The 72,089-nt window shown below is 37.3% G+C and overlaps 4 protein-coding genes and 2 pseudogenes across 4 annotated transcripts; 4 read left to right on the plus strand and 2 right to left on the minus strand.

Moving 5' to 3' along the window:
* The first annotated feature begins 32,001 nt into the window (after window positions 1-32,001).
* LOC117208503 (cytochrome P450 9e2-like) lies at window positions 32,002-44,495 on the plus strand. Its single transcript, XM_033449703.1, has 2 exons — window positions 32,002-33,686; window positions 44,032-44,495. The coding sequence occupies exon 1, from the start codon at window positions 32,076-32,078 to the stop codon at window positions 33,651-33,653; it is 1,578 nt and encodes a 525-aa protein (XP_033305594.1). The 5' UTR covers window positions 32,002-32,075; the 3' UTR covers window positions 33,654-33,686; window positions 44,032-44,495.
* Window positions 34,492-40,961, plus strand: LOC117208512 (annotated as a pseudogene).
* LOC117208505 (cytochrome P450 9e2-like) lies at window positions 42,370-44,028 on the plus strand. Its single transcript, XM_033449704.1, has one exon. The coding sequence runs from the start codon at window positions 42,451-42,453 to the stop codon at window positions 44,026-44,028; it is 1,578 nt and encodes a 525-aa protein (XP_033305595.1). The 5' UTR covers window positions 42,370-42,450.
* A 2,146-nt stretch (window positions 44,496-46,641) lies between the features above and the next one.
* Window positions 46,642-49,508, plus strand: LOC117208506 (cytochrome P450 9e2-like). The gene has a single exon (XM_033449705.1). It carries the CDS (start codon window positions 46,985-46,987, stop codon window positions 48,560-48,562), a length of 1,578 nt encoding a protein of 525 aa, XP_033305596.1. The 5' UTR covers window positions 46,642-46,984; the 3' UTR covers window positions 48,563-49,508.
* A 2,954-nt stretch (window positions 49,509-52,462) lies between these two features.
* LOC117208502 (cytochrome P450 9e2-like) lies at window positions 52,463-55,120 on the minus strand. Its single transcript, XM_033449702.1, has one exon. It carries the CDS (start codon window positions 54,880-54,882, stop codon window positions 53,281-53,283), a length of 1,602 nt encoding a protein of 533 aa, XP_033305593.1. The 5' UTR covers window positions 54,883-55,120; the 3' UTR covers window positions 52,463-53,280.
* Window positions 55,121-56,519: 1,399 nt separating this feature from the next.
* On the minus strand, window positions 56,520-58,698 carry LOC117208510 (annotated as a pseudogene).
* Window positions 58,699-72,089: the final 13,391 nt, after the last annotated feature.

Consider the following 72,089-nt stretch of genomic DNA (forward strand, 5'->3'; position numbering starts at 1 on the left):
AGAAACCTGTTTACTTAACATTCGCAATTTAACCTTTTTCTCTTGTGAATCACCGTTCGTGCTTCCCAGAGGGTCATCGAAACAGGGAATTTTGATCTACCGGAGGTGGGAGGGGTCTTAATAGCTTCTAACCCTGCCTCATATTGCAGTTTTCATGCTAGAAACTCAGAAAACATTTCACTTTTCCCTCGTCTCTCTTCCTCTCTCTCTCTCTCTCTCTCACACACACACTCACACACTCACTTTCGGCTCGCTTTTCCAGTCGCAAGATGCGTTCACCTTAAATTACGACACGGCAGTCTTGCATCTCCCATCTACTGTCCCCCCTCCCTGCCTAGCCCTTTTCTTCGTGGTTTACTTCTCTCATCGGGTTAAGCATCGAGTAACCGATTGCAAATACGTAGAATGGGGGTTGCGAAGACGCGGAAAAGGGGAATTGAAGTTTGCCTAGGTTGTAAGAGGAGACGCTGGTAAATATCTTCCTTACCTATCTTCTCGTCGATTTCCGGATGGCGTCTTCGTTTCGAGGAACGCCATTCCACCTCTCACCAACACGGGAACCAATAGTCGTGCAACCCCCTTACCAATGTCTCGCCGCATTTCAACGAGTTCAAACTGAATCAGTTAATCTTTAATGTGTAACCGATGTTCGGTACATCGTCTACAGTATACATTATTTCTACGGTTCTTCTTTTTGGCATAAATACGGCATACGTAGATCTCGGAAAGAAGCACTTATTCGACATATATTAAAGCTTCGAAAATTTATAATCTTTATGTCAATTAAATCGATAGTTTGCCTACAGTTTCCTGGTCAGCGAATAAAGGAACAGTTTTAACGAATAGGTTCGACTGCCTTGTTATTTTTCGGTGGTTGATGTAACTTTAAACAATAGACAAAGACAAAAGAACAAACGTTTTCTTCGCTAGCAATAATTTCGGTTTAAGAGTTCGCGAAATTTCAGTCGCGAAAATTCCCGCAGGAAATTACCGTCGACCCTATTAATATTGCACCAGAGGGACTTAAATATTTATAACTATAGAGACTGTCGTGGATTAAAAGTGTTGAAATCGGATCAAGGAATGCGGAATACAATAGGAAACTCGAAATCAAATATTTGAAGTTCCTTTTCCTGAAGAGGATTTCATTCCGCCTTGTTCTTCGTTTAGAGGATCTAAATAACTATGTCTATGAACCATTGTAGGACGCCTGCAAAGGTCTTGAATTCCGTTACGAGCTTTTACTCAGCTCACATAATTCGTTGTTGCTTTCCTGCTTCGAAATTTAATACTTTGTGTACAATTTAATTATTTGACGTTCAATTTTCTAATGGTATATCTATTATCTTAACCATAACACTCGGCAATAATTCATTTGTATCATAAGGCAAATTGATTTCGAAGAAGTCGATTATACTCTTATTATTATTCGATCGTCGCCCTTCCGCGACCACCACTTACAAACCAAGAAGAATTTATCGTCGGATCACGACGTAATTGCGGTATAATCCAGGAAACACGTCGACTCGATAATTTCGAGCGCTTTGCCATCGTTCCCTGGACGGGATAGAAATCGTTTCGCAGACATTGGTAGTCCGTAAAGGCAGACGGTTAAGAGGTGAAGGAAAAGGAAATTCCGCGGCGTGTCGCGGAGCGTTTCTCAGATGGTTGCGTTCCCCTTCTAAGACGATTATGTCAAAAAAAAGAATTAAAGATGTCAAGTTGAAAAGTGGAGCTTTAACGTACGAGGAAAACGGTGGGCGACTGGGACGAAAGGACGTGGGGGAGGGGAGGGGGTCAGGAGACGCGGAGAGATTCGGTAAAAGAACATATTGAAAGAAGTATAAAGAAGGGGCGACGTTGAAGAAAAAAGAGTCCCTCCAGGCAAAGAACAGACGTTGAAAAGATAGAACAGCTTGTTGGAGGTATCTCCATCATCGACCTTTTACACTTCGACTCCCTTTTCGTTCTCCTCCATACTTTATCTCTTCTTTTTTTCTTTCTGCTCTCTCGTATCGGATCTAGATCTTTCTACCTTCCTTCTTCCTTCCTTTCTCCTCCTCGAGAAACCGCGAGGAAGTCCTAGAAGAAGGCTCAGAGGGGTCGAAGGAGGGTAGACCAACGCCCTCTTTGGTACCAGAGCCAGTTTGCTCTTTACATTACATTTATTTTACTTCATTTTTCGCGGAATAAATGTCTTCGGGGCTTTGCCAGTCGGTTAGGAAAATACTTTCATAATACTTGGCTCCTCTTTCATCAACCCTGCACGCAACGTGCCTTCTCCCTTCTTCCAGCTTTTTCTCTTACATTATCTTCTCTCTTTCTCTGTCTCTCTTTCTGTCTCTCTCTCTTTCTGTCCGTCCGTCTGTCTGTCTGTCTGTCTGTCTGTCTGTCTCTCTCTCTCTCTCTCTCTCTCTCTCTCTATATATATATATATATATATATATCTTTCTTTTCCGTCTTCTCCCTTTGCCTTTGTCTTCGAAAGGAGCGCGGTTTCTTTCTTTCTTTGCCGGAGAGAAGCCATGGAATAAAATAATAAAGGCAACCAAGGTACGACATCCTCCACCCTTCTTTACGCACCCAAGCCACCCGTTTGTTGCGTCTACCAACGAGAACTAATATCGCAGATCTTCGTTCGCGATACAAATGACAGTTTTTGGATAGCTTGCGTGGCTGATGTTATGTTATGATTTATGGTTTCAAGCTCGCGGGAAAATACTTGTCATTAAGCGATTATCGGTTTTCTTCTTGTGGAGCGGAGCCAAGTTAAAACTTCTTCCTATTTTCCGGCGGGATTCGACGAGTTTCTTAAATAAAATAATTACTGGGTAAGATTGAAATCTAATGAAACGAAGTGTTATACTCATGCGAATGATTCATCTCACTTTTTTCTCGATTAATAGGAGATCAAACATTCCTTCAATGATATCGATAATATAAAAGATTTGGTTGAAATTTATAGTGGAATGATATCGTTAGCCAAAGGATTATTTCGGAAGACCAAGGTACTCTCGATTCTCGATTCGGAGTTGGTGGATTTCCGATTGCCCCACCCGAAAACAGGTTGTTCCTTTTCTCCGGAAGGTGAGACGAAGGTAGCTCTATTGACTGTGCCAGTCTCGACAGTCCTCGGTGGTAATTCGAGAGGAAGATCTGAACGCCGATGAGAGTCGACTGATTGCGAGTCACGAGGGGGAAAGGGCTTCTCTTCCCTCACAGTTTAACGAAGTTATCAACGAAATCGGCAAAACAAGTCGGATGTAGTCTTTGTTCGGGAATCATTATCCGCCCCCTGATCTTCGATTACGCGTCTACGTGTAATGATTGGAAGAAGAATGTCTCGGGTTCTAAAGAATGAAAAGCATGTAATGTATTCGGTATAAATATTAATGCCAGAAGAAAGTGGGGAATTATCGAGGGAAAGAGTAACCGACGACCGCGAATTTGATATTGAAAAGGATGTATCTTCGAAGAGATACAATGAGGTCATAAATTATTCCTGTGAAAAAAAGTAGTCGACAAGGATTCTAATACGTATCAACGTGGATTTGCACTCTAAAAATTACTAAAAATATCAACGATAACTTGAATTTTATCTACTTACAAAGTTGCAACAAACCACTGTTTAGATTAATATATTACGCAACATGCATATAAATTTCCGAAATTTATGTCGTTATTGTATACAATAACAAGCATGTCGAAGACGCCATTGAAGAGGCGCTTAAAGCGAAATTTCTTTTATTTTATTTTAAAGTTTCATACTTTTTTACCAGGAGGATGTATTATCGAAAGACACATAGGAAAGCCTTGACAATGAAGCTGCTAAAAACTTGAGAGCAGAATACGTATTTTCAAACCAATATGTATATTAAATCAGACGTGCTGTTAAAAGTTGTACATGCAGAACTGCACCGTGGGATTTTTATTATTCTCCATATTCGCATACCTGAGAATTGCACTAATTAAAATCGTTAACAGTAAACGAAGCTTGTGGATTTAATTAACCAAAATATCTCTCCGAAGTAACTACCAAGGTAATGTAACTTGATTCGATCAACTATGATTTAACAACCGGCCATTTCACATTTCAAATGTAGATACACTCGTTTTACGTTGAAAATGAGAACATTTTGTAAGAGATCCGTATCTATAAGTAAGCTCGGATTTGGGATATTCGTAACTTTGTATCTCTTTAACGAATTCGTGTTTGAATAAAAGAAAGGAAAGAAAAGAAAAGAAATACAACAAGACAGAATGAAAGAAAGGAAAGTGGAATAAACGAATGTTCGAATAAGCGAATGGCGTATCCGAAGGATCTGCAGAAAGAATACGGCACTTTAAATGATTCTCCAGGGTGAGGGGGAGTGAAACTTTGCAATCACGTTCTGCAATAGTTTCTCATTAGTTGAAGAGTGTACAGCGCAATACACTTGCTGCACTTGGCATCTAAACTGCAGTTCTCTCTTTCCTGGACTCGCGATAGTTTGATATCGAAGAGGTGAATCGAAGGAAGAGGAGACGTTGCTCGTGAACATGGGAACGATATTCCTCCCGGAATAGCTGGAGATTGCTATTTCCTTACCTTCGTTCCCAACAATTCGTACGCCATCGAAAATCGAACACGCATTTCCGTTAAATAAAACATGCATTACGTCGGTATGACAAGGTATTCTGACAAATCATTCGCGTATTCCAATTTTCCAATCGAATTAGGCCGTAAGAAATTTTCATGTAATTAATTGATCGATATAATTTCGAATCTTAAAAACCTATAAATGTATGTAATTTTATCGATACCTATGTCATCTATGAATTCACGTTCGACAGAAGCACCTCTATCGTCGATGACGAATCATCGAGATGAATCTCTCTGGGAAGGGAAAACGAAATACAGGAAAAAATGGCCGGATTTTTGATGCGCGTGTTTTCCCCGTGTCTCGTTAATTAAGCCGTGCAGAGGTTACAATGACATATCGGAGATATCCAGCGTTTGAACTTTGATGAGAACGATGTTCGTATAGGGGTGGTTAATGCGGTGACACGCACTGGGACACCCCAGAAGGGAGTGGCCCAGCCCGGCCATTCTGGTCATTGCTCAGTCGATAATTACTTACCCCCGGCTTAATGTGCGAAGCTCATCAAACTGCCTGTGAAATATCGTTTTCACGCGCACATATGCGCCTGAATCAACGACGCTGTCATCGGAGCACGTATTACGGATACCGGGACCAAAATTTATCATGTTTGCCCGCAAAGGGTATCCGCCGACCCTGATGAAACTTCGCTCTGAACTCCACGCGGTTGAAGGATGAAACTTCTACCAAGATTTGATACTAGATAGATAGAAAATTTCTAATTTACGAATTGAATTTTTTATGATTGGATAACTTTTAGACGAACATTAATAATTGCGATTTGAATTTTGGCTTACTTTATATTTCATAAAAATTACTTCATATAAATTGTGAAATTTTATAAATCTTATCGTTTTTCCTTATATTTTAACACAGCGTCACATACATATAGTATATTTAAGGGCTTTTACATTCCTGCCTTTCCTTTCTTCCCCACAAACTTACTGGAATTTTGGAATCAGCACAAACAAAGATAAATTTAGAATGATGAAATTACGATACATTCAAGGATTGTCTCTTTCGTTCCTTTCCTTCCTTTCCACTCCTGCCTGAACCTTAAAATCAGCAGGACTAAAGGTAAATAATAAATCCGATAATTTCCTCTCCCCATCTTTCCCTTTATTTCCTTCGTTCTTCCTTAAAGTTAAACTTGAAAGTAGCAAAAACCAAAATTACGTAATAGTTCTACACTTCTTATTGTATATTCCTTCTATATTACTCTCGGTTTTCCTTTCCTTTATATTCATTTCCATTGCATTTTTTCTTCCCATGTCTTTCTTTCCTTCTCCTTTTTTCTTATATTTCTTCCCCATCACTTTCACATCTTTCTTCCCGTATCTTTCTCCCCGTCTCCTTTTCCGTTTTGCTTTTTATTCATTCCTCATCTTTCTGTCCTTCCTTCCATCCATATACGTACAAAATAGGATTCTAAAAGAAGCAAACAATAAATAAAATGGAAGAAATAGTGATGAAAATCTTCATCTTGGATCAGAAGAAGATAACATGGGAAGATGCGGCATGAGAAATTGCAATTTTGTATTAGAAGAATATTGATGTGATCTGGAATAGGTTTTTAAATAAATAATACAGAGTTTTCAATTTATTGTCGGTTTATTGAAATCATTTTGTAATACATACAATTCATACAATAAATGTACATGTTTCTATATCTTAACTTTTCGTAACGTACAATATACTAAATTTTAGCGCAGCACACAAAGTATCCTTAAATGGCAAATGAATTAACAATCAATGTACTATTAAGTAATTCACTGAAATTTTGTTTAATCGTAATATTTTTGTAATTTTGGTGAGGAAATGTCGTAAAGTTCGATGTTGCTTTCGTTGGAACTGCTATGTACAACATGATAAGATTTCTGTAACAAAAAATATCCAAAAATAATTATTAATAATATATTCTACAAAGTCAACTCGAATTAAATTTATGTAAGAAGAATTTTCATATATAAATATATAGAAATACAAAAATTGTATAAAAATTACTACACAATAAATATAAATTTGTAAAGTCAATTTATCAATAATAATTCCTATTTTAAATAAAATCACTAATGCATTATTTTTATTACAATAAGTAATGTCCCTAAATTTATATTCATACAAAATTAGAATTTAATTAAAGACAATATCTAACTTTGTTATCTTTAAAGTAATAGTGTAACTAAATAATAATAGAAATTAATTCTATCTTTCTTATCATTACTAAAATAAAATACAACCACTTATATTCAATAGAACAGAAACTGAAAAACGATATAAAAAATAAAATAAAGTCCCTGTGCTTTTTAAACAATATTTAAATAATTCGCTCGCCGATAAATATTTGGAAAACACCAAAAACATTCCCCAAAATCATCCATCTTCGCTGAAGACTCCCAGGAAACTGACAGCGGGCGATCCTTACCATTTTTCTTCAAATTTCTCATATTAATTATATTATGTGCAATTGTGTGTGTGTGTGTGTGTGTGTGCGTGTGTGTGTGTGTGCGCGCGCGCGCGCGCGTGCGTGTACACAGTATACAGAGTGTCGCACGACTCGTGGATAATCGACTGGGACGCGATTTTTGATGTGAAAATAAGTCATAGACATGAAATAAAATTTTTGCATTTAAAACCTCACTTTGAATAGAACAAAGTTAAAATATGTTTAATTAAGAAATGGTCTAGTGCACACGCATTATACGATACATTTCCAAAATTATTTTTCTCGAAAACAAAGCATCGTGTAAAGAAACTTTATTCTACATTTTTTACTTATTTTCACATGTAGTTTAACCTTTTGTTTGCTATTCGCTCCTGTTCAGTCTATAATTAGCCAAGTTTAAATATATTTTTGCAAGTTTTAAAATCTTTTTTTCGGAAACGGAGTGTCATATAAAAAAATTGTATTCCTTCTTTTGACTCATCTTAACACGTAGAATTAGCCAATAGTCGCCAACCGCCGTGTATGTATTGGATTGGCAACTAAGTGATTGCGGATTTTGTCATTAGGTGGTATTGACAAAATCCGCAATTACTTAGTTGCGTTACATATACGTGTCGAGAAGGAAGAGAGATTGTACTCCACTAAGAGTACAACGATCGTTAGGCGTTTGCAATAAAGAAATTGGTAAATCAATGAGTTTATAGAAGAATAGAAAGAAACTGGGTGCACGACGGAGTGAAAGCTGCAAAAAAAGATGAAAGGAGGCAGGAAATAAGCGCAAGAACAGCAGCAGCGAACTTTGTTTAACGGAATTTTATTTACGGCAAACGACTGGTAGATAGAACTGGCTGGTTGTTTCTTTCTTCCCTTGGCAGTGGAACGAGGGTTCCCAAGCTTTTTTCAATTACAGACACAAAGTTACGTTGCAGATTGATATCGGCCGAACCGGGTTCTCCCTTAAAAACTAGCCTTGGTAATAATTAAGGATCCGTGAAATTAAAAGTCTATCCCTAACAACATCAGCATGATGGCAGCGATTCTTAGGTTCCCTTCCTTTCCTCGCTTGAATATTTCTCCTCTTACCCGCTACTTTCCGCGAGCATTAAAACTCGATGAAAGAGATCCTCGAGATGCCCACGAACTACTCCCGCGGCAGCTTATGTCCTTAATTAATAACCCAATTGCATCTGGAACGATACATAGTCATTCTTTCCTTCTTCCACAAAGGCTTTTCGGCTGGCAGACTCGCCAATCTCTAGTCACTCGCAAACGTTTCTCTTTCAATTTCCTTATTCCTTTTTCAACGTTTTCTAAACCGAGAATCGACGATGTTTCGCCGATCGTCCCTTTATTGTCAGCTAATTTTCTTTTCCTTTTCTTTCTTTTTTTTTTTTTTTTGTCGGTGCGTACTATTCTTTATGAAAGAAGTAAATTTTTTGAGAAGAGGTGTTCTTTCGTCTCATAAAAGTAATGGCGCGCGTGCTCCACGTCTCTCCGAAACAACAGACAGACATTGTGGAGAGTGATAGTAGATGCTTTAAGTGCTATAGAATTTGGATGATTCCTTAGTCAATCAGTCGCGATTTCTATTCAGAGATCTCCTATTTCTCACAATCAGACAGAAATGCAGAGGTCGTGCTTGGTCGTTGAAAGTCGGCAAATTTTTATCGGTCAAAGTATCGTATGTGATAGGAATAAAAGCGCCTCACGTCGATTCCGTACACTTTACATTTTCATAAGACGTAATGATACAATATCCTCGTCTGGAAAATCTAGAAAAATTGCAGTCTAATAAAGTATTTACATCCATTTGGTTGCATTTTACGAACAATTATCGCACCATCTCATTTTTCGCTATTAAATGATATTTAAAAAATGTTCTTATCGTATTTTTCCCTATGATCTCACAAAGGTAGCTACAATTTCCATCACAGAATAGGAAAGATAGAGAAATGAATTTTTTAAACTAATGGTTATTTGATCGTATAACCAGAGAAGTATGACAGAGCATGAATTTGCCGCGTAACACGTAATCAACCACACGAGGAACACCGCTCGACCAAGTAAAGACATAATTTCAATGAACAAACACAATTACTGGCTTGTTACGAAACGGGTCATTTGCCCGTCCACCGGTCTCGTCGAGAGGCCCATTTAGCCGAACAGACTGCGTTGTTCCTTCTCGATGCGTTTCGTACCGTTATGCACTTAAAGGAGCGCCGTTCGACATTGCATAAAAGCCATCGCTTTCTTCCTCTACTTGGAAATTGCCATGCGTTTCGACGGTGTACTTTGGCCCGAGGAAAATTCAATATCATTCGCGTCTCCCTTCACAAAAATACATTATCTGTCCTTTACGTCGAACAACACTTATAAACAAGACTCTGATAAAGGCTAAAATACTTTTCAACCCTCCGATCGAGTGGTACCTAGCTTTCGGTGATTTTCAGATTTTTCGAACGTTAGTGAAACGAAATTTTATATCTGATTTCAACAGGACGTATCGCCACGTGTTCATTGCTTTTTAGTTTTATCCATTCGGAATCCGGATCAAGTCTTCATTTTTTCGGTTGACACATTGATTCTGTGCTTCCTGTACACATATTGATTCTGTTTGATGTTTATATTTATTCGTGAAATCATTGTTACGCTTACAGGTTTTTTTTTGTAGATATCGATGATAAACTTGCTGTTTTCGTATTAATAGTACTACACAGATGGTTCGATCTGTCCAATCTGCTATTATTTTGATTTTTTTGAATTTTTCGATTGTAACTGTTAAGCTCTTGAATTGCCATTTTTTTTATCGTTGCAACTGTTAATAATTCTTTATTTTATTTATTCTGTTATTTAGGATTGATCACAGGTTACGAATATCGGAAAAAGCTCTCAGTCTTATTTCGCACTTATTTCACCTCAACTTTAATTTTCACTCATTTGTCAATTTTTCTTTCAATGAAAAGATTTTTCCTACCTTTCGAAGGGAAAGGAATGATATTTTTACCTTATAATTTCTATAAATGGTTGCGTGCAATCATTTTTAATGTCGATTGCGTGTCGATACTTAATTACAATCAAATACGATTTAGTTATATACAAAGAAAAATGTGGTTATAAACGTCTAATAAAAAATAGAAAATAGTGCGTGATACATTCTCTGTCTGAGGAATTTGTTGTGCGTTGCGGAGCGAGGTGAGGGTGGGGAACAACAAGAATCAGGAAAAGATGTAAGAATCGTAGTCGACGGTTATTCGGACTTGGAGGGTCATACTTGTTCTTATTATAAGGATACAACGGGTATTGCGTAAGCAGCTTGATCTGTCGACCTCTTGAAATCGAAGAAGATTGTAACTCTAAGGGTAGCTGTAGCCTTCGGGGCGTGTTTCGCTCACGACTCGCTTTATTACATCGCCTTCCTCTTGTTCCACGGATTCGTTCGACACAACGACACCTCTACTGTCCATCACCTCCATCCTCTTTCGTGTCTTTTATTTTTCTTTCTCTTCTACTTCCGCTTGTTCTTCTCCGCCTTCCTCGTTCCTCTTGTTCTCGAAATCTTGTGTTTCAAATCGATAGACGCTTTTATGCAATCGCGTGCTTCTGACCCGACTCTTCTCGCTTTCCTTCATGTTCGATCAGAGCTCTTGATGTCGTTATTCCACGATGCGATAAGTTTCTCGTTAGTTTCGACCGTATCGATGATTCTCTCGTCGATTAAAATATCTACTCTTTTCTGAATTTGAGACATCGGAAGTTATAATTTAGAATTATTATTGCCGTTTCTCAAAATTACAAGGTATTTATAAATTATTTGCTCTTCTTTGTTTATCGAACAAATTTAACGTATGTATGTATATAACATCGTTATTGTCGTTATTAATAATTTTGCGTACAATTCACTATCGAGGTAATTTTCGTCGCGATTTCGTTCCATTTCCTGTATCGCATTAGCATGTTACAGAAAGCAAGTAACAGAGATTGTATTATATCTACATTTTGCGTCCGCGCAATTTCTTCTTCGGCCATTGTACACAGTACAGCAATTGCACAGGCGCATACCCTTTTTCCTTATGCATTGCATATCGAATCGATGATTGCTTCTTTGCAATCTCGCCATTGTGGCTCGTACGAGATGGAAATATTCGAAAATTGTATATCGCTATTTCGTTTATTTATCCTTCGTACTTTCCTTTTATTTTCTTCAACTACAAGAATAATAGCAGCATTACCGTATCCTGTTACTGCGCTTCGCTCGCATCACGTTTCCATCGGGATACCGAGCAAGGTATAACAAACTATCGATTACCTATAACGAATTAACTTCTTTTTCAACTTTACAAAAGTTTTAAGTAGTCGGGATAATTTTTAATAACACGGTGTTATTTTTCTTCGATGATAATTTTGTCATTTTAAAAGGAAAGCTAAAGTTAATATTCGTGCAAATTTTAAGTATAGAGACGTTGAAATCTTTTGTCGTAAGAACGAATACAATATTGAAATAAATGTATGAATTCATTACGTTGAAGGAGTTAAAGTAGTATCGTAGAGCACTATAGGAGGGAGCATGTTTCTTAAAACGCAAAATATTACTCTTAGGAAAACCCATGAGCTACCTACTCCTCGCGAATTTTAAATTTGTAAAAAAAGCTTATGGTATGAAAAGGGGTCGTGGAAATTTCCGCTAAAATTTAACCACGGACATTTAGCAACGATCGTCCAGCAAAATTGACCGAAACATTGTCCGACTCTGGTCGGAGACGTCGCTGCCGGCCCTGTTTTTTAGCCGATACGCTGGAAAATTAAGCAAACCGTGATATCTGATCATTCTACCGTTTTATATATCTTTCGCTCAACGGCGTTGATTTTGATTTTTCCCACCAGTTAGCGGTCGGCTGGAAAAGCGACAGGGATTCTGGCCGAGCAGGCCGAAGGGTGGTTAGTAATTAAGAGTGAAGGGTAGTTTGGCAAAAGTGGATGGAACGAAGCGTTCCTGGCAATTAATTTTCGCACCCAGTTTCAGTTTGCAGTCCCACTCCTAGCATCCTGGCTCAGCCACCCCCCCCCCTTTTTCTCTTCCCTTCACGATGCCTGTATCTCTATTCGCTTATCGTTCAACAGGATAATACACGTATACGTGTATATATAGAAAGGGACCAAGCACGCAGAGTTGCCAAGGAGGACGATGTGTGACACCTTTCAACGGTGTCAACCACGCTAGTTTAAGCTTTTGCCAACGTTCCAGTGTTAATACCATGATTAATATGCGGCGCCTCGCTTTTCACCAGACCAACGACTATCTCTCTCCGTGACTAAGACCAGCTCTGTTACCTGTACGCCTTTTACAGAACATACGCGCTGCTATTCAAAGTTTACTTACAACCTGCAGCGAATTCCATTTCGTATTTATTAAACGCGCATACGTCACTCGCTCACACGCTGCGTCGATTCTTATTAATTACGCTTGAGTTGATGATTCTTCCGTGCTGAAAAAGCAATCGTGTTTGTTTCGAACTAAGTGGTTCGCGAGTTATTTTATCGTGCTGCGAGAATTTGGCATTTAGAGAAGGATAGAAATGGTAAAGATTGCGATGCGTATACAAATGGGAAAGAGTTCACTTATCAGAATTGGATTGTTTCTTTAATTATCAAGTAAGCTACGTAGTATGTAGTGTGTACATACGATAAATGCGTCATGCGCCACACATACATGTATTTAAAAAATATACGATATCGATATAAATAGACAACCTGATTCTTGCCAATAATGAGATTATACATTCATATCATTCATATCTGTTTATTCGACCAATCGCGGGGAGACGTAGTCACTAGGAGAGACGTCAACGGGAGTCGTAAATTCCCGTTACGATTATAACAATCGACACCATGACTTGATCGATCCCCTGATTTCCGTTGAGATAATAGGGGTGATTGAGTTTGTATAACACTGTGATTCACAGAATTATAAATTATATATTTCCAACACTTAGATTACACTGATGAGCATAGATAGATAGATAATCACTTATCGCACGAAGATAAGATAGATATGTACGTTAGAGCAGGGCTCTTGTAATTGGATTTAATGTATTAGTGGACGTAGCACTATAAGATATTTAGGAGAGGAAATGTATGCTCGACAATACCGAGACCGACTCTCGCGTTATGCTTAGACTGCCCCGATAGGCATTAGCGTTAGATTTTGTAGTTGACTTTTCCAACGATGTAGAAGAAGTGAAGTTGAGTGACGATGCTGTGTCGGAGGAAAGCTAAGGATGGGTGTGTCTAGCGCACGGGACCATCGGATTTGTTGGTGACGATTTTAGTTAGGAGAGTGAGGGAATAGGCTTCGTTGTTAATTGGTTAAACGAAGGGTCTTAACCGCCCTCGAGAGAAAGTGGTTAGTGGGAGGAAAGTTGCAGCATACGTGAGAAAAACTAACTTTCCCTTGTCAAGCCGTGGTAGACAAGAGCCTTTAGAAATTCTTCGGAAACAGACGTTTGTTTGGTTTGAAGGACCTCTACCAGGAAATTCCTGAGATTTATGGAAGATACTTAAGGCTATTGAGGGTACGCCGTACGGAAGAGCGGACATCTGGTGTCCGTCTGGCCCGCGGTGTGTGACCTGGGCCAGGCAGAGAGTCGCCCGGCGTAACAATATCTGTATATGAATTGTTTTTGTATGATACAATAGGAGAAATTATCATCAACATTTAATACCTTCCATAATTTTGATGTTGATTAAAGCAGTTTTTTGTAAGAAATTATCGAACAAACGAGGTCGGCGTCAAATTTCCATAACGTAGATGCGTTTAGATGCAGTTTTTCGATCGGCCTGTACGAATTTTTCGCGCTGGCTTAACTCTCATACGATGGAACGCGATTATAAAGGCAAAGAGATTTGCGCACGAGGATTTCACCGACAGATTATAATAGTTTCTAAAATGTGAGGACCGATGGAAGAGACTGCAGCGACATTTTGTTTAATAATTTCACCAAGTCGAGCACATTTTTACGCTACGATAAATATTCAACCCCGTGAAATGTTCTTTGATACATTTAGGATTACGTATCCGCTCCTGACTTTTATCGTTTTACACGGTGATTTTAATTTTTTAATTTCTCATTCGTTACAAAATTGTTTACACACTGCAAATTATAAAATATAAAAAAGGTATTCTCCAAGTTCATGCACATTCTATTTAAAATTTTAATCAATGAATTTGGAAATATTGTACAGAGAATGGAATAATTGCTAAACGATATAATCTTGGATAGCAGAATCCTATGGGTTATAGATGAATCGATAAATATAATATTAATTATATTGATTCGGTAAAAAAAATAATCGTAATACAATTTGGTAAAAATTAACGATTTGCAGGGACAATTAAATACGTATATGCGATGGATAAACAAAGTTGTTACGATGCTATGTATATACGTACAAATGAGATTCTACAGATAATTCGGAAATATAACGCATAGTAGGAAACATAGCAAGAGGGTAGGTTCGGTATAGTGATCGATCAGATTCGTTGTGATGTTCTTAATTATTTATCGTAAGATATACGATGATAAATGTCGGTTATAAAACAACGGCGTAGCTTTGTTACGGTAAATTAGCTTTGAAACTCGCCACGAGATCTGAAGTTCGCGTATCAACTTTGAATATTAAGGAAGACTGATGGAAACTTTTCAGACCCTATTTATAAACATTTTAGAAGTTTCGCCAAACTCATTCCGACATATTAATAGTTATTAAGTTGCCGTACGTTAATCACTTATACATTCGTACTCTTTTCAGGCAGTCAATTTTCAATATAACAGCCGTAGAATGATTTTGTTAAAAGATTACTGCGATTATTTTAGCGAGTATTCTTAGATCAAAGGACATAAACTACGAAATCGAACGAAACCTATCAACCATCCTCTTTTGCTTATGGTCTTCCAAAGTGTCTCACGCCACCGTGGAAACATATTTTCTTTGTCCACCCTCGACACGACAGGGAACAGAAAAATCCGAATAAGCGATCACGTAGTAGCGTGGCAGTTGCTTAATAACAATTATTAACCAAGGTAATCCTTACATCGGACACGATGGTGGCGGCATAAAGAAAGTCGAGGCGCTACATGGTGGGGGAGTTAACTAACTAGTTAGGCGTTACGAGGATTTACGATAGGTCCTATTTCACGTAGCTAACCAGCCGCGGGAACTGGCTCGTGGGGTCAGCGTCTATACGGGGAACAGAGAGAACGAGAATGCAAGGGTGTGCGCAGGGTTACGGGCCTTGAATAGGTAGGGAGTACACGTACGCCACAGGCAATAGTTTTCAGCTACCAGTAGTCATTTGTAATTGGAAGCCAGCAACGTTGGCTTTATTGCTACCATAAAGATCTCGGCTTCCTCGGTCGACCGCGGTCTCTTCTTGGTCGCTCCGCCTTTCGCCTCTGTCCTTTGTGTCGGCGCTAGAGTATAGTTACCGCAACGTACGCTTCTTGCGATTTACGCAAATTAGCACCGCGAACGTTTCTTATTCTTCCTCCACTTTTTGTTCTCACATATAAATCAGAAGTATCGTAGATGATAATCTCACCGATACGCGTTGATAAGCTTGTCGAACTATTTGTTTTTGCGAATCTCGATGGACCTTCCGTGATGGGAACATCGAATGACAAAATAAGACTGATTTATAGTTATGAAAATTAATCGAGGATGTACAGGAAGATTTGGTTTCTTGGCAAATTAACCCTAGTTCGGGGAAATCCGTCGAAGTGGCAAGTTTTAGTTGCGGCACGTAAATGTATTTTTTCAAACAAAACGTTAAATAGAGATATCTTTTTCAAGATAGCATTTGTTAAGACGATTAAATGACTATATTTTAAGGAAAGACAATTTGTTATACTTATATAAGTAAACTTTATGTCAAATTGTCACATATATATGTATTTGAATGTATGTATGTGTGCATGCTGCCATATATTACATATGTTAACGTTATTTATTGCGCATGTTAATATAGCTGCATAATTCACAACATGGTTCTGTAAATAGACCGTGTAATTTATTTTCGACGTAAATATGTCTTTAAACGAATTTTTTTTTAACTAGGTATTCCACATACAAGATTCTGTATCGACAGGCTCTGATGAAACTAACGATAACATAGGCAGAATAGTAAAAATACACAGCTCGAATTATATATATATATATACATATACAATATGAAAACGGATATCCAAACGACTACCAATGCACGGCCAGAATTTTTCAATCCTCAGGCTTGTAGAAAATACAATATTTGGCTTTTTAAAACATCTGATACTTGAGACAAAAAAAAAAAAAAATTAAGCGAAACCACATGATTCATTCATGTGAGAATTGTTGAAACTAATATAAATATTTTCTGTGCAAAGGTTGACAAATTTGTAAATTAGCGATTTTATCGTTGTAAAATGCACGCCACGAATTCGGTTACAAATACAACAGAAAGGAAAAAGGAGGAAGTTTAACATTTGCGTATGCATACAAACCGCATTATAATTCGTTGGCCGGTAATGAAATTCTCTTTGGCTTGCCATCAACTCCCCGGGGGATTTGGTTTATATACGGCATCCCGATGGACACAAATGCAGTAGTCATCAATTTACGGTATTACGACGAAGTACTAACGCATAGAGCTCATAGTTCACGTTGCCTGATCCCCTTACGGGGCTACCGATATCTTTGACGGAAAACGGCACGTTAGAACGTTCTAACACAAATTCGTTCGGCTGTTCACGTAATTGTCGATTGAAAATAATCCGATCTCTTATTTTATTGGATATTGGTGTTTAATGACTAATCAGTATCCTCGAGCTATAAAAGCACAAAAAAATTCAGCCAGATTTCAGTTATATTAATTAATATTTTTTACAGTATCCGAACCTTGATAAATTACGTATAATGTAATTTCTGTCAATAATTCTTTTCGAAATTTATTCATTCTCAAGACGATCGAATGATCGATCGATCGTTGAGTTTAATTCCTAAAAACTCCATATCTTTAGCTTGAAATGTTAATTTCATAAACCTAATTTTCAAATCAATGATAAAAGTAGATTAAATTAACAAGTACAATGACGTAAAACGAAAGACCATTCGCATGCGATCAGATTAACTAAAACAAAAGAAATACAAAAGATCTATCTGCGTTCTATAATTTGTAGTTTGGCGTATAGTTGTATAGTAGTTGTAATAATTCACAGATTATTGGGAATCATGCGGATCACAAAGAAAATAGATGTATGAAGCAACTTGGCGATAGAGTTGATACTCGCATAAATTACTTGTATGAAAATAAGCGAATTGGCAAACGTCGAGTCTCATTAAAATTCATTAATCGTGTAAGACCGTCCGTTTTTCACCGGTTGACGGAATAAACATATACCTTCCAACGAATTGAGCGACTACGCAACATTCTACCATATTATTTATCGCTTAATTCGTATGAACCGATTCGATTCGGCTTGATTAAATACATACGGTAGTCAATGAATGAACTGTCGCGTGCCCGCGGCGTTCAACGTGATCGAAGCCATTTTTCATTGGAACATGCTCGATTGGCAATTATGTCTATACGATATCGTCAGAATTATACCACGGCGGGGCAGAGATATCATTCTGTCCTGTTGATCGTTTAAATATTTATTCGTCGATAGACGGCATAAGTAAAAACCGATTCCATAAAACTTTTGGAAATAATACGGTGAAGCTGGCCGGCTTATCTGACCAGCGAGAAACAAGCTTGTCGAGCAAACTAAAACCGGCCCGTGTGACGCGGGCCATAGGTAATCAGAGTCAGAAACTTTGCTTAATTTAACTTTGTTAATAAGCTGCTTCGCCCTGTACTCCTCCCATGAAAATGCTAAGGCGAATCGCAGATTCGTCGAATCGCGCGATACCGCTGCACTGTTAAACAAATTAATTGACACGTTCATAAGATACCTGCCGATAAATTTCTCATTTTTAATCCCAGAAAAATAATCTGTTTTAAATAATTTCAAAGAGAGAAAGGGGAAAATAGTTTTCAACGTCTTGTTTATCTTACTCGAGTATAACTGGTAAGATGTAATACACCTTAGCTAGAATTTGTAAATAAATAAAATAAGCAAACTGCAAAACTTATCGGCTATGATTGTTCGTATATACAGGGTGACCCTTCGGAAAGCAAATGGAATTCTTTATGCACAAATATGTAACATATTTTGCTCAAATCCATGAATCTTCAACTTTATGTACTCTACGACAGATAATTATGTGTATACAGGGTGGTTGGCAACTGGTAGTACAAGCGGAAAGGGGGTGATTCTACGCGAAAAAAGAAATCGAAAATATAGAATAAAAATTTTTCGTTTGAGGCTTTGTTTTCGAGAAAATCGACTTTGAATTTTCGCTCGGTACGCGTGCACTTTATCGCGTCTCGTTATAACGGATCTTACTGTAGATCGTTGTCTCGATGGAAAAATTTAAAAAAAAAACTTAAAAGAAAAAAATTTTTATTCTATATTTTCGACTTCTTTTTTCGCGTAGAATCACCCCCTTTCCGCTTGTACCACCAGTTACCAACCATCCTGTATATGTGTTGCGTTTAAAAATTTCGTTTCATAATCTCTTCCATGTCACACGTGCGTCTTTTTACTTCGTTTAACGTCAGAGCGAGGAAGCGGTCTTATCTTACGTGAGTCAGCGTTTCTTCGATATTATATTTGTTTCGTAAAAAATTTGTTATATCATTATGAACTCGACCAACGTCCTCTATAAGACCGTTGTTTATTCAAATAGTTTTACTTATTGGCCAAACGTGGCTCCAATGGCTACTCGTCTTTTCGTTTGAACAATCAATTAATCCTTCGTTAATTCTTATCAGCGATCTATTAAAATTTTTTTACCAAAACTTTATGTCTGAAATAGTTTGAATATTTTTATATTTTCTTCTTCATCTTAAAATGTCAACTTCCACCGCTAATTCCAGACCAAATCCATTCGCATTTTTTTCACTTTCGTATTATTAATATACATATTATTTCATATCAGATATTCAAATATATCTAGATTAACGAACATTGAACAATTCTTAATAAAATTCACAAGAAAATTTTTCTAGCATCGATCATTATACTTTCCAAGATTCCAGCCTGCAAATTCAGGCGATTTTTTTGAACTTGCCTCCGACGTTTTGTAAGCAAATGAAGACAATTTGTGAACTTATGTCACGGAGCTCGACCTTTAGCAAGTTCGTGATCTCTGCTCTCGGTATGCAACCTGTTGCCTTCGTGGCAAAAAGGTATCTCATCTGTAAGTAGAGTTCGTGAATTTGTGGTGAACTTTAACACACCTCTGATCTACGAGGCTTCGTTAACGGTATAATAATTAATTTCTATTTCACGAAATTGCATGTAAATCGCCTGAATAAACGATTTCTAAATTAGACGTAGAAATTAGAATATTTTAAGATGAATTTGATGGAAAATTTGCAAAGAATATTATTATCGAATTTAATATTGTAGCATATATCATGCTTTGCTGCAAATGCACTGTAACGTAATTATTCAATTTTGCAGATATTTCGCTATAATTCATGGTGCGATTAATAGTATTAATTAACATTATTAATACAATTAACGGTACAGTATGTATAGATTATTCGTAATTTCTGGTAAAGAACATAGTGGGAATAATAGTGGGAAGATAACTTGAAAAAATCATTCAAAGAAAAAAGAGAAAATGAAGTATCCAAGTGTATTAATTATTCTGATCTGTTTATAGCACGTATTAGTACATGTTACTATTTTAAGTTATCGCGAATCGATAATACGTAATTTATGGCTTCTTTCAGAGGGAAGTGCGAAGGGACGGGCTTGCGGAATAATCGCAGGTCGTTAAATACCAATCGGATGGTGAAATTGGTATTACAAAAGCACCGCGAGTTCAATTTGGTTATTCGATATAGAAAATGAGAGTGGAATTGGAGTGGAGCACAAGTGATGATAATTTTCCTTATAAAGGAGAATTATGAGTCGAGACGCAGGTGACGGGCGCGGTAGACGGCGTTTTTGACAGTACAATCATTTTTCAAGGGTGCGCGGCAAAGTGGTCGACAAAGAGAAATGACGAATAAGTTGAAGTCGGTGCGAAATGGCGGGACATTTTTTAGCAGGCAATGCTGAGTCTCCTATAAATATGTAATACCAATCTTCTAGCCGACTGTACCGAGCATTTTTACCCTTTCTGGACTGGCGTCGTTTGTCACATCTTGTCAAATTAAGCCTTGAACTTCCTTTTCATGGCAACGAGCGTGACGCACAAGAAACTCTTGCAAATAAGTAGTGTGACGTTACGCAACCTATACTGAGAGATATCTCTAGAGGGGCACCGAATCGATAGTGTGTAGTATGTATATGTAGTACGAATAGTAATCCTACTTAATGGCTCTCGAAGACGGCAGATTGACCAAGCCAATTGTTCAAACATCGGGTTAGGAAGATGATGGATGGAATTGAAGGAAATGAATAAATGGATCTTGGCAATGAGCTTGACAACGTGCCTCCTCGTTTCTCCTTCTTCTTCTTCTTCTTCTTCTTCTTCTTCTTCTGCTTCTTCTTCTTCTGGCATTATTGAGAAAAAGTAAGTTAACAGATCATTGGAACATGGATACTAACGATGGAGTTAAGTTTAACGGGAATCCAAGTCGGTCTTAATAGAAAAATTTTACTTGCTAAGAGACAATGTTTCATTTCCTATACTTAAAGAAACCACTTCAAAATTGTAGACGGCTATTTTGTCTCGAATCAAGTCTACGATATTGCGTGCGTATTATGTACATACTTTCCAATTACTATGTGTATCAGTAATTAGTGTTTATAAGTACATAGATTCTCGAATTCTATGGGTGCTTGGACTGGAGTTCGAAATGAGCTTGTACAATTTAATCCTAAATACTTACTTGCTAAGTTTCTTTTACAACAAATGTTTGCGTCACAATTGTTTAGAATTTTCAAATATAAATACGTATCGAAATTGGTTCAGTCCAATAATCTTGGGAACGCTTAGATAGATTGCCGAAAGAGATTCCGTAATACTACGAAATAAATTAAAAACTATTTAAAACTGTGTAAATTAATTGGATAAATTTTTGATAATATTGCAACACTACAAATTCATCACGTGTCACGACTGAGTTCACTTAAGTCGCGTACGTATTTACAACCGAAACGCGAGATAGATAACAAACAACGATAAAAACACATATTTACTTTCATCATTGAAATTTTCTCCGAATTCGTGCGTATAATCGCATTTACCAAAATAAATTTTTTTCTGTATATATATCGATATACGTATAATGTATGCGATAAGATCAAAATTTTTTAAGGTGTTTGAATTGATGGGATAATATCTTTGCGACACTGTAGCTAATTTTGATGGGAATTTTGTAATAGCCAAAGGATGACACACAGTGCACATTCGTGTAAGCGAATTTAGGAAATGCGCTAGCTGGGTTTTCACCTACGGCGAATTTACCCTGGTTCGATGTTTATAATTCGAGAAGGACCTGGCTTTAATTACCACCCTGCAGTGTTTACACGAGCCGTAATATTTGATGCGACCAGATAGGACCTTCGTTGACGTGGATGGACCGCATATCGCCAGAGAAATATGTATTATATCGAACATTTTACCGAAATACAAAGTTTTTCAACAGGATGTAAACGCGCAACGCTCTCGTGTTTCTACAGTTTTTTTCACTATCTTCGCTTAAAAAATCCTCCGATTGTCATCATACGAGATGCGCGCGTTGTATCGTATCTTCCAGAGACGCGTTTACCGGATTGATTTATGCTCCGTTATTTCCAGAAATATTTACACTTCCATGCGCATATTACGATAAATCAGTGAAATACCATTATTCTCTATATATACATATACATAGAAGTTACGATTTTCAAACTACGAAAGAGAGAATGACTTGCATTTTCTAATCAGGGCATATTTACTTGGTACGCGAACAGGGTGCATATAACGTGCTTGTTAACAATGCAAATGACTCGAAGCTAGGCTAGCAGAAAGAAAGAACGGAAGGAGAATAGCAACTGGTAAACAAAATGCAGAAAAATTGTTCAATTTCCGCGACCGGAGACTGTTTACCTCCAACGACCAAGGACGCGACATAACATAGCTTCAATAATTTATTATTTTATTCCTGGCTGCATCGCGGAAACACGCCAACAAAAATCGTACGTACACCGACGAGGAGCAAGAAAAATTCTTTAAAATCACTCTGATTAACTCCAAGAACTTATGAAAATATTACGTTCTTCATTATTTGAATTTTCTTATCTGGGAAAAAATAACAAGGAGAAGCGTAATGTTTACGGCAGTTTTAATCTTCTGTAAACAAACAGTTTATCAAACTAAAAAGTTAGTTCACAGATTATCGTTCATAATATTTGATTTACAGTACGGAAGATTTTGATCGCGTTTATACGTAATTTATATTTACGGGAAAAGATTGTTTTTTTTCTGCCATTGAAAGTATTGATCCTGCTTAACCGAAAAGATACCAAGAGTTCCCTTAAATCTCCACCTTTTCTATTTTGAACGCTTAGTGCATCGATGTTAGATGATGGATAAACCGCAAAATCAAACGGGCCCTTCATCAATCTTCTATTGTTCGAACTTGCAATTGATCACTCTTTTGCTACACAACCGAATAAATTAGGTAAAAGGAAAATACGAAATATATTTATAATTAATTAAACAATTGTTACGATGATTCTCTTTGATTCTTATAAAATATATAACATGTAGGATAGGATGGAACAAATCAATTGTCAAAAAGTCTACGAATTTTCCGAACGACTGGATATTTGCGCGAGCAACGCCCTTACCTGTTTTCCAAAAAGTTCTCGGAGAAAGAGAGGAGAAGGGGACGGGGATCCATATTAATTTCCGGCGGATACACGATCTTTTCGTAGTTTCCCTTATCTCTTCGCAGGTGTATATAAAAACGCCATCAGTCTCCGGTTCGCGCAATCGCCGTCAGGTTAAACCACGTAATAAAAATAGACACTCTAGCTGGCTCTTTTCCTTCCTCTTGGTTCTTCTTCTCGCTTCAACTCGTCCAGCTTCGCAGCCCCGCAAAAGGGATTCAGTCAACAATATGGCATGATGTTTGATGAGCCGATCGATCACGGCACCCTGTCAGTTTTCCGGTTGAAACGTTGCCCTGTATGCGCGTGATCGCGCGTGTTTGCAACCGCGTGCGAATGTTCTTTTATAAGCACCGAGATCGACTACCAAACTGTATATCTACCTAGAAATGTAGGAATAGATCGTATTTGCCCACATTTTAAAAAAACATTTTTTACCTTTTTACAAACAAACTACCTATCAGAAATCGATTTCTTGGAAAACTGACTTTTCTACGAAACCGATACGACGACCCATTTAAAAGGAAAAGAAAGAGAAAAATGAAGAATATTTCATATATTTTTCTACTTCATTAGATAAATTCTTTCGGTTGATTCGAAAGTACGTGTAAAATCTTACGATCAAGTTCGAAAGGTTACGCCTACGCAATACAGATGATTTACGTTTGCACGATGATGATGCATTTTTTTATAGAATCGTCATAGAAAGGGATGCAGATAAAATTTCGTAGAATTACGCATCCTCTGAAGCTGCCAAGGAAACACGATGATAAGGAAATAACGGACGCGATACCTATAAAGAACAATTGTCCCTTAAAAAACAGCAGAAATCTTTCAACTTATTGCCAACATCTAGATTGTCTTATTTCTATTATCTCGCGTAAAACAATTCCGAGTTATATTTACGTGGCCTTTGTTTCAGTCGGAAGCAATTAATAACGGAACAAGATAGTAGAACCTTGTATAATCACAAAATACTTATTGCATACGGTCTACGATATCTGAATATTCAAGAATTAATCAGTTCTGCAAAAGAGTAAGAAGAAGGAAGCAAAAACTGTCGTGTTTATTACCGGAAGAAATCACCACGAACAAACGTTTCTTCCATTTTATACCCTTCGATAGCTTCACAAAGAAGACATTTTCTTTATTAACGTCTGTAAAAGACGTTAGACTACATCCGCGCGTATTTATCGATGTTTCCTTTTCTGCAAAAAATTCTGCAAGTCCGTAATAATTGCTTCCAAAGGCGGCCATTATTTCTCTTTTATTATACGATGCGTGCATTTTTTTGCCCGAGTATTTTACGTTGAGGCACAAAAATCGCATCGACCGATGCGTTTAATTAATGAAGAACGCAGCTGGAACGGTGCACGAAGGAATTAATCGCTTTGATGAAGGTATTGTTTAATTCTACGAAATAAGTTTACCGAACTATTCTATTTTCCCCTACTGATAGCGTGTATACCACAATTTTTAAACTTCGATACCAAAAGAGTGCGTATACAATTTTCAAACTTTGTCACCTTTGTGCAATGCTCCTATGTTGTTATTGTCGTTGTTCACTTTTGAATAGCGCTTTCCCTTGCGGAATTTACACCGCGAAGGTGTATTGAATATATCGATGCCAGAAAGGGAATTTTAGAAAAAAAGCAAGCGAGAAATTGTGGAACGTAACGTTCGACGGACAAGAATTACATTGTGCGGGAGTGCGAAAACGAAACTGTCGAAAAATAGCGTAGAGGACTTTGTTTCACGTTAATAAAATCAGTTCGCCGTAACTGGTAAAAATAATCTCGCGGGGAGATTATTTGCGAACGATTTTGTATCGAGAAATCGTAGCTAACGGGAGGAATCGGTGTAAAATTCGGTAATTGGAAAATCTAGCGCGGAAATCTAGCGGAGTGGATCGGGGAGCGTGGTATCCTGGTTGCGGGTGAAGTCACGCGTCGCGACATAAGTATGCATGAAGTTAGCTCGAAGTCGTCTGAAATATTAACTAGCCAGACTTTTGGCCAACCGAAGACTGAAAACTGTTTACCGTAGGAGGCAACTGCACGATAGCAGCCAACGTTAAAATCTCGGCCCGATGCCGGCTGCTTCCTCGCCCGTTTGATAAATAATGCGACTCGCATTTTGCGCGGGAAAACTTTCGGATTGCACCGACACGACGCGACGACTCGCAGAAAGGGAAAGAGAGAGAAAGAATGTAGGAAGGGAGGACGGGAGCAGTCGGTAGCACAAGCAATTCAATTCAGACACCCCCCAAGCGAATTTTCATTCGAAAGTTTGCTTGGGCTTTTAATGAAAAGAAAGCCTCGGTTAGAGCCGATGCAGTGTGAAAATGTCCTCTTGCACGACTGCTGCCTATTCCGCTATTGCTCTACTCGCTCCTCTAACTCGATCGGTAGCATCATACTTTGGGTAGAATCCGCGAAAATCAGATTTGTGAATTGGTAACAATCCCTTAATAAAATTCAGAAAGATCTGTTGTTAGTTTCAAAGCTCTTACTATCCTACATTTAATCCTCCATTCCTCACGAAAAAATCATCGTCGATGTGGCCCGGTCTCGCTGAAAGTTGCCGAAAAGCTTGGAAAATAAACCCACTTCCGCGAATCCAGCGAGTGGAAACAACGCAGAAAAGCCGGTATCCGGTAAAATATTAAAAATACGTAGCCAACAGTTTCGCGTAGCAAAGATTTCCAAGTTTCACGGAGGATTCCTTACAAAGCCTGACTTATTTAACCCGGAGCTAGGTGTCTGCCTGTTTCCACGATCCCCTCTGACTCCGCCAACCTACATTCTGTCCCCACCCATGCGATTTTCGTTTCGGCGAAGGGGTGAAGACGAAAAGGGGGAAAGGACGGCGGGACAGAGAGGAAGGCGATGGAAGGTTGCAGGAGCACAGTGAAAGGACGAAATGCTCTTTTGTGGTCGCCCTCCACACCGGGAACTTTATTAATTGCGCGTTTTGTTATGCAGATGCCTGCAGACCGAGCCAGCCACCTTCTCCTCTTTCTCCTTCCTCTTTCTCCTTCCTTTTTCATCTTTCCTCTTTCCTCATTTCTCTTTCCTTTTTCCTCTTTCTTCTTCCTTCCTTCCCCTTTCTTCTTTCCTCTTCTGTCTTCGATAGAAGGCGAAGCTTTCCTCTCTACGACTCGTGTGTCCAGGATCATTAAAGGATTACTTTCTCTCTGTGTGTCTCTTTCTCAAATTTGTCGCCTTCAATTCAGTCAAAGTTATTTCTCTTTTCCATTTAGGTGTGCGCAAAACTTTCAAGTTTCGTCTGGCTGGCCTTTCGTGACTACTAGCCCGGTGCAAACGTGAAATTAGCCTTTCAGGATGAAACAACAAATTTTGGCTGCTGTCGATCGAATCGGCTGGATAGTCAGAGTCGTTAATTCGCGTTAAAGTGCTAATAAGCGTTGTGGTCGGTAAGCAAGAAAGTGAAGATTTTGAAGAGATACCTAGAGAACAATATCTTTGTCTCAACAGAAATGAATTCATTGGTTGTAAATCTTCGTTCGGAATACGTATTGAAAAACAAGACGTATTATCGCTTTTCAGCATGGTATGGATTTACGTTCTCATTTTAGGAACGTTCCGCCAATGAAACCGGGATGTCCTGATCTCTTGGGTGATTCAAGGGACTTAGCTCGTACATTATGTCAGCGTTTAAGAAGCGAACAGCGAGGAAAGAAATCCAGCCTTTGTTGAGAAACTTTGCTCTCGGGAATTCCGGGCTCGGAACGAGGCAGCATCCAGCTGCTTTTAATTTCCAACTAAAAAACAAGAAAGGAAAGAGTAGATGCTCGCGTCTCCTGGCGACTATTCGTGAAAATTGAACGTCAGTCTTCCACAAACGAGACGTTTTAGATGTTTTCCCTCTTTTTTAAGGAGCATTAAATAAACGAAAAATTGCTACAAGTTTTAGCAATCATATCCAGTCGTTCAAAACTGATATTTAGCCATTAAATCGCTAGAATTATTTTCATTCGATCTAGTGCCTATATTTTTTGCTGTATAATTATGTTTAGCGATAATCGCCAATTTTAACACGATAAGAAAATATAATGTAATATAGTTTATAAATTACAGAAGCATATCAAGCTTCTCCAAATACTAATAAAACTTACATTTACGATACCTCTAAAAAAACCAACTGTATTGTATGAATTTCGATTAATCGAAATAGTTTCTCTCGAAATATTTTAAATCGGTCAGAACTCACGTTGAAATAAAAAAAAATTAAAATAAAACTAAATTAATAATCAACTCACGCGTTGCACTTAATTAATATTTCCATAAAATATTATTATATATATTGTATTTCTAACTTGCTCTCGAATGCTTAGCTACGTAATTGCGTAACTGCTCCACTTTCTGCGACAAGGCCGATCATCTTATTATCATTCCAAGGGAAAAAACTGCACGGTGAATTTTGTTCAGAAAGGGAAAGAAATATCAACTTATCGTTTACTACGTCTCACATATTTTCCACAAAATTAATATATCGTGTTACATCATAAATTACCGTATACCGTAAAAATTATCGGAAATGTAAATAATACGTTACAGCCGTCGAAAGTTGAGAAAGAATTTAATAAAAAAAGGAAGAAAATGGAGAAGGCACTTACTAGCAGACGAAAGAAACGAAAGGTGAGAAGCTAGTTGGGATAAACGTTAAAAAGAGAAACTGGAAGAAGGGGGAAAGAAGAGAGGAAGAAAGAGGATCGCTCTTAAGTTATTATTAAGGTATATTTCCCCGAGGGATGTTTCGCTTCAGCTCAACTAATGACGGCATCGGAGTAGGAACAAATTTGAACGAACCCGACTTTGTCGCATCGTACCTCTTTCGTTCGCGTGCGCTAATTTCTCCTTCGTCTTCGTATATCGACTAGCTTTTTTAATAACGTTTTCCTCCTAATAATATTATTCGATAGAAATGAAAGACGTTAGTCGGTTACATAATTTTTTAATCACCAAAATAATTAATGATATTATTTACGAGATATTATTAATTTCTTGATATAAACACTTACTTCTTTCTATATTTATCCCAGACGTCCTAGATTATGAAGATTTTATTGAAATTAATAGTAAATTTAGATTTATATAAGAAAAAAATATCAGAAATATCGCGAGTCCTTTCATCTCCGCAAGAGTTTTTTCTCGATGATCGACTCGATTCAGCTAATAATAAGTATGTACATAGCTATTTTTCCTTCGCCTGGAAGATGCATCGTACCGAATAAATTACACGGCTTTAGTATTCGTTATTTGTCGATACGATGCACAGACACGTACTACTTACAAGTTATTCAATAATAGATTCCTTTTACCTTTTAATTTCTTGCATAAAATCTGAAAGACGTTTCATCAGTTAGTTCGATTACATAATCGCTACGCTGTCCATTAGAAAACGCGCAATGCTTCTTTAAAGACGATGCTAATGCCAGTAATTCGATGCAGTCTGCATGAAAATCTATTCTAATCTAATTACGACAAGGAGTGAATAAAAATAGAAGATAAATTCTCTTAGAACAACATCAGATTCTTATTCCAACAATAACCATTCCAGTAGTAACCATTGCACAAATTCGTTACGCGTAATCTTGAATTGAATTTGTTGTTGTTGGAATTCTACATTTTTTAAAGAATATATTTAAAGAATAAAATTATAAAAATCGTAATAACACCTACGATGAGGGTAATTGTACTTTACTTTCCTACCCGAAGAAACTTCGCCATTTCAAAAGATATCCTCTATTAACGACGAACTTTATAAAGGTATTACATCGTAAAACAGAGATAAAAGTATGATATCGCATTAAGTATATTCGTGATAATCGATGATTTTCTAACGAGTGGAATTTGAAAGTTTCAACTCGTATGTGAAATACTACCGAGAATATCAATAGCAGTTTTGTTAAATGAAAAAGTTCGAAATTCTAAATATTCTGAAAGAGCAGGTAAACAACGCGACAAATCAATTAAAATTATCAAGTTCACCTTGGCCGAGTATTCATGAGGCTATCATTGAGATTAATATCGAATTAGCATTCCGCGTGCAAGCAACTTCCTTCATGCATCTGTTTGTGTTTTGCCCGGTTTGTCATCTACCAAACAAGCAGCCATACGGTTTCCGCCACCTCCTTGTCTGCTGTATATTAAACGGTGTTCGTGATTCGCAAGTCAAATTGAATTCCAGACTATTGGCATATTCTCAACAAGCTTTAACAATGGAGTCTGATACACGAGTCTCCCTACTCTTTACCAGCCTTCTGGCCAGCCGTCATCCCACTTTCGGGTAGGAGTGGTACGCTTCGAGCACGAAACCCTCCGCCCTTTTTCTTCTTCGGTTTCCTTCAATTTCCGCGGGCAGGAAAGCCATGGCGGTGCAAGCTCTCGGAAATTGGAAATAAATCGCAGAGATATCGATGCAAAATACGCGACGCCGATCGCGACCATGACTTCGTTCCGTTTTCTATGATCATCTAGTAACTTGTTTAAGATACTCCAAAGTTTTCTTTTTCAAGTACCAATTTATCAAGTACCAATTATTTCTGACGTATGAAATGTCCGTTTGAACGTTTCAGATCCTTCACCGAGTTGAAAAAGTATATCGTAGTTCGTATGCGGCGCAAACCTATTCATTCGCATACCTCATACGGTATATGTTTTGTTTAAGATAATGTTGGAAATGTTCTTTCGCCACATACGGAATATATTTAAGAAAGGAAAAATGTAGAGGAAGAAGGAGAAAAGAAGAAAAAGGAGGAGAAACAGGAGGAAGAGAATGAGTAGTCGAGGCATGGAATAATTAAGCGATTACCGGTGATTGGAGACGGATTTTTCGTCATAGCGGAGATTTAATTGGTCGAGATGTAGTGAGGAAGATAGGCGGTTGCATTGTCTGCAGGATGTTAAGAGGGTTAGCGCTGGAAGTATAGGGGGAGATGCTCGAGATGCTCGGTCGGCGCTGGATGCCAAGGGTGTGCAAGGGTGCTGGTGTAATGAAGAGCGACAGTGGCGTCCGGAGCTATCGCTAATTTGCCGCTAAGTGGCCGGCTTTGTTTCCGTACGTTGATCCCATCGTTCGCAATATCCTGGATCTGAGGCGACGCGACGTTCCGTGCCGCTCAAGAGAGACATCCAAATAACCCGCGGCCGTCTACTTCGAGCGCAATTCACTGTTGGCTAATTTCGACGATCGACTCAAGGAAAAAAGGAAATCGAAAACCATTAAAATATAGACACATTGTAGCGGTCCTATTCGTCCAATGATCGAAACTATCGTTAACAATTGTTATTTCTCTACAAATTGGATTATTCGAATATTATAATTTTCGACAAAAGGTTCGGTAATGAATCGAATCGGTTAACATTTAAAAGAAAAATATTTGAGATATATCGTTACCGAAGTAAGAATAAAAAGAAATACGAAGAATATTAAAAATAATAATACAACGAAATACGTAAGGATACTTGGCATGCGCGTTGAAACGAAATATATGGTAGATGATCGATTTATACAAAATTGAATACATATTGCTTTATGCGCTCCGAGCATGAAGTAAAATTTCTTTCAATGTAGTGTAAAATAGCATAATAAAATTTACATAGTCTTCTGTAATCTTTACGTTACATAACTTCTTACATTACATTTACGAAATATATATTTGAATAATGTTATCTGAAAACGTAAAAAAATTAATTTTTCTGTGATATCGAAATAACCAAACTAGTACTAGACTGCATCGACTATCATTTCGTGACGATATTTCAGAATGTTCGTTATATAACAAGATTTGCTTTATCGTCTTAAATTACACCGTAAATTGTCGTAAATTGTCTAAATTGTTCTAAATTGTCTTTTATACGAAAAAAGCGTTCGTAGAAATAGTCACATAACATAATACAGTAACCAGAACACAAGAAAATTTTCGATTCTAGACCCCGTGTACCATAACAATTACACAGCGGAAATTGCACTGGCAAGTCTAATATAACATATTCAATTAAAAACACGAGATAATCTCCGTGAGCCGGTAAACAAACAAAATAGTAAACAACGAATTGTTATATCGTGTAGGGTGTTTTTTCGTACAATTTCCTTCCGAAGTAATGTTTCATATGTATAAGAAACAATTAACAAATACTTTAAAGTGCTGCAATTGGACGAATTATCTTCATTAATTCGTTAAGTAAATAAACCAGTTTCTTTTAGAATCACGAAGCAATTTATGTTGCATCACAATCAGTGGAATTATTTATCAAGAAAAATTGTATACGTATTATCTTCCTCAGCGTCAGACAACGATAAGCGAACTACGCAAATGATTGTGGTTATTTAGAATAACCAATCTCACCGACTTCGTCAAGATCATAACATGTCATAAGGTCAAAGTATTGAATATTTTCCTTGTGCAAAAAACCGCTCTGCAATCCCCCCCCCCATAATCGGCTCGCAAACATTTATTTTTATTTGTATACTTGACTGTTTGAAAACTTCAATGGGAAAAGTATTTTAATAACAAAAACCAATTAGCTCTACAACTACAAAATAAATGTATTGTCAGACGGACAGAAGATGATCGTAAGTACTTATTAACGAATATTATATCGAAGATTGGTTATTAAAAATTTCAGAACGACCGATTTCTTTTCCTTGAAAGTTATGCTCCGGGTACGTTTAATTAAAATTTCACGGCCTAAATTCCATCGATCCATCTTTTTCCAAATATGTAATCATTAATTGCAATCTATGCCGAACATGTTAAACTAATTATCCAACTGATAAAACCGGTAAAACTGATAAAAGTGGAAGGAAAGCGATGAAATCAAACGCAAGGGAGTTTCACAACGTCGAGACGCTCCTGAATCCTGATATGCAGACACGAATTCCCCTACATAGGAACTCTACGCATAGGCCGACTCTTAGTCTTCTTGGTCAGAGAACACAGCGCACATCGTGTTATCGCTAAACTCTGGCGCCTACACCGACTACTTTACCATGGAGTATCTACCGATCGCTTTGTCCATACTGGCAGCAGTACTCGTCGTTATTTACTATTTTACCACGAGAAATCATAATTTATTCAAGAAGCATGGAATTCTGCATATTCCACCAACGCCACTGTTTGGAAATATGGGCCCCTTCCTTAGACGACAGTGCACCATGTACGATTTTATTCTCAAAATTTATCAATTACATCCTGAAGCGAAATATGTTGGCTTCTACGAATTTCTGACGCCTGTTCTAATGCTCCGGGATCCGGAACTGATTAAAGCTGTCACTATCAAGAACGTCGAACAATTTCCGGACCATCGTCCGTTAGTGTACGAGGAAGTGGACCCTTTGTTAGGAGGAATGTTATTTTCTCTGAAAGGTGACCAATGGAAGGAGCATAGAAATATGTTGTCTCCCACGTTTACTTCTAGCAAGATAAAAGGCATGTACAAACTGATGACCGATTGCGCGGTCAAATTCGTGGACCATTTAACGAAACTGCCGGAGAACGAGCGTGAAATGGAGATGAAGAGCCTTCTGAGTAAATATACAAACGACGTGATCGCTACCTGCGTGTACGGTGTCTCCGTGGACACAATAAAAGATCCAAATAACGTGTTTTACGTATACGGTAAAATAGGTACAACCTTAGTAACTTTCAAAAAATCTCTAACAATGCTGATGCACAAAAACGCCCCTTGGTTAGCGAAACTGTTGCAATTTAAATACGTAGAAAGCTATATTGCGAAATTTTTCTCTGATATCGTGACAGACACGGTCGAAGCTAGAGAAAAGACTGGCGCTTATAGATCGGACGTCATACAGCTATTGCTAGAGACTAACAAGAAGAAGGAGCTAGGAAAAGGTATGAGCGTAGAAAGTATGGCCTCTCACGCTTTCAGCTTCTTTTTCGGCGGGTTTGAAACCGTCTCCGGGCAAATTTGCATAGCGACGCACCTGTTAGCCGAGAATCCAGATGTTCAAGAAAGATTACAGCAAGAAATCGACGAAGCATTGGAAAACAACAACGGCCAATTAACCTACGATGCTCTAAACGAGATGAAGTATCTAGATGCCGTGATGAATGAATCTTTGCGACTGCATCCGATAGCTATATTCATGGACAGACTATGTGCTGAAGATTTCGAACTGCCACCTGCGTTACCCGGTGACAAACCTTTCACAATCAAGAAAGGAATGAACGTTTGGATTCCTGTGAAAGCGATTCATCACGATCCTAAGTACTACGAAAATTCTTTGAATTTCGATCCAGACAGATTTTTTAAAAATGGTAAGAAGATTATGAACTCGGACACGTATATGCCATTTGGCCTTGGGCCCAGAATGTGCATCGGAAACCGGTTTGCACTCACAGAGATGAAGGTATTGCTATGTCACCTTCTTGCCAAGTGCAATGTCAAGATCGGACCGAAAACGACAACTCCGTTAGAATTCGAGAAAGGTGTGATAAGCGCCACTGCGAAAAATGGATTCTGGTTGATCATTGAGCCAAGGAAAAGTTCTTATCGCTTCGCCCAGGTTAACGGAGGTGCCAATGGAATTTGTACAAATGGAATATGAAGTAAAATAACCTTTAATTTCCTTGTGTAGAAAATTGTAAACCTTTAAAATGATACGTTTATCATACGTTCACATCATTAAACGATTAATACCATGTAATGTACAGCTTGCGAAATATAGTTCACATGTCAGAGTTTGAAAAATCAATTACTCGAGATAATCTCATACTGTAAAACGCAAGAACGTATTAAATTACACTTGTTACACGTAATTACACTTGTAGTATCGTACGTTACTCTGGTGCTATCTCATCTCGAATACGCGCCGGCAATATGGACGCCAAGCACTGAGAAATCCTGTTAACTTCCGGAAAATATCCAACATCATTTTCTCAGGTTCCTTGCGTATAAGAGGGGCGACCTGATGCCATATAACGATCATGATAATTCAGCGATTATTGTCTCAATTGAATATATTGTAAGTAGAGCAGCGTAGGACTGTTAACGAATTATCATTATTACGCAATATTTGGAACAACAGAATTAACTGTCCTGATCTTACAATACGTATTAACTTTAACATTCCCTCCTATGTCTTCAGCATTCGATATTATTTCATACGCCTAATCGCCAATCGACATTCGGTAACGATATCATCAACAGAATCTGCAGAATTAATAAATACATCGACCAACTCGACTTCCTTTATGATTCGCCATCAAAGTGTAAGAAAAATCCGTTTGTGAAATAATGCAATATCTTCTATCTTTGTGCGACACTGATAGTAGATATTGTATATTGATTGTCATATTGTATTTTATGAAACTTATGTTGTTAAACTTATGTATAAAAATTTGATTGTTTAACTCGTTATGCTTCTAATATTTCGCTACATTAGAAAGGTGTTTTCCCGTTAATAAAATTTGTTGTTATTATTATTATTTACTTCATTATTATTAAACGGTTAAAAAAATTGACAAACTATCGTTTCCCGTATCTGTTTCTCATCAGCGATAACTTTGGCACGTAACACCGAAAGCGCTGCATCATTCTGTAGTAAATATTAGGTTGTATTCAACGCAATTTCTATCTGAACGATAAATCTATCCATTAGTAAATACCTACAACGCTACGTCAGGCGACAAACAAAATCATGTAGTTACTTCTAAATTAAGCGGAACATTTACAGCTCGTCATTATCATGATAATATTTCTGCATCCTAATATAGTCGCATAGAGTTGCGTTTAACTTTTTTAAATTAAAACTTTAGAAACGATACCGGAAAGGTTGATATTACCATGTTTGTATATACTTCATTTTACAAAAAAGGAAGTTTCATTTTTTTCTATAGAATACCACAACAGGCATACTTTACAAAGTTTCTTATATTTGAATCAAAAACGAAATTAAGCATGTATACCTTTCTTTATCTTTATCTGTTACATGCGGATTCCAAAAAATTCCATCAAAGAAAGACTTAAGGTTGATGTTTCGTATAAGTAACGACATATAAATAACTTAAAACGGTCGTGTTAGATGAATTATTCCGTATACTAATTTATTACCTAAAATTGGTTAAACAAAGAATTAGTTTCTTTGCGAATCACGGTGCAACATGTGCGACATTTTAATTAATGGAATAACGAATGGACAGCAATTATTTTCATAACAAAAATCGATCGAAATTTTTGATTCGGAATTAACAGTTCACGGTAATGGAATGGTAGTGTCCAACTATTAACAACGAATTTAATCTGATAAGGAATGCTTATTTATGTATCTATGTCAGTACGTACGTAAGACTCACGCGTTAACAACGATTAAGGACGGACGGCTGTTTTGTTTATATGTTTTATGCTTCTTTCATGCTGTATGACATCATCGAACAATTGTATGAAAATATTCCTATGATATTGAAATATCTTATCGAATAATCTTATCGATTAGTTCCGTTTAGTCATTAGAACTAACACCTTTTTCCGAGTAGGTTATCCGTTTATCCGTCCATATAATCTATCGGTGTACCGAACATCTCACATCTGTTATAAAAGATTTGAATTTTTACATTCCCGACTCGATCTTTGCTCTGCCTCAATCTATTCCAATTATTCACATAGGAATTTATGTCAATGTTTCGTCGACAGAATGATGTCGCCCGTGAACGATGATTTTGTTTAGATTCTAACTTTATAATTAATCGATTCGCTAACATTTAATTAATTCGTATGAAAATGTAAGGCCACATTAAGTAGTCTCTGATTACTATGTTTGCATTATGAAATATCGTTATTTCAGATAAGACGGCAAATGGCGTGCAGTATCGTCCGAGAATTGATCTAAAGGCAATCAGATAAGTTAACCAAATTATCAATCGGTCGACATAACAAAACAAAAATGAGTATCAGTCGAAATAACTATAAGGAAACATGGAGTGGTAGCCTAGTTTTTGCCGAGTCACGCTTGGTTTAAGAAGTAACGTTTAAAAGTTAGGGAATAGAACATGCTTGAAATGCCCCTGCATATCGGGACACAGACACGTTCCCTTCTATATGTATGTACTTATAAAGCTACGCGATAAATCGTTGGACAATCAGTCATCTTACTAAGCGGACGCTGTGCAAGATATCGTGTCGAAAGTGAAAATTCCAACAATGGCTTTAATTTAATATTCAGAATGGAGTATTTGTCCTTTGGTCTGTCTTTGGTAGCGATACCTGTCGCTACCCACTATTTCGCCACGAAAAATCATAATTTATTTAAGAAGCATGGTGTTTTTTCGACTGTTCACGGAGAGACGCGATCGCGAGGAAGCGCATCAACGGGAGTTTAGACAATCGACACCACGAACTGATCGACCCCCTATTTCGATTAGGATAATAGAGGTAGCTTAATGAGTATAATGCTTGATTAACAGTTCAAAGATAGTATATATTTCCAACAACTTTGTAGAAAAGATAGTTACGCTGGTGTGTAAGGTATAAGTTAAGTAGGTCAATGATTAAAGGATTGACGGAAATCCGGTAAAGAGATGTTGACTGTTATAAAGATGATGAACCAGTGAAGTCCGGTGACGATGCTGTTGCAAAGGGAAACTTTTACTCGGTGGTGATCGCCCCACCACTGCTCGCGTGAGGATGGAATCCTTGGAACCATGGGAAAACCCACGTTTCCCCAATTTTTACCTGATGACGCAATAAGGAATCTCTTGACTTATTATTGATTATTGCGATCCGTTTAATTCTATGTGCACAGCTGCTGGCTGCCTCGAACGTAAAGAGTCACCGGACGTAACACATGGAATCCTACACATTTCACCGTTGCCATTGTTTGCAAATATGGGATACTTTTGCGCCAGACGGACCACCTTGCAAGACACCATTCTGGAAACCTACCAACTTCATCCCGAAGCGAAATACGTCGGCATATACGAGTCACTCACGCCTATCATAGTACTTCGTAACCTCGATTTGATCAAGTCCATCACCATGAAGAATTTCGATCACTTTACCAATCATCGTAACTTCGTCGATAAGAATCCTATCTTTGCCGAAATGCTATTTTCTATGAACGGCGAGCAATGGAAAGAGCAGAGAAGCATGTTGTCGCCAACGTTTACTTCCAATAAGATTAAGGACATATTTAATCTAATATCTGGATGTGCGATCAGATACGCGGACTATGTACTTGTCGAAACTGACAGAAGACGAGGGTGAAATAGAAATGGAGCATCTGTTGACTAAATATACTAACGACGTAATCGCTACCTGCGTCTACGGCGTATCTGTCCACACCGTCGGAAGTTTACAACATTGAGGAAAGCTATGAGAATGCTAACGCAAAGGAACCTACCCTGCCTGACTAAGCTTCTCCACCTTCGATTTCTGGAGAAGCATATAGCAAAATTTTTCACCTAACAAGTTATCAACACGGTTGAGGAGCGGAAACGCGGAAACGGAAACTTGTCGGTCAGACATTCTACAGTTATTCATGGATGTGACTGATAAGAAAGATCCAGGAAAAGGTATGAGCATGAAAAACACGGTTAATCACGCTTTTAGCTTATTCTTTGGTGGAACTTATTCCGTTGCAACGCAGACGAGCTTTCTGTTCTACTTTCTAGCCGAAAATCCAGAGATTTTGAAACAGGAGGAAATCGACGAAACATTGGAAAATAATAACGGACAATTGACTTACGATGCCATGATCAACGAAGCGATGAGATTGCAACCAATTACCGTATTCTTGGATAGACTATGTGTGAAAGATTTCGAGCTGCCATCAGCCTTACCTGGTGAAAAACCTTTCACCGTAAAAGCAGGAATGAACATCTGGATACCTGTTGACGCGATTCATCACGATCCCAAGCACTACGAAAATCCGCAGAAATTCGATCCGAATAGATTCCTCGAGAATCTATCAGAAAGAAGATCATAAATTCGGGGGCGTTTATGCCGTTTGATCTCGGTCCCAGAATCTGTATCGGCAATCGGTTCCCGTTAACAGAGATAAAGGTATTGCTGTGTCACATTCTCGCCAAGTGCAATGTCAAGATTGGATCGAAGATGTTGCTTCCGTTGCAATATGAGGAAGGTGTGATAACCGCCTATGCTAAGAATGGATTTTGGCTGAATGTTGAGCCCAGAGAAAATTCTTACTGCACATTTCAAACTAATGGAACGACAAAGTGCGTATGATCAATGGAATTTATAGGAACTGAATTTAGGAATGAGCGATCTTTAACACGATACGTTGAAATCCTTCTTTGTATCCTGCTTTGTATGGTTTTTCTCAATTAATCTCGATACTGATTGAAGAGTGCTACTTGCTTTACTTAAGTATGAAATTTCCTACATAATTCGTGGCTTGGTTGATTATACGTTTTTGCTCATGTATCGAACAATTAATGTCATGTAATGTACAATTTACTAAACATTATTTCTTTGTCAGAGTTTGGTAAAAAATGTTTTATTTTATATCGACTATTTTGTAACATAATTTAAATATTAAATTAGGAAAATTCGTTTAGCATAAAAATAGAGTAAACTAAATTCAAGGATGCATGTGTCTCAATTATTGGATAAAAGAAGTTCTTGGATTCCAATTAATGAAATAAAGCTATTGTGGATTAATCGTCGAGCCTAGACCTTTCGGTTTTGTTATTGTTCATCTCTGGTGTCTAAAGATTAAATAAAAGAAATGACTAATTACGAGTATAGCTAAATGAATAGTATGATGGATCTAATCGATCAGAAATACTTGGCTTTTTATTTTATATTTTCAGGAACAATTTATAGTTCATTTAATGTTCTGTACAAAGATAAATATTTTTTTGCTCAAAACAAAATATTTTATCGTAATTCTTTTGTTGTAAATTTCAGCGTAAAATACATTACTCCGGTTAATTTCGTATAAGTACGCATAATTTAAATTGAGATTGACTAGGCAATACTAGATAGGAAAAAATATATAAAATACAATAACATTAGATTGATTACTGCTCTAATAGTACGTACATATGTACATGTACAATCTAGGTTAGCTCTTCTTCATTCTTGATAAAATTTTGTTTCAAGATTTCTGTTACAATACCATCCACGATAGTTCCAATCAATAAAAAAATAATCTGTGCACACTTTAAACTCGATTATATAAAAGGGAAACGCGCCTCTGGGCCCTCAAACATTAAAATAATTATTTGGGCGCAAATAAAGTCGAATTCATTCGGTTGTCATCTAAGTTATTGATTATATCAAAGGGAAACGTGAAAGGGATACGTCATAACTCGCGAATATCGCGGGCCACAACTCTAGGCAAATGGAATTAAGAACACAAAACTGAAAGGAAAGGAAATACGCGTATAAATACTGTACATTATTATTGAACAAAATTAAAATCTAAGAATATCGAAATAGAAACAAGGAAGAATGAGACATCCACTGACACGTACCGCCTTGCACGCGCTCTCCTGAATACAATACACAGTACAATAAGCAAGTAATGGAAGTTAAGATGCTACAGTCTTCTCATACAGCAGCTACAGTGACAAACAAGTGACACGCGCCAAAGGCTCAAGTACTGGCATCAGCAAGGTAACCACGTGTTGAGCAGAATACGATGTATCATGAGCAGAAACTGATACTGCAAGAAGAATGCAGCAGCAATACTTCCACGAAACCCACATAAGCTGAAACCCTAACACTTCTCGAAAGACACCAGCAGAACTGAAGATTGCAGCGTCCGCAAAAGTAATCACGTACCAAAACTCCGCGCTATCATAGAATAATCCATCACGTGACAATTGGCCATGATAGTCTTAGTATAAATAAGGGTAACCACTTAGAAATAAGCAGTCCAGTTAAAGTCCGTAACGTAGTTCAGTAAAAATTTGTAGAGAAGCAGTTCAGTTGAAATTTTGTCAAAGCGCAGTTCAGTTAAAAATTTTTCAAGGGTTCAGTCAGTTCAGTTCAGTTATTGACTTCAGTTATTCAGTTCAGTTATAGAGTTCAGTCCAAGTAGTTAAAATTTTGTCAAGAATCAGTTAAAAATTTATCGAGAGTTAATATCAAGTTCAGAAGAACAGTAGTCTTTACGAAGCAGAGAATTGTTCTAATCCAATCTTTAAGTAACGTCAAGAAGTAGAACCGAGCATTTTATTAATCGTTAACCATTCATACAGTCAGTCTTCCAATAACTATATTGACTCAGTACGATATTCCAGGAGTGCGATCGACTATACATATAAGCAAGGTGAGAAGCTGAACATTGTAACATTTTCTTCTTCGATTTCGGACTTGTACTACATATACAATTTCAATAAAACTATTCATTGACTATTATTTTCATCAATCAAGAAGATATTGAAAATATTTATTTATTCCAAGGAGACTTTAATCCTTCTCGTGCTAGTACTCCTGCACATAGCGGGTAAGCCGAAATGTGAAAGTTTATTTACCAGTCGTATTGATACGCTAGTTAACGCTATTCATACGGTTATATTAACGAATTAAAATATGAACGATACAACAGTTTAGAAATTCAAAATAGTGACGCGCTCTAGAAGTGTGCGACAAGTTTTTGGAATCATTTCATTCAGTCGTTTGCCTTGTTTCAAAATTAGCGAATGGGAGTCGAATTAATCGAAATAGTTAATAACCACTTCTGGTGACAGCAACTACCGTTTTCATTTAAATATAATTCGAGAATTCTAAGATTCGACATCTAGAGTAACATATAACGGCTACGAATACCGAAGATCAAGACCAAATCGTAACAAGTGTTTCAGTTCGGAAATAAAAATAGACACTTTTTTTAAGTCTTTGTTGATAAAAAATGATTCAAAATGTAAAAGAACCTTTTTACAGACCCCTTTTTCATTTTTTCTCGCCAACTATTTGTCGCACGAAAAAGAAGTGTAATAACACGCAGTTGTCTGCATCTAGTCTGTCAACTATTGTTTTTTTATACATAATCAATAATTTAAATAACTATTTTCATGTTTAAAGATCCAGTGACACGTTTTCCTCTTACATAATCGAGCACATAATCGAGTATACATGTACGTGACATGATATAGCGAAATTGTAAATCCAATTACGATTTCAAACAATGGTATTTATAATGTCAAGAGAAACCGATAGTAAAAACATGAACAGATAAGAGCCTGATGCCTCTATCAGATCGGTACGAAGAAACTTCTAATACAAAGACAATGTTATTAACATTTATAATTATGTTAAAATTTCTCTTCCTCGCGTTAAAATTTATCAAAATAGTAATTGATATGAAGTGTCTCTGGAAATGCAAATTCTCTATTTTCATCCATTCTTAAAATTAACCCGAGCGAGAAGATCTAAAGACTACAAAATGCATTTTTTCAAAAATTAAACCTCAAATAAGAAATGCTACATTTTCAATTTGCTTTTACATAAGGAATGGTCCTTTTATCCATGTGTCCGATGCACACAACTAATCTGGATAGAATGAACAATTGATAGTGATAAGTAAATAGGAAAACGGAATCTAATTTTAAACAAAAATATTTCGCTACATATTTTGTATTTTTGCAAAAAATCAATGATTTATTTAATATTCCGTAAAGGCACAAATATTCCTTCACCAAAATTGAAGTATTAGCAATTTGAATTTTTATCAAGAATATGTTTAATTTACAAAAATTAACTAATGATCACTTCGCGTTTCCGTCTTCCGTCCGCGATAATTTTTATTCTGCGCATTAAAGTACTGCGTAAAACGTCACACAATCAATAAAAATTAATAATAATCTTTTTCTTATGCATATAATCCTCTGTCCGCAAACTTTTATTCTTATTTGTATACTTGAATGTTTGGGAACTTCAGTGGGAAAAGTATTTTAATAAGAATAACAAATTAACTCTACAACTACGAAATAAATATATTGTCAGCTGAATAGAAGACGATCGTAAGTACTTATTAACGAATATTATATCGAAGATTGGTTATTAAAAATTTCAGAACGACCGATTTCTTTTCCTTGAAAGCTATGCTCCGGGTATGTTTAATTAAAATTTCACGGCCTAAATTCCATCGATCCATCTTTTTTCCAATTATGTAATCAGTAATTGCAATCTATGTCGAATATGTTAAACTTATTATCACCAACAACTGATAAATCTGCGCATAAATGTGAGTGGAACGCGATGGAACGTCAAACGCAAAGGAGTTCGACACCATGGAGACGCTCCTGCATACTGATATGCAGAAACGAGTTCTCCTATATAAGAACTGTGCTCATAGGCCGACTCTTAGTCTTCTTGGTAAGAGAACACAGCGCACATCGTGTCATCGCTAAACTCTGGCCTACACCGACTACTTTACCATGGAGTATCTACCGATCGCTTTGTCCATAGTGGCAGCAGTACTCGTCGTTATTTACTACTTTACCACAAGAAATCATAATTTATTCAAGAAGCATGGAATTCTGCATATTCCACCAATGCCACTGTTTGGAAATATGGGACCCTTCCTTAGGAGACAGTGCACCATGCACGATTTTATTCTCAAAATTTATCAATTACATCCTGAAGCGAAATATGTTGGCTTCTACGAATTTCTGACGCCTGTTCTAATGCTCCGCGATCCGGAACTGGTTAAAGCTGTCACCATTAAGAATATTGAACACTTCCCAGATCATCGACCGTTCGCGTACAAGGAAGTGGACCCTTTGTTAGGGGGAATGTTATTTTGTCTGACAGGTGACCAGTGGAAGGAGCATAGAAATATGTTGTCTCCCACGTTTACTTCTAGCAAGATAAAAGGCATGTACAAACTGATGTCCGATTGCGCGGTCAAATTCGTGGACCATTTAACGAAACTGCCGGAGAACGAGCGTGAAGTGGAGATGAAGAGCCTTCTGAGTAAATATACAAACGACGTGATCGCCACCTGCGTGTACGGTGTCTCCGTGGACACAATAAAAGATCCAAATAACGTGTTTTACGTGTACGGTAAAATAGGTACAACCTTAGTAACTTTCAAAAAATCTCTAACAACGTTGATGCACAAAAACGCTCCTTGGCTAGCGAAACTCTTGCAATTTAAATACGTGGAAAGCTACGTCGAGAAATTTTTCTCTGATATCGTAACAGAGACTGTCAAAGCTAGAGAAGAGACTAGCGCTTATAGATCGGACGTCATACAGCTATTGCTAGAGACTAACAAAAAAAAGGAGCCAGGAAAAGGTATGAGCGTGGAAAGCATGGCCTCTCACGCTTTTAGCTTCTTCTTCGGCGGATTTGAGGCCGTTTCCACGCAAATCAGCTTAGTGACGCACCTGTTGGCCGAGAATCCAGATGTTCAAAAAAGATTACAACAAGAAATCGATGAAGCATTGGAAAACAACAACGGGCAATTAACCTACGCTATTCTAAGCGAGATGAAGTATCTAGATGCCGTGATGAATGAATCGTTGCGACTGCATCCGGTAGCTATATTCATTGACAGGCTATGTGCTAAAGATTTTGAACTGCCACCTGCGTTACCCGGCGACAAACCTTTCACGATCAAGAAAGGAATGAACGTTTGGATTCCTGTGAAAGCGATTCATCACGATCCTAAGTACTACGAAAATTCTTTGAATTTCGATCCAGACAGATTTTTTAAAAATGGTAAGAAGATTATGAACTCGGACACGTATATGCCATTTGGCCTTGGGCCCAGAATGTGCATCGGAAACCGGTTTGCACTCACAGAGATGAAGGTATTGCTATGTCACCTTCTTGCCAAGTGCAATGTCAAGATCGGACCGAAAACGACAACTCCGTTAGAATTCGAAAAAGGTGTGATAAACGCCGGTGCGAAAAATGGATTTTGGTTGATCATTGAGCCAAGGAAACGTTCTTATCGCTTTGCCCAGGTCAACGGAGGTGCCAATGGAATTTGTACAAATGATTTGTAGAAAATTTTAAACCTTTAAAATGATACGTTTATCATACGTTCGCATCATTAAACAATTAATACCATGTAATGTACAGCTTGCGAAATATAGTTCACATGTCAGAGTTTGAAAAATCAATTACTCGAGATAATCTCATACTGTAAAACGCAAGAACGTATTAAATTACACTTGTTACACGTAATTACACTTGTAGTATCGTACGTTACTCTGGTGCTATCTCATCTCGAATACGCGCCGGCAATATGGACGCCAAGCACTGAGAAATCCTGTTAACTTCCGGAAAATATCCAACATCATTTTCTCAGGTTCCTTGCGTATAAGAGGGGCGACCTGATGCCATATAACGATCATGATAATTCAGCGATTATTGTCTCAATTGAATATATTGTAAGTAGAGCAGCGTAGGACTGTTAACGAATTATCATTATTACGCAATATTTGGAACAACAGAATTAACTGTCCTGATCTTACAATACGTATTAACTTTAACATTCCCTCCTATGTCTTCAGCATTCGATATTATTTCATACGCCTAATCGCCAATCGACATTCGGTAACGATATCATCAACAGAATCTACAGAATTAATAAATACATCGACCAACTCGACTTCCTTTATGATTCGCCATCAAAGTGTAAGAAAAATCCGTTTGTGAAATAATGCAATATCTTCTATCTTTGTGCGACACTGATATTAGATATTGTATATTGATTGTCATGTTGTACTCTTGCATTGCGTAAAATTTTGTGCGTAAGAATTTGATTGTTTATCTCGCTATGCTTCTAATATTTTGCTACATTATTATAAAAAAAGGTTTCTCTCCGTTAATTAAAATTTGTTACTGTTATTATTATTCAGTTTATTATTATTAAACAGTTCTATTACTTTAAAATATTACTGAAAATTATTAAACGGTTTTATTTTTGCAAAGAATCGGTGTGTTATTCAACCCTATCCCCAAAACTGAAGTATTCCTACTTTGAACTCTTATTAGGAATATATTTAACTTTGAAAAATTAGCAAACGATCTGTTTCTCGTATCTGTTTTCCATCGGCGATAAATTCCGCATGTGACATCTAAAGCCTGCGTTATGGTACTGTAAGTTTGTTCCATTGATACAAATATCAACAATACTACTTTCTTTCCTCAAACGAAGCAATATAGTTACGTATGTATAAATTGTACGGAGCATGCACAATTTAGTATCGTGATAACATTCCTGTTACAGTCCCATCGTAATGTAACATTAATATCGTTCTGACTTATTTCGTTCGTATGTGGTTTTAAATTGAGATGACCGAATTAGATAAATCACCCTGTATATTGATTTGTTGTCTGACAGAAAATCAGATTCTGGCAAATCACAATGCAATGTATAATATGCTCAATGGAATAATTTATCAACAGTAGTTACTTCCATAATAAATTTCCGATTCGATCGAAATTCTTGATTAACGATTAACAATTGATTTAATCTTACCTAAGGAATTCTCGTTCGTGAATTCTTTTTAGGAATTTTATAAATAATCTCGCGAGTTAACGACGGATAAAGGACGGCATAGCAAATATGTTTTATGATATTGTACGGTCTAGTAATGTCGAGTAATTGTGTACACTATTACGCATGGCACAGAAACACCAGCGATCTAAACCATACCAGCGTATCAGCGTTCGCATGTACTTAACCTTGTTTCAGAGAGTTGCGCCTGGCAAACTAGTGTCGAAACGCGCATCAAAGTCCAATGCAAAAATCACACGGCGAGTGCCGCGCCGGGCAGGAGTTCATCAAACATCAAGAGATAGATGAACGAGTTCATAGATCATCGAGTCCAAACTTGCTTAAAATACCAAAAAAAATTCTTGACTTTTATCTCTGCTGCGATTTTTTTGGAAACATTGTCAATTCCATACGAAGAGATCCTCATCGTTCGGTCAAAACGGTACATATTTCAATACATACACATATACATCAAAACATCTTATTGGTTAGATTATTCGATCTCGTTGATAGGACAAACGCCTCTTTTCAATAAATTATTCGTTTACGTGTGTCTAAGTGTTCTAAATATACCGAATATCTCAAATCTATTACAAAATATTTGAATTTTTCTATTCCACTATTCAATATCTCCACTATACCTTAACGTACTCCAATTATTCACATAGGAATTTATGTCCACGCATTGTCCATAAGATGATGTCACCCTGAACAATGATTTTACTCCAGTCGTAACTTTAAAATCATTTAATTTAGGAACTTTTTAATTAGTCGAGACATCCGTACGAAAATTTACAGCTAGATTAAATATTGTTATTTTTACACATTACGATGTAATTATTTGTTATAAGCCATTCACTGTCGTTTGACACTTAATCTAAAGACAATCAGATAGGTTAGTTAATTCGTCAATCGATCCGGCTGATACAATAAAACAAAAATGAGTGTGAATCAAAGATAGCTGCAAGGAGCGCTTGATCACGTGGTTTTCGTGGTTTTCCTCAGCCTGCTAGAAAGAGGAAGCAAAAATACTCTAGGGTACCGTAAATTAAGCCTTCTCCAGTACTGCGTAGCGTCATAAGCTAGAAGGCTCCGAAAAAGATTTGCGACTGCAGCGTATGGGATATTCCGTAATGCATTGTGCAATTATCAACGTTTAAGTAAGCGGACAAACGTTTAAAAGATACTTTACGCATTTCCTACCTTCACTAAATAAATCATGGCGATTTTTACGAAATACAGATTTCATCTTTTTCGTTTTTGCTTACGTAACGTTAAAGATTAGGGAGTTTACTACGCTTGAGACATTCTTGCGTATCAGAATATAGACGTGTCCTCTTACTTATTTATGTATATAGCTACGCGATAAATTGATCGACCTTTAGTTATTCGGAAAGGCCGACACAGCAAACATCGTGTCGGAAGTAAAATTCTGATAGTGGTTGTGGTATATTCGAATGGAGTATCTGTCCCTTGGTCTGTTTTTAATAGCGATACTCATCGCTATCTACTACTGTGCCACGAAGAATCATAATATATTCAAGAAACATGGAATCCTGCACATTCCACCGATACCATTGTTTGGAAATATGGGATCCTTCTTCGCAAAACGGTCCACCTTGCAAGACACCATTCTGGAAGCTTATGAACTTCATCCTGAAGCGAAATATGTTGGCATATACGAGTCCCTCACGCCTATCATAGTGCTCCGCGATCTCGACTTAATCAAGTCCGTCAACATGAAGAATTTCGATCACTTTACCGATCATCGTAACTTTGTCTTCAAGGACATGGACCCTATATTTGCCGGTATGCTGTTTTCTATGAAAGGCGAGCAATGGAAGGAACAAAGGAGTATATTGTCACTCGCGTTTACTTCCAATAAGATAAAGGATATGTTCAATCTTATGTCCGAGTGTGCTACCAGATACGCGAACTATTTGTCGAATCTAGCGGAGAATGAGCGTGAAATGGAGATGAGGGATCTGCTGACTAAATATACCAACGACGTAATCGCCACCTGCGTCTACGGTGTATCTGTTGACACCATAAAAAATCCGAAGAACGTATTTTACACGTACGGCAAATCGACCACGTTCACTAGTTTCAAAAAAGATATGGCAATGTTGGCGCAAAGGAACCTACCCTGGCTGGCGAAGCTCCTTCAGCTCAGATTTCTGGACAAACATATAGCGAAATTTTTTACCGAACAAGTGATCAACACGATCGAAGAAAGGAAACAGAATGGCACTTATCGATCAGATATTCTACAACTATTCATAGATGTAAACGACAAGAAGGGTCCAGGAAAAGGTATGAGCACGGAAAACATGGTTAATCACGCTTTTAGCTTATTCTTTGGCGGAACTGATTCCGTTGCAACGCAGACGAGCTTTCTGTTCTACCTTCTAGCCGAAAATCCAGAGATTTTGAAAAGACTACAGGAGGAAATCGACGAAACGTTGGAAAATAATAACGGACAATTGACTTACGATGCCATACAGAAGATGAAGTACTTGGATGCCATGATCAACGAAGCGATGAGATTGCAACCAATTACCGTATTCTTGGATAGACTATGCGTGAAAGATTTCGAGCTGCCACCAGCCTTACCTGGTGAAAAACCTTTCACCGTAAAAGCAGGAATGAACATCTGGATACCTGTTGACGCGATTCACCACGATCCCAAGCACTATGAAAATCCGCAGAAATTCGATCCGGATAGATTCCTCGAGAATGGAAAGAAGATCATAAATTCGGGTGCGTTTATGCCGTTTGGTCTCGGTCCCAGAATCTGCATCGGCAATCGGTTCGCGTTAACAGAGATAAAGGTATTGCTGTGTCACATTCTCGCCAAGTGCAACGTCAAGATTGGATCGAAGATGTTGCTTCCGTTGCAATATGAGGAAGGTGTGATAACTGCCTATGCTAAGAATGGATTTTGGCTGAATGTTGAGCCCAGAGAAAATTTTTACTGCATATCTCAAACTAATGGAACGACAAAGCATCTGAGCAATGGAAATTGTAGAAATTGAATTTGCGAATGAGTGATCTTTAATGCGGTTATAATCTTCTTTGCGTAAGGAGTAGTGTTTTTTCGGTTAACTCTATGTCGGCGGACGTCACACCGAATCAGTCGTAATCCACGTGATCTATACGTTGGCTCAATTTTGTTTGGAGCATACTGAAGATGTTTTGTAATATGAGCCTGGCCCCTTCCTCTCCATTAGCGATAAGAAAACTCTCGCACGATCTCGATAACAAGAGCAGGAAAGACATTTTGGAGTAAAAAAAATTTATTGCGAATCCAGCTGCGCAGCGTCCGTCTTTCGAATGTTAATACTAATACTAACTAAAGATTGCTATTTATTTTACTTAATGTGATATAAGCAAAATAAAAAGTTTCTTATATAATTCGTGATCTGATTGATTATTCGCTCGTGCTTCGAAAGATTAACATTGTGTAATGAACAATTTGCTGAATATAATTGTTTCGTTAGAGTTTGACAAAAAAAACTGTTTTTTAGCAAGTTTATGACGTAATTGAAACATTAAGTTCGGAAAATTCGTTTGGCATAAATACAGAATGAAATAAATTCAAGGATGCGTGGATATACATGTAACATATGTATACTAACTATTACATGAGAAAAGTTCTTTAATTGCAATTAATGAAAGAAAAATATCGTGGATTAAGTAAAAAGAGTGACTAATCATGACGAGTAAACGGATAAATAGAATGTTTGACACTTGCGGAAGGAAAATATTGTAATCAAGTAAATATTGTTTCGGATAGTTTGGAAGGTAATGTTAATTTTTATTCCGCATGTGAGATTTAACAGAAGCACAAATTTATTGCGTAATTATACATCGTTTATCTGTAAATTATATGTATGAATATGAGTTATAATTTTTACCATAAACAATAGTCTTCAAAGCGATAAAAGTATATGTTATACATTAATAAAAGTGTCAACAGTATTTCACGTTTCGATAATTGGTCCAATTCATTATAATTGTAATGTATTTGCCATAGTTTTATCGTAGGATATATAACACCGCGAAGACGAAGAGGGAAGAAAGGTAGAAGAAGAGCAAGAAAACTAAGATTCGTTTTCCCTTTTAGCCATCGTTTCGCGCCTTTTTCCACTAACACGACAAGACAATACACTGCTTGAATCCACCCTTACGATCTTCAGTTCATTAATTCTGGCCAAAAGCCGGTCTTGATGGTGTTGGTTACATCGCTAACCTTCGGTCTTGGACTTTTCCTTTTCATCCCTTCCACGCACTCACCGTAGCTAAAGTGAATTACATTAGAGGGGAGAGGGTAGTTTTATCGAGTCAACCTGCTAGATATTTCCTAAGGCACCTAAGGGTCGTTGGATCGGAAACGGGTCCTTTAACAACGACCAACCTTCCGAAGAAGTTGCACGATAATCTGCACTGGACCAAATTGCTTTCCCGCTTCGTCGAATATAACTTGTTGATCGTTTATGAAAATATTCGTTGCGTTGTTTCCTATCTCGGCCAACTCCGTTGCTATTGTTAACTATGTATCTAGTTGTTATTGCTAACTTCGTTTGGCTGTTGTTAATGTTGCTAGTCGAGTGTTGGTTTAGATTGATTTCCGAAGAAATTTCATGGTAAATGTGCGTGGTTCTCATCGTGTGGTCATTCGTAAGAAACAGAGATTTTATTACGACATTGTTGTTACTGTAGTATTATACCGTTGAAGGTCATAATAAAATGATTGGAGGTAATATATTTATTATAACGTTATTTGAGGATATCGTACATTATTAACATTAGCCGTGCGAGAAAATAACTCTTAACAAAATATTTATCTTTCGTCAATATGCTCTTCGTCGAAGAGATTTCCATATCTGAGTTTCGTTTCGTATCTTTTCAATAGTCGTTATCGTTAGTTCAATTAAGGATTGCCACGTCGTTGCTTCGTTAATTATCTTCGAAGAAAAAATGTCACTGATAACTTTATCCGTTTAAAAGTTACAACTAGGTACAAGTATATAGTTTCATACAAAATACTTTTCGCAATCTAATCTAGAGATATTTAAGTTCCTTGTAAGCTACTCGCGAGTTTTCTAAAAATATTCGTATGGTGTCAAAGAGGACATATAAGTTATTTGTTATTTTCTTTTTTATAGTGATACGATTTGATGCGGGCATAACCGCGTACTTATTATTGACAGGTCAATTAATTCATTGCGTATATTCACAATGAGTCCTCTTTTGAATTGTGGCGGCACTCGACAGCAAATACCACCACTCGACACTAACTACTGCCGACGACGGCAGCGCAGTGGTTAGCGCCTTAAGTTACGAACGTTCGGGACCCGAGTTCCAAATCCCGGCAACCGGAGTCCGATTTTTTTTCTACGCATCAAAAATGGAAGAAAAACAGCAGTACACCGTCAGCGACATATCTACAGTCAGCAGCTACAATTATCAGGGACAACACTTACACCTCAGAATATTTATAAATAGAATGATTGTTCCCAAATGAAATTCAAAGTAATTTCAATTGAAGATCCACAATCGCTTCAAATGGACATCGACGGTCGTTTAGAATTGAAATCCCCGGTTTGAAATTGTGACAAATTACAGTGTACGATCGTTCCAACGTTTAGTCTTGAACCTTGTAATCATTCCAAATTGAACGAGTGGAATAAGACTGAGAAAATCGAGCAGCAACCACAAACTTTCACATCTAGAAACTATAACATAATAGACCTAAGATTATCTTCGGAGGACAAAACGTTTAGAATGACCCAATCATTTAATAAATTTAATGAAATTCATTGCTTTTCCTCTGGTGTATTTCAAAAAGTTATAAAAAGAAATGATCATATGTATTTAATCGTCCCAGCTACCGATCGGAACCCTGTCTAAAGACAAAGTTCGCGATTCCCAGAAAATCGAATATCAAATCCATGAGAGTTCGCAGCATATTATCACAATTTCTTGAACCACGAGAATGAAGAAGTAGGTCGCAATTAGGTTGGTGCGATATCTGCGTGATATTGTGACGAGCAACCATCTCGTGATGTAGCAGCTTATATATACGCGGGAACTCGCTCATTAAAGCAACATTCACAAGGTCGTATGGCGTCTTTGCCACTAGCCGATCACGTAGTAGAATATATTACACATACGACTGTTATATGTATCTCGACTCCATGTTACGTGCTGGACATGCAGAGACGATGCTGACGCATTCGGCCAGGATAATTGAGATGGACGCGTAACACGTATCCATTATATGACCAAGAACACGCGCCACGATTCGATCCTCCTTTTCATTTCTTCTCCGATTCGTTTCACTGAAATACGAACAGGTTAAATGGTGGCGGAAGAATTTTGTGGGATACCCAAAAAATTCTCTATCTCTTTGGCTTTTTCCCCTTATTTACGATCACGCGGGAAGGTTGAAGAAAGGAGTAAAGAACCTTCAAAACTGAGATACATCGGTGCTTAACGGAAATTGACTCGTAAAAATAATACGATAAATAAAGAAAATCGATCAAAAGGATTGAAATGTACCTTAGGTATAAACATAAAGCTGATCGAAAACTTTAACATCTTTGAACGAAGATATCGTTTTGTTCGCATCGTTTAATGTTCAGGAAAGGCAATCGTATATTGAATCTTTTCTCTATCAGAAAGAATTTTGGAGCCCCAGACGGAGGATGCTATCGTTAATTATTTAGTTTACGGTACCTGAAACTTGAAATTTGTGAAACTAGGACGAAGTATGGTATGGACAGTATGGTATTATCTTAAAAACAATAATGTAATCTTATTATAATAAGAATCGATTATAGATTAGAATTATAAATTCTATTTCCCAATACAAACTTGTATTTATTTAGTTTGTTTCTCTATTTAAACCCAAACTATTCTTATTCCAAATATTAATTTTGTTTAATCATATTATATTATAACAGATACATTTATCTAAATAATAAAAAGTATATAAATGTTAGTATACAGAGAAAATCTCGTAAACACGTATGAAGGAAAAAAAAAGCTATAAAACATTGATCGAGTTATTAGATCATTAGATCTGATGTATTAGATCATCCGTCAAGCATTTGGCAAACCAACTGGATAAGAGTACGCTTGTAGAATATTAGTAACGATTATTTTCTATAAATTCTACAAAATCATATTAATCATAAAGATCGTATCAATAGAAAATCATTGGACAAAATACTAAAATCGCTTAAAGTTATGAAAATTTAACGGTGTTTTAACACAGTTAAATAAAACAAGATGTACTTCATCTCCGCAAAAGTCACTACGTTCTTCGTTGTTAAATAGAATCATTTTCAACTTGTTGATTTTGAATATAGATATCTAAGAGTGTTTCACTGTTCGAACCAAAGAGAAATCGTTGACCCGAAACTTTATACAATTCGTATATTTTATGCGTTACAATGAAAATATTATATGAAAGCTTTTTATTTCTCTATACACTTTGAATACCCCAAGTATATGTGTTTTTCACTTTCTTTCGCAAAACAAGCATCTCGATTCTTAATACTTCGAAATCAAGTGACGATGCGAATAACTAAATATAAACGTTTGAAGTGACGTGTTCAACTCGAAACCTTCGGTTCTGATTTCTGGTTTACCGTCGATCTTATTGCATTGAATATATCGAAAAAATATACGTAGATATTTTCAAACGAAAGATCGGAAGATTGATATTACAAACATCGCATATAACTTAATTGTCTGGATGTCTATCAGGAATCTTCTCGATAAACATCGTTTTTCCTGGAACCGTAATTTTCTCGACCTCGCCTTTCTTTATGTTTCTCGGTTGAATGTTAAACCAAAATCCATTCTCTGACGTCATAGCAAATCCTTTCTTGTTCAATTTCAGCGGTATAGAAGTCTTGGCGCATGGTAAGAGGTTACACTTGGCAAAAATATAGAACAACAAAACTTTCGCCTCCAATATCGCGAATCTGTTACCAATACACATTCTAGGTCCCAATCCAAAGGTAAAGAGCGAACTGGAGTTGACCATCTGTTTCGCATCGCTGTAGAATCTATCAGGATTGAATTTGTTTGGCTCTGGATAATTCTGTGGATCGCGCTGAATTCCATAAATCGGTATCCATATGCATTCATTTTTTTGAACGATGTAGGGTTTTTTTCCTGGCAAATGTGGCGGTAATTCGAACGGTTTTACGCAAAGTCTATCGACAGCCACGATGGTCGGGTACATCCTAAGACTCTCGAGAATGACAGCGTCCAGATACTTCATGTCGTTGATAGCCTCGTACGTGGCTTCGCCCTTACAATCCTCCAAAACCTGATCGATCTCGTCTTGCAATCTCTTCTGAACTTCCTCATTAACTCCAACCTCGTAAGCAGCGAAGCACATCAGAGTAGAGGTGCTTTCGAATCCACCGAAGAAGAAGACGAACGCCTGGGCAGTCATGTCTTCGATGGTCAAGTCCTTTCCTGGGCCTAATTTCCCTCTCGTTTCCATCATCAGCTGAAGCATATCCGGACGAACGATACCTTTCTCGTCTCTGGTCTTTATCGTAATAGCCACCAAGTCTTGGAAAAAATCCGCGACCTGCTTCCTAATTATCCTGATATTTAACGCTCGAGCTACCCAGGGCAAGCTTCTTACAATGAAAAACTTGATGGATTGCGATCTCCCAAAATGAGTAGCCTCTCTACCGTACACGTAAAAATTGTTCTTCGGGTCCTTTATCGAGTTCACGTTAATGCCAAAGGCACAAGTGGCGATTACGTCGTTGGTATATTTGGTGAACGAATCTTTTAACTCCAAAGTAGTCTGGTCGGCAGGCAAAGAAGCAAAGTAATCGCCGTATTCCTTAGCGCATTCGCGCATTAGTACGAACATCGCCTTCATCTTGCTCGACGTGAAGGCTGGACTCAACGTGTTTCGTACTTCCTTCCATCTATCGCCACGAAGGGCAAATAAATTCTTACCAAACAGGGGATCTCTATCTACGCTATCAAAGGATCTGTGATCTGGAAAATGATCGAAGTTCTTCACGGTGATCGACTTGAGCAGTTCGAGATCTCGAATCATAACTATGGGTGAGGAGAAGTCGAAAAAACCGATGTACTTCGAATCGGGAAACGCCTGGTATATTTTTTCAACCGTCTCGGCGAACGAGATTCGTTGAAGTATGGCCTCCCAAATGCTTCCCAATATCGGGACGTAACTGTAGTAAGGAATCCCGCGTTTCTCAAAGAAATCGTAGGTCCGAGTGAATCTGTAATAAGCTACCGCGATTACGGCGACCACTGCCGCGATTATTGGCCACCAGTTTATTTCCATCGTTATTATTCAACGCTTCTACTGGGTATTCACTGGTATAACACCACACAACCACCTACCAGAAAACTAGATCATTGCTTTTCTTTAAAGAGATTCGACTTTCGATCGGTAATCACGAGAAAAGTGTATGTTCGATTCGATGGTAAAAAAAAGCTTAGAAGCTGTCAACGTATATGGATACTCTCATGTGAGAGAGTGACCGGAGACGCGATTGAATGATGCTCATGCTAGAGCGCTGCGTGCGTACTGACTGGCTATGACGGGTTGATGTAACTGTTTATAGCCATTGGGCTATTTATGCTAGAGCGTGCAAACATTTGTATTATGTATGTGAGATAATAAGTCTTATCGAATTTCTGTGTATTTCTCGACTGTGTATTCTCTGGATATCTCTGATTTCTAACTACCGTTTAGCGTTGATATTGTAGAAATTATTAGTGATTTAGTCGTCAACTATGCTTTATTATTTTAGTTTTTATCTGTCTAATAGGTAAATATATCTTATCAAATATAGATGTCCTTCGTGCATTTGTATGTTTATACATTGTTTCGCGTTATTATCGCTTTTTTACTTATTAGACTGCATAAAAATGAGTCATAATCGTCTTTATTTTTATGCCACTGTTCCTTTGAAAATTGCTCGACTAGAAAAATTTTCTTAATCACAATTATGCGATGCTATTAGACAATAATGTAAATTAAGATGATCGAAGAAAAAATGGTTATTATTTTCGGATAATATTTGAATTTCCTATGCTGTATTTGAAACTTTTCTAGATTTTCTTTCCCAAAGAATTATGATTTAACGTAATATAAAATCGCATAAATTTTGTGAATATGAAATAACGTAGTTAATGCAGGGATTCAGTGAGAATAATTAAACGACGAAAGTATGAAACTTGACGCTATAATATAGAAACCGAAACAATGTCCAAAAGTATATTTAATATATTTTTTTGCCAAAATTTCGTACGTATTATACTGTACAAAAATGAAAGCAAGTAAGGGTACTCTTCGATATACGGCGAAATATGATAAACGTAAAACTTCAAAGTATAAAGAAATCTGCACAATTGTCGTTTCTTTTTTGTCTAATATAATATCCTAATATAAATTCGAATCATTTCATATTTGGCGAAATTAATATCTTGCCAAATCAAACACGTATTTCTTTGTACAAGTTTCCTAAATGTTATTGAAAAATTGAAATTTTTTTTTATATTTTCGAAAAGCGAGATATTCGGTTCGGAATATGCGCGGAAAATTTCATACGGAAATTTGAAATATTAACGAAGTTAAAGATGTACAAAGTCACGTGAGTGCAATTTTAGAAGCCTGTATCCCAAAACTATATTTATGATATTGGTTGTTGTGAAAACTAATTATCCAATTAACTGCAAGTTTTACATACACGCATAAAAGTATGTACATTCTTCTATGGGCCCGTAAGAATGGATCGTAAAATCCATTATGTTAAAATTTTTCGCGACAACAACAAAAATTGTATTGTTTCACTTTATCGGTCTTTTAATTATGTATGTGATATGTTGCAATTTTATACGATATACATACCTTTGAGATCGTTTAGGCTTACACGAACATTTCTATCACTTAAGTATAGATATACATATATTAGGTATATATAAGTATACTGCTATCGAACCAGTTAACCATTTTCACTGCTAATAAGTTTTATATATTGTTAGATTTTTCACCGGGGCTGTAAATACTTTCAAGATTTCTGTATTCAAGCTTTTGTAAATTACGTCAATCTTATTGATTGTCTAAACCTACACGTTATTCACTTTATGTATACTAATGGATTTTACTCGTGTATACAGATAAATATTTAGTAATATTGTTGCTTGTCTGATAAAAATTCGTAATAAAATATACGCTTCAAATTCACATCAAAGAGACCACTCGAACTCAAAAAGATACGCGAAGCAAATCAATTCTAAAGGTACAATACGATTAGTCTTCTTATTCAGAACAACCATTTCTCTTCGAGTATTCACAAGCAAGCTTTCCTTCTTCTCTGGCAATTAAACTCGTTTAAAATTTCTCCCAGCAAATTTCTCTTTATTAATTCGTGCTGCTAACTTGAGATCTAAATATTACGTATTATTTGTATACCTTTACTCTGATATATTTGTTCATTTTATCATTCCACTGATCGATTCATACTGATTCTTCTTAATTCAAAATAATTCACTAATCTCATATAACTTCTTCATTCACAATCTTCCTTCAACCAGTTCATACTGCCAGATTTTATCAATTTTACCACCTTATAAGATTTTAATAAAATTCAATTCGACGGATTAATTAAACGTTTCTTCAATTAATTAAATGTTTATCGGAACTATCCGTAACCAAAATCCATTTTTCGCCGTAAGAAACACTCCTCTCGTCTTCAATTTCATAGGCATCGTCGTCTCGGAACAAACTTCGAGCCAGCAACGGGCAAAAATATGGAACAATGCGACTTTGGCCTTCATTAACGCGAACGTCTTGGCGATACAATTTCTCGGACCCATGCCAAATGGTAAATACGCTCCGCTGTTAACGAGATTACTCTTCTTATCCAAAAATCGATCTGTATCGAAGGTATTCGGCTTCTCAAAATATTTTGAATCACGTTGGATCGCGTAGATCGGCAACCACAGATGAGAACCTTCGTTCATTACGTATGGTTTCACTCCTGGCAGAACTGGAGGTGGTTCGAATGATTTCGAGCATTCTCGATCGGTGATAGGTATAATTGGATACATTCTCAGTGTCTCGATGATCACAGCGTCGAGATACCCTAAACGATTGTTGAATATTTCGAAAGTGAACTCCCTGCTGGAATCGGCTAAAACGCAATCGATTTCAGCATGCAGTCTTTCCTGAACCTCGGGATTCACAGCCACTTCATGAGCAACAAAGTATAATAGTCCGAATGTAGTCTCCAAAAAAGAAGATAAATGCTTGGGCAGTGATATCATCAACGGTGAGATCCTTTCCCGAGTCTAATTTACCTTTGGTCTTCATCATCAGCTAAATAAAATCTGGTCTGACTTTCTCTTCTCTGACTTTGATACTGTCAGGTACCACTTGTTTGAAGAAATCCGTCACTTTTCTGCTTAATAACGTTATACAAAATCTTCTGGCTAATCCTGGGAATATTTTTATCACGATAAGTTTGAGAATCGTTACGCTGTGAATATCTAAAGTCTCTCTGCCTAAAGTATAAAATTTATTTTTTCGATCGGCCAATGAATCGATCACGATACCAAAAGCACACGTCGCGAACACGTCGTTGGCATACCTGGTGAAGATGTCCTTCATCTCTACCATGTTCTCATTCGCCGGAAGGGTTGACAAATATTTTACCATGTTTACAGCGGTCTCGGACATCAATTGGAACATGGATCTCATCTTACTGGAGCTGAAGACTGGAGTGAATACGACCTGACGTTTCTCCACCTATCGTCACGGAGTAGCAGCAGATTACTGCTGAAGAAGCTGTCTATTTGTTCTTGTTTGTTGTTGAAAATAGTCGAAATTTTTTATGGTAATGGATTTGATCAACTCTTCGTCGGGAATCATCAAGACCGGTGTCATTCTGTTGTAGAGTCCCACGTATTTCGCGTCTGGTATCGGGTTATAAATTTCCTGAACCACGTTTGCAAATGACTTTCGCGTTAATATCTACTCCCATGTGCTACCTAGTAGAGCTCTTGTGTGGTAGATCATATGCCTCGAAAGGGTTCCGTGGCCTCAAAAAATAGTATATTCCCAGAATCACGAGAAGAATCGACAGTATTACGAAGAAATTGAGTCAATTTTTCAAGTACAACGGCATTCAAACGTATGGAAATCTGTAAGTTTAAAAGTGCTTTTAAGTTACGTAAATGGTAGAGGATATATGATTCATCGATCAAACGATCGATTGAGTGATTACGAATCCAACGATTCGGTTCGATCATCAGTCAATTACAATAAATATTTAATATAATTGTCGTGTTATTATTTGATAATCATATCGTTCTTAAAATATTGGTAGTAAAGGTGAAAATAAATATTATTGGAATAGTTAAATAGCTTAAACAGCTTTAAATACTTACGAAACACAGTTTGATCCGGTTGGATACATTTCCGAACATCCGTCGTGTCGCTTGCAACAGCGCATACATACATACATACGTATATAACATCTGATCTCAAAATTTACTTTTGTTTACATATACTGATAAATTAGAGCGCGTTGATGATAATCGTTCAAATTTTTATGACGAAAACAATTTTTCAGGCATGTCCTTTAATTTATTTAGACTAGATGGTAATATCTTTAACGATGTTCCTGTGAGTCTGATGATCCAGTGATAGTGAATGGTCAGGAAAGGATAACATCCCGATTTTTTGTAACTGTATGGGATTGTCAGGAAATAAGTAAATATAAAATAAAGTAATATCATATGATAAAGACTTAATAATAATGATGGTTCAATGCGAATTTCTCAGAAAGCATGTCATAATTACATATAGTCAAAGTGTTAAAGAACGATGAGAAAGAAACGAAACTATAACTATTATTCAATATCTTCAATTCTTTCTTTTCTTCTTTTTGTTTCATTGATTATTATGACTATTATGGTTTCTCATGTTACGAACATTTTAATTTTTAATTCTACATCAAAAAATGAAACAAACGTAGGGACGTAAAATTAAATATTACTCGAGAGTAAGATTACCCGCTTAATCTGGACGAAAATCAGATCAAAATAAAGGCACTGTCGTTCTTGTCGTTCCATCGCACTGTCAATAAAAATATTTCTATCGGAATTTAAATAATTTAAAGAATTTAAATAAAAATATTTTTATCGCGTGATATTTTATTATTTTAATTCGAGTAGAAATCCAAAACGAGGACATGTCATTCGACCTCGATGAAAATCACACGATCTCTAGAATGAATAATTTCTAAACCGCTACTTTGCGATGGCATATAATTAGGAACTCTTTGTGGGTTTTCTTATATAAGTGGCGTATATAGTTACTTCTACAACTATCCAGAGCGAGGGAACAGAGGAAACGAAAGGAATAGTATAGTAATTATTCTCTACCTACGTTGATGATTAATACACTGTTAGTTAATTCTCAAAGCAACGCTTATTGCAATTCGAAAGATGTTCATGTTAAATAACCACGTACAAGTTTGATTTTCCTAGTGGTCCATTTTACTCGAAAGTTAAACTCGAAAAACCCGTTTCCGTAATATTACGCAACTGGATATGTATTACGCGTTTAATCATGCATTATAAATATTAAAACAAAAGTTTTATTGGGAAATAATTTTTTATTTATTTAACAGATTTATTTGAAATTCGCATTGGTTAAGTTATTCGCTTACGAATCTTTTATTCGATTTGCATAATGCTAGACTCTTTTACTCTGATAAAATTTAAAAGACTCCCCGAACAGACATTTCTCGCGATTTCTGACACGAACTTCCTTTCATCCATTGGTGATATCAGTCATCATCGTCCACACGTCGCAGTCTCATGCAAATAATTCAGTTAGATGTACCATGTTTCCATTTAACCTGGTTCCGTTCGGTTTAAATAAATGCCAGTGAAAATCTAAATTTATATTAGCTTTCCGAGCTTGCCATGGAAATTAATGTAAATTCTATTATACGCGAAATAAGTTGGAAATTGTACTCGTGGTTGAACCTTAATTCCTTAATCTCTCCTGTTTTCTAATATCGCAAGAATTTTATCTTACTACTGTTCCGAAAATACATTCTTTTTATCCATCAGATCGTATCACGATGTAGGTACGATTATTTCGGGTTATCGATATTTCAAAATTCTCCCAAGAAATCGGTCGAAATCCACAATTACGGGATAAAATAAGCACTAAATGGACATCTTTTCAATTGCTAGAATATTGATCAAAGAATTAATTAATCGAACGTACAATTAATTTAATAGCACGCGGAGCTTTCGTTTTGCGAAAACAAAACATTTCCGTCTGGCAGGTCGAAAACTTTTGCGCTATACTGTATGCATCCATTTTGAATCCACGGCAGCGTATTCTAAACGCGAGGCATAATCTCTACCGGCTTGATTTTGGCACGTATTCGAAGATGAACACCTACTGATTTCCAACAGCGCAAACGAACCGTTTGAATATGGGAGAATATTGCGTGTAGTCCGATTACGAAGTTGCCTTAACAATATGGACGAGATATGCGTGTGGTAATAACCGAACCAGACGCTTTTGATCTGTTTCGACATTTCCTCGAACCGCTCCACCGGATCCTGACTACCAAACTAAATCGCATCCCTCGTTTCGCAATCGTTTGTTTTCCAAAGCTTCATCCGGGCACCCACCTGTGGACAATTAAAATGTTCCACTCATAAAAGAAAAGATTAGTGTCTCGGGTAGAATTTCAGCAAATACCGGTGCTTTTGTAGGAAATACGCGCACTGTTTCTAGATACGAAGGCTGTCTTAATAAAATATTAAAGTGTGAATTCCTCGTACAACTCTTTCAGTTTCGCGCACCGATTTTAACCTCTCTTAAAACGATAAAAAGGAAAAGAAACAGAGAGATATAAAACGTTTTTTTCCAAGAACTCAAACGTGCATCCACTTTTGCACAAGAAAACGAGCTTTCAGAGCGAAAGTTTGAGACAGGCTTACACAGGCTTTCTGATAAAGGCGAAAACGAGACCAACAGAGATAGAGAGAAAGAAAGAAAGTGGGTGCGTGGGTAAGTGAGTGAGTGAATGAGAGGGCTGGGAGGGGGAGAGGGCAGAGAGAGAAGAGAGAAGGAAAACGAGAAAGGGCTAGAGGAACAAAATTCATTTGGCCAAATTAAACAGAGTTTAGCAATTTGCGCTTAATCCATTTGTCGGGGATCCGGCGTCCGTCAGTCCGTCCGTTTGCTTCATATCTCTCTCTCTCTCTCTCTCTCTCTCTCTCTCTTCAACCCTCCTCTTAACACGATCACCATTATGCACCCTTTCCTTGCCCTTCCAACGTTTCACCTTAGTCCTGTCGATACTAATCCTCTCTTCCCCTCTCTTTCTCTGGCTTTCCCTTTCTCAGTTCTAGACCTAGAGAGTAGAGAACTCTGGTCTCGTTCTCTTTGCTTCGCATGATTCGCCGGGTGCCACTTTGAAACCGGGTGTCTCGCAAATTTCCGGCGTGCACAAGGGCCCCGTTAATAAATTGCAGGCCAGCCGTATACGATAGTTGCCACGGAGCGACAACGACAACGTGTAAACGGAAATTTCGTTTGCAGGAAGTGTAAAAGATGAGAATCGGCACTGACGCTGGACATCGTCGCTCTCGATGGAACAACTCTCGCTACGTGTCCTTCCGAGAAAGGTAAAGATTACACTGTTTTCTCAAGCATATAATACGAATCGGTCTTTAGCAGGTATTTTGTAATGATTGGAACGACCTCGGGCGTGTTCCGTTTTTCTTTATCAAACAGCAGTCTCGGGACTCGAAATTACTTTTCCTCGAAATCGACTCGCACGAGTTCGAACATTTTTCCGATATTTTAGATTCTCTTTTTCATCTATTCCCATATCTACCTCACTTTAAGAATATTAAACAATTTACGATGAACCTTAGATTATCATTTGATATTAGACGAGATTTCTTTTAAATATATCGTTCTAGGATGGATAATTCTGGCTAGGAGGATTTCGTTAAAAGTTTAGTATTCTTTCGAAACAAAACGTTTCGATTATACGACATATTTTACAATGATATTCGAGTAAAATATTAAACTTTACACAAAAAAATATACGAAACTTTCACAGTTTTCGTGAGACGTTTAAAATCATTTAAGAAAGTCGAACTTGCCTCGTGCTGTGCTCGTGAGATGTTAGACATCCTTTTACATATCTATTTTGAAAATTTCGAACTTTGTAAGACGAAACGAGGCAGCAAATAAAATTTATAGGAATAGAAGATTAAACAGAGACTAAACTGATTCGTGGGCTGACCTATGGATCGCGTCAGCCTAATTCCTCGAGTACCTCGAACGCAATAAATCTACAAGCAGGACGTAAAGATATATCGTCTCGACTTCCACGCCAAAGTGCGCCGTTTCCTGCCCATCTAAAAGGCAGTCTTTCAACTTCCTGAAGAATCAGATACCTCCCAGTTATTTGTCTTTTAGTTCCGAAAAAAATATCTGGTAAAGCGGATTCTCTAAAATATGTTTAAGACTGCACACGTGTTCAATGACGTTCAGTTTTCAATCATATTATCACAGTAATTAACAAACCTCGTCCTTCCTATTCTTTTTATTAACCATTTAAAAAATTGAGAAATTCATCCCAGTATTCGGTCGAATTATAGTAGAAAGAAAAGTACCTTTTATAATGCACTTTGTTTCAGGTCGATATTTCAATTAGCTTCGGAGACAGAGGACTTGAAAGCGGAGCGTGTACAGCACGAATAGATGAAAAGTATCGTGACCCAAATCTTTTTCTGGGAATACGTACGCAGAATAGTAAACAGTAAAAAGACATATGACTTACTATCTGCCATTGCCCACCGTACACGTGTGGACTTTGGGATAGGTCACTTAGAGTGAAGGTGCGACTGAAAGTCCTGTCGACATGAAATAAAAAGCACGTCAAAGAGGAATTTGTACTGACATCTTATTATATCAATTTTATAAAAGAAAGCATTTTTTGTACCAACTTGGAATATAAGAAGTTTAAAGTTTCCACGATTTTAATACATCTCATCTAATGCGTTTAATGATCGCGCCGGTACATATCCGTTTTTTGAACGTGCGGTAACTATACGGTGTCAAAATTGCGATTCAAAGTAATATGTAATTAGATTAGACGTAGCATCGTACGTATATCACCTCCGGCGACGTAGCTTTTTATTGAAGAAATAATTGTAGGATAATACAATTCTTAAAAATCATGATATATCAAACCATGTTTGTATTTCATTGGCGCACTACTAAACAGGAACGAGAGGGGGGGAGGGGGAGAGAAAAAGAGAGAGAGAGAGAGACAACTCAAAGAACTCCATAGCTCGTTCCATAGAACACATTTTATCCTTCTACATTTGTACCCTACGCGAATCGAGTCTTTTAGCTACTGGTTTACATCGCACGAACCGGCTCCTATCTTATTATCATGGAATTGTTTTCAGCCCTCTTTCTCTGTTAGCCTCTCTGTTCCTCTTGCCTACCCCATTTCTCCGTCTCTCTCTTTGTCCCTTGTCATTGTATCCCTATCCCAAGACCATACTGTGTCCTTCTCTCCTCCATTTAGAAAGATACTGGAAGCAAGCACAACGGCGGAGCCAACTTAAGTGTATTGGCAGTTGCGTCCACCTTTTATTTTCATCCAATCGGGCGAGGACCTTTAAGGATCACTCCGTTGGAAACCAGCAGTACAGTGCTCTTCGAACCGAATGTTTCTGGTTTCGGGGACTCGAGAAACTCGGCTCGACTCTTAAATGCATAGATCTTGCCCGTTTTAAAACAGCACTGAAAAAACATCGAAAACCCTACACCAAACCCTACTTCCTGCTACGTCGCTCATCGAATATGTATATTGCTTCTTGACGAGTTTTTAAGGAAGCGCTACAAAAGTTTCAATTCAACCTAGATACGCTTTCGTGGGGATTATTCATCGAGTGATTATTCGTTTCGAAGATTTTCTAATGCCTTTTTAATGGTCTGTCATGTAAAGCGCTATATAAAGACGCGCTTACTTTATTCTCAGCTATTTAACAAAATAGTATACAACGTAAAATGAAAAATTTGTAGCCGAACTATCGTTCCGAATGGTAGAAAGATTCCGACCTTCGATCTAGGAAATATGGTTCATGACGAAGTTCGAATCTGAATTTCTCCGCTTTGCCATCGTTTCCCCTCTCGTCATTGCCTATATCCGGTTGAGATTGGAAAGGACGAAGGTAACTTTCGTCATAAAGATAGAATTTTTAACGATGTTAAATCGAAAAAGTTACCTCCTTGATTTTTATTATCTTCCGATTAATCGTAGAAAGTAGATTGCAAAATTGATCTTGGATATGGCCGATGTTAGAAAATTGATAGAGTACATATATGTACATACATGTTATTTTCCCTCTATTTCCCAGATTTGCTTATTTTATTCGCAGAGTCTGCAAAATAACGCGCTAACTAAAACAAAACAACACGTTCTTTTCACAATTGTTTTTGTGCAATCCAAAGCAGAAGAATGCACCAGTTGCTTCTATTACGAATGAACCGTTTATACCAAACGCTATGAAGCTGTCCTACATCCCGGGAAATTCATTTCATTATTCTCATTTGTTCGAACCAAGTGAATCAACCTTTCCCCCGATGGCATTACGGTTTTGGAGCGAGCCAGAGTGTATCGAGGGTCATCGAATAAATGCTTCACTTTGTTATTGCTGCCGATGCTCTCGTTTTCACGGTGGAAAATTAGTCGGGCACGCGACACACACGCCTGCGTTTCTAACCAAGGCGCGTTTCGATTAATTTTTCCAGCATTACAACCGCGACCTCTTCGCATCGTCTGTAAACCAATACCACGGTCCTCGAACGCGCGCAGGAACAACCGACACTCAACACACACATACACATGACCTATTATCTTCGCCGATTTCCACGGAATTCATGGAGGTTGTATGACGTTCTATTATCAGTTTGCGTCACCGGCAAATTGCGTCCCCGTCAGCACGTCCTGTAATCGTGCGCGTTCGCCTGTAACGCGAAGCGTTCCGTGCGTTTTGTAATCGCAGAACGATCATGACGGTGAAACCGATCGGTTGGAAAAACTCGATTGCTACTTTCGCTCGTAGAATCTATGACAAATAGACCAACGAGTTGCCGGGGATTGAAAATGCGCTGCTGTGCCCTCTCTATTCCGAAAATTTACGACGATACTCTGTTTAGTGGAAATTTTACTCGATTAAATTGTTTCTTCGCGTGACTCAAATGCGAGTTATGTTGCGTCGCGCTTGAGTTGCTTTAAAAACCAAATGTATCGTTCAGAAAACCAAATTGTAAACTTCTACTGATAATATTGATTCGATCGTGCAGCGAGATGAAACGATAAAAAGGAACGCGCGCGAAAAGATTTCAAACTCGTAAAAACGGTATATCGCGAATGTCGTTCGGCAATAAATATTCACCTCTGTACCTATAATATCCGTGACACGTATTTCACTGTTTTTCCACGTCCATTCGGCCACTGGGGATGCTCTAACGGAACGGAGAGAACACGCGATTCGTAGCGTGTCCACGTCCACGCGACTGCAGAAATATTCATATACTCGTGCACCAGGAGCAAAACCTTTCACGGAAGCCTTATTCCAGTACAACAATGTTCCATTAGTTTTATACGTTGTCTGCATGCGTTTATAGGCGCTCGGTGAAAAAGGAACATCGAGGACGAACCTGTCTCGAGGACTATCGCCCTTTCGATCGAATCTCACCGTGTCTACTTTTGATTATTATCCTGTTGCATTTTGTAAACTTCTCGATACAAACGACTAACGCTGTAAAACATTGGATCTAATTTCCTGAAGATCTTTTCTTACAGAACAATTATGGCTTTCAAGAATCCGATTCAAACTCACAGTTCTTTTCCAATGTAAGAAAGAGAGTAAACGATCTGTATCTTATTGATTAAAATCTACAGATTACAGTAGATACTTTACCAGCAAAATACAAACAAGAAACGAAAAATTTATAAGTTTCAATTTAATTGTTTTTATCAAACAGTGCTTTAAACTCGAGAATTCTTGTTCTTAGGAATTTTCAATGAATAATAAAAATAGAAAATAAGTAATTTCTTCTACATTATATGTACAAATTATTATAATTAAAGAAATAATGCGTAATAACGTATATGTAATTAATAAAAATCGTTTACGGATCGTTGAAAAGTTGCCATAATTCAGAAGAATAAGAAGAAGTAAAAGGAGAAGAAGAAAAAAAGAAGAAAGAAGAGTTCGTCTAACAAGGATTACTTCAGGCCAGGTTGGCGACGCGTATTCTTGGGGAATTAACACACATTTGCGCTGTTATTGCTTGAGAATACACGTAGTTTGCCTGGTCGTTCACTCCTAAACGTCGCAACGATATCACGAGCTTGTATTATACATAAATGTTTATACGATGTTTATACAGATTTCATACGCGCACCGCGATCGTCCCATCCGCGGGTAACCGCAGAAAAATCATATACGCATTAAGTATTCTTGAGATGCTACTAACTGTAGTCGAACGCTACCTTGCATGAACCACACACATTTTCCACACAAATTACTGACCATTGCAGCTCACAATATTCACATACATACACATAAAATAAAAGATAAAGAAACCAAAAGCAAAAAAATGTTTAATCTTATACTCGAAGAATTAATTAAGGTAATGTGCAATAATACAAATTAATGTACAGCCAAATGATAAATTATGTTTGTCGCGTTAAATAGCTATTTTAATGTTTTCGCTTCCGTTGCCAAAATGATGCTATCCTTGCAAAGTAGTTCTAACCAGTTTTAAACACATCTGGGGAGCAGCCTATTCGTTTTCTCAATAGGCATATCCAATCATGCTTTTAAAAGGAACACCTCAGATATCGTAATTGTCCCTGACTAATTTCGAGATCATTATACAAAGAAAACGAAAGCGTTGGCGAAGAATATCTCTCCACTATCACATTTTTACGTAACATGTTTTAGCGATTTTAAAAGCTTGATAAGAGGATAAAATAGTTCTGGAAGGATTTCTGTCCTTGAAATGATTCTTCATTTCAACAGGAAAAGAGAAACGATAGGAAAATTGTATAAACATAAAGTTGCAGTTAATTGTAAATTTAGAATAGGTTTAAGTTATTTTGCTGCAGATGTTTTTGGGCCTTTTCATTTTTAGTTCCTTGAACTTTTTCATTTCCTTCATTTTTGTATTCTCTATTATCTCTTTAATCATTTTTATTTAATTCCGACGCAAGTGATTTGGGTGTGTAGCGCGTGTGGTGTGTACAGTGCGTGTTGTACGTATCGCGCTTATTGTGTACTTCGTTTGCAAGAAAACGGAGGCTATATTGAACATTTACTGTAATACAAAACGATTGCTATTTTTGGTACGACTTTTGTGTGAACGATCTGAACATTCGCGATGCATGTGTGAAATTTGTATAAATATTCTTTATATGTAGTATTACTTATTGATTATTTATGAAGGCAAAAGATTAGAGGAAATATTAATTATCTCTACTCGAAAATTCCATGAGGCCGTTTTCGATATGCTATTGTGGATTTTAATTAGTAGGCAGTAATGTTGAATCTTCTATTTTTCTTACAAAACGTTATGCAAAATGGTTTACGTCTTCAAATATCATAAAATTCTTCTCTATGGTTTGTCCGAGGTAAATTGCTGTCCATATATCGTTCGATTGAGGATCCCCGTGCACTTTGCTACTTAGGCTGACTTACTTTCGTTCATGTAAGAAGGTTTACTCGCGTACAAGGCGCAATATGTTTGTCGACTTGTAATTATCAATAACTAAAAAACAAAGTCGAAAATTTTTTTATTTTTGATTTTTATCTTATTTCGGCTTCAAGAATCGCCCCTTAAATTTCCTAACACTGTAGTCGAACATTCGATATTTTTTAACACGATGACATTTAAATGGAACTCTGAACGGAAATTGATTAAGTAGCTTAATTATGCGTACAATCGAGATTTATCCGAGATACTACATCGTACGATTTATATCTCGAACAATGTTCAATGCCTCGACAGTTCTTATCGATCGATCCTACTCGCGCAGCATTATTGTATCTTGTTGTCGTGAACAGAAAGAAGAGTTTTTTCGTAAAAAAATCTTTTTTGTTGTGCAAAAGGCAAGCGGATGGAAGAAAATAAAAAGCGAGTTACCTTCTTGATATTTCTCCCTTTACGTTCCCTTTGTCCCCTTAAAAACCCCTCCTCCTGATATATCTTTCGAATGACTACAACTAATAATGCACGGCAATAATGGCTATGCCAGTAATACATCCCCCCATTATTGCGATGCTAGTGTGAAAAATGAACGATAGAATCAAATTATTTTATTTTCTTCCTATCGTCTTCGCGTCTTCCTATCGATGCGAAAGATTGAACCAATTGAAATTGTACAGAAAATGAGACATAGTACATGCATTTCTTATTTTGGCACTGACTCTAATTTAGTATCGATATGAACGAACAAATCCAATTCTGCGTTACATATATTGAAATTATAAATAGATTATATTTTTCGTGTTCCTTCGAATCTAGATTTCTTGAACGAAGATTAATTTTCATAAATACGGACGTTCTAATTGGAATTAATCGTCTCGAAATCAGCGAAAATTTCAATAGTCACTATTTAGCTTATAAATTATATTTGACGTCGCGAGAGCTAATTAAATAGGACAAGTGTTTTAACGATACTCGAGTGGAGAGTCGAGCAACAGATTTCCTATATTTAGCGATATAACAAAACAATTGTCGAGATAATTACGTCTTCTGTACCGTACATAATCATCGCAAGTTTTTAAATCCTCTTGTATATTAATTTTCACTCAAGTATTACTCACATGCGACACGCGCTTTATTCATCGACTTGTCCTCGTTTAAAGTTTACTCGATCAACCGACTTGCTCAATGCTCGTGATACGTACTCTGCGATTGTTGTTAAACAAATTAGCCATTAGGTTAATACAAACTTTCTTGTCCTTAGTCATGCGGACTCGTTTGATTTTCTTTCTGATTTCGATTCATATATGTAAAAGATCATATCGATTCTATTTTTCTATTCTCTTATGGTAATGGTAAGGTATAACGTTCTGCGTAATGGATGTCCTCAAACTTTCGAGTCCATTTCTTGTGAAATTTCAAAACATAACGCATAATTATTTCAAAATAATTGGAAACGGTTTAAACACAATTACTAAATCCAAATAACTTTAAATACCAATCGTAAAATACCAAAAGTGCAAAATGTTCAACGTCTGAAACGTAATACCATAGGACGCTTATGAGAACGAAATATTTTGCGTCTGGGAGAAAGGTACGGGCAGAGTTGGTGAACAGAGTCTTTCTCCAGAAAAGAATCATAGAAAACAGGGTGAGAGAGTTGGGAATAGAGGAAGGCCGGATGTAAGGTAGGGGAAAATACGGGGTAAGTTTCCGTGACGTGTAAATCACGCTTTACCAAGAGCTTTTGAGTCTGGCAGCAAGGTTCGTTGAAAAGTTAACAGGCCGAGGAATGAGAGAGGGCCGTGTTCCCTTGCGCTTGTGCCCAACATCGTCGGGTACTGCTTTTACTTAATGCTTTCTCCCAGTTTCTTCTCCAGAGGTGTTAAGTAACGAGCTTGTTGTATATGAATGCCACCGGCAAAAACGAAGCAATTCTCACCGGTGATTCTGTTCTTGAGTTACTTATTTTTTTCCATGGTGAACTTGCTTCGTCGGTGCCCGTCGTCGTTGGCGACCATGTTCTAACCAAACCGCGATGGGAGAGAATAAGAGTCGATAGAGTATGCTATTTTACTCGAGAGTTCGTTTCTCAAATAATTATAATCAAACCTTTCCACGATCAGATGTTCTTTCGAAACCGCGAGACTATACAAAATATTACTTACTTATTTATTATTACATTGTAATTTACTATAAACTGAATTATTATATATTGCTATATATTATAACGGAATAAACTTTTTGGCATAAAATGATATAATGTCAGGGAAACTAGTACACATACATATATGTAGTATCGTGGAAAAAAGCCTATGGCGGCACTCAATAGCAAATACCAGCACTCGATAGCAAATACCAGCACTCGACACTAACTAGTGTCGGACGACGGCAGCGCAGTGGTTAGCGCCTTAGGTTACGAATGTTCCGGGACCCGGGTTCGAATCCCGGCGACCGGAGTCCAATTTTTCTTTCACGAGACAAAAATGAGAAGAAAAGCAACCGTACCCAGCAGCGACATCTACATCTTAAGCGCTACGGTACCACATATATGTTATGACGAAATTTGATACTGACCTCATTGTTAATGTAGCAAAAAAAACACAACTGGTTTGGTAACATGAATACTACAGCCGCTACAACTTTTATCCACAATTGACGAATAGATAAAAGGAAGAAAAAAAATGAGATAAACTCGGATTTGCATGATCTATCTATCTATATATGATGATATAGAAGATATTTTACACATATACCCGAGAAGGATCATATTTTTAGATAGGATACATCCGGTAAAGGACGCGCGGAGCTCGACACGCAAGGAAATTTACAGAAAAATAGAGGTATCTTCAAACTCGCGTGTGCCGCGATTTCTTTTGAATCGAACATTTTTCAGGACTCACTGGCAGATCAAACGAAAAACATTCTTGCCTTGGTACAATCGCGATCCGTGCACACAAGATTTCCAAAGGATCTGCCGTCGCGTCCCGTCGAAAAGTATTCGAGATCCGATGAATTCCGAATAAAGGAGGCGCATCTGGAATCCTGGAAAGCGGAGCGACGCGGTTCTGCCGGCGTGCAGTCGCTAGATGTTCAATGCACCTTGAATTTCGAGCGCGTCTCTCGCACTACTTTCACCCTTATATCGCCGGAAGTATTTCCAGTTACCTAAATATTTCCTCTGCGAGAAAAAGACTGTTCCTCTTCGTTAAATGACCAGTTTTGCGTAGTCTTTACTAATTTAGTTCCGCTCGTTATATTATTCTTATGAGCTTTTATGAGTCTGTTAAGCGTTATTGTTTACTTTTCGCTTGTTACTTTCGACATAAAAACATTGTAATCGTAATGAAAATTAAATTTCAGTTTGGAATCGAAATTCAGTTAGGAATCGAACAGTCAATACTTCACGTTCGTCCAAGTCTTTTTCAAAGAAATCTCAAACCAAAGAACTAGTAAATCTAATTCTAGATCGGGATACTGTAAGGAATCTCACAATTCCTCTACTTTGATCCAACCATGCCACAAATGGCGCCGTAGTCGATGCCCTAGTAACATGCTACGTAGAATATCGTCAGGCACGAAAGTGTTAAAGTTCCAAAAGGAAGAAAGGATTCATCGTCTATACTCTATGGATTAGGTTATGGTGCACATTTAGGAGTACGGCTGCATCGGCTGACGCGAATCAGCCACGTGGTTGGAAAACG

The sequence above is a fragment of the Bombus bifarius genome, unplaced genomic scaffold (assembly GCF_011952205.1).
Source record: "Bombus bifarius isolate JDL3187 unplaced genomic scaffold, Bbif_JDL3187 scf7180000008138, whole genome shotgun sequence".
Classification (NCBI taxonomy): domain Eukaryota; kingdom Metazoa; phylum Arthropoda; class Insecta; order Hymenoptera; family Apidae; genus Bombus; species Bombus bifarius.

Coding starts and splice junctions, on each gene's coding strand:
- LOC117208506 (XM_033449705.1), top strand. CDS start 46,985: ATGGAGTATCTGTCCCTTGGTCTGTTTTTAATAGCGATACTCATCGCT.
- LOC117208505 (XM_033449704.1), top strand. CDS start 42,451: ATGGAGTATCTACCGATCGCTTTGTCCATAGTGGCAGCAGTACTCGTC.
- LOC117208503 (XM_033449703.1), top strand. CDS start 32,076: ATGGAGTATCTACCGATCGCTTTGTCCATACTGGCAGCAGTACTCGTC.
- LOC117208502 (XM_033449702.1), bottom strand. CDS start 54,882: ATGGAAATAAACTGGTGGCCAATAATCGCGGCAGTGGTCGCCGTAATC.